Source organism: Leucoraja erinacea, chromosome 31 (assembly GCF_028641065.1).
Source record: "Leucoraja erinacea ecotype New England chromosome 31, Leri_hhj_1, whole genome shotgun sequence".
NCBI lineage: Eukaryota > Metazoa > Chordata > Chondrichthyes > Rajiformes > Rajidae > Leucoraja > Leucoraja erinaceus.
Window position 1 is genome coordinate 5059931 of NC_073407.1, and position 59313 is coordinate 5119243.

The 59313-nt window shown below is 45.6% G+C and overlaps 1 protein-coding gene and 1 long non-coding RNA gene across 2 annotated transcripts; both read right to left on the reverse strand.

Annotated features, from left to right (window-relative positions):
• Positions 1 to 10974: 10974 nt before the first annotated feature.
• LOC129711840 (uncharacterized) lies at positions 10975 to 15958 on the reverse strand. Its single transcript, XR_008725929.1, has 2 exons — positions 12671 to 15958; positions 10975 to 12338 (listed from the first exon to the last, which is right to left on the reverse strand). It is a non-coding gene; the product is annotated as an uncharacterized LOC129711840 (long non-coding RNA).
• A 15-nt stretch (positions 15959 to 15973) lies between these two features.
• zbtb34 (zinc finger and BTB domain containing 34) lies at positions 15974 to 56365 on the reverse strand. Its single transcript, XM_055659798.1, has 2 exons — positions 56298 to 56365; positions 15974 to 17953 (listed from the first exon to the last, which is right to left on the reverse strand). Exon 2 carries the CDS (start codon positions 17924 to 17926, stop codon positions 16394 to 16396), a length of 1533 nt encoding a protein of 510 aa, XP_055515773.1. The 5' UTR covers positions 17927 to 17953; positions 56298 to 56365; the 3' UTR covers positions 15974 to 16393.
• Between the last annotated feature and the right edge of the window lie 2948 nt (positions 56366 to 59313).

Here is a 59313-nt window from a genome sequence, read left to right on the forward strand (position 1 = left end):
GGGGTAGAGACGGAGAGGAAGGGGATGAAACGAGTGCTGGAGACCTCGGTGGAGGTGCCTTTTGGGAGCTGTCGGGACAGACGGCGCTTCCAGTCCGAGTGGCGGACTGGTTTGTGACTCGAATCCTGGCGCTGAACCTCGACCGACTCGCCCGACTCGCCCGACGTCAGGCAGAGCCATAGTGGTGGGTGACTCCATTGTCAGAGATGTGGACAGGAGATTCTGCGTCGACAGGCGAGACTTGAGGATGGTGTGTTGCCTCCCTGGTGCCAGGGGCCAAGACATCTCTGCCCGACTTAAGAACATCCTCAAGAGGGAAGGGGAGCAGCCGGAAGTAGTTGTAGGCACAAATGATGTGGGTAAGAAGAGGAAGGAGGTTCTACAATGTGAGTATAGAGAACTAGGTAGAGGCTGAAAAGCAGGACTTCTAAGATGGTTATACAATACAATACTTTATTAGCCAAGTATGTTTTGCAACATACGAGGTATTTCATTTGCCAAGTCAGTCATACAAATAAAAAGCAACGGAAAACACAAAAAACACAAAATACATTTTAACATAAACATCCACCACAGTGACTCCTCCACATTCCTCACTGTGATGGAAGGTGAAAAAAAGTTCAATCTCTTCCCATCTTTGTTCTCCTGCGGTCGGGGGCTCTGAGCCTTCCGTTGGTGGAACAATCTTACTCCCGCAGGGGGGGGCGAGGCTGGGGGGCAGGGGTAGGGGGAATATCAGCTTCCCCGCGCCGGTGATCGGACCCCGGGTCAGGGCTGGTCGAACCTTCTGCATCGTTGCATTCCCGACATCCACGGTCTCTCCCGAGACTGCGAGCTCTCCAGGCGCGGTTGGAGCATCGATCTCAGGCAAACCTCCAGCTCCAAGATGCTAGGCCACAGAGAGACCGGAGATACAACCTTATCCTTTCTCAAATCAGGACAAAACTGAACACATTACTCCAGGTGTGGTCTCACCAGGGCCCTTTCCAACTGCCGAAGGACCTCTTTGCTCCTATACTCAAATTCTCTCATTATGAAGACCAACATGCCATTAGCTTTATTTACTGCCTGCTTTACCTGCATGCTTACTTGCAGTGACTGATGTACAAGGCCACCCAGGTCCCCTTGTACTTCCCCTTTTCCTAACTTGACACCATTCAGATAATAATCTGCCTTCTTATTCTTGTCACCAAAGTGTCATTTATCTACATTATACTGCATCTGCCATGCATCTGCCCACTCAGCCACGTCACCCTGCATCGTCATAGCATCCTCTTCAAAGTTCACACTGCCACCCAGCTTTGTGTCATCTGCAAATTTGCTAATGTTACTTTTAATTCCTTCATCATTAATGTATATTGTGAATAGTTGCGGTCCCAGCACCAAGCCTTGTGGCACCCCACTAGTCACTACCTGCCATTCTGAAAGGGAACTGTTAATTCCTACTCTTTGTTTCCTGTCTGCCAACCAATTTTCTATCCATGTCAATACCCTACCCCCAATACCATGTGTTCTAATTTTGCCCACTAATCTCCTGTATGGGACCTCATCAAATGCTTTCTGAAAGTCCAGGTACACTACATCCACTGGCTCTGCATTATCCATTTTACTTGTCACATCCTCAGAAAATTCCAGAAGATTAGCGAAGCAAGATTTCCCCTTCATAATCCCACGCTGACTTGGACCGATCCTGTTACTGCTATCCAAATGTGCCATAATTTTCCAAATGTGCCAAAATCTTCAATAACTGACTCCAGCATCTTCCTCTCCACTGACGTCAGGCTAACTGGTCTATAATTCCCTGCTTTCTCTCTACCTCCTTTCTTAAAAAGTGGGATACGTTAGCTACCCACCAATCCACAGGAACTGGTCCAGAATCTATAGAACATTGAAAACGATCACCAATGTGTCCACGATTTCTCGAGCCATCTCCTTGAGTATCCTGGAATGCAAACATCAGGCCCTGGGGATTTATCAGTCTTCAGTCCCATCAGTCTACCCAACACCATTTCCTGACTAATGTGAATTTCCTTCAGTTTTTCCGTCACCTTAGATCCTCTGTCCCCTAGTACATCTGGGAGATTGTGTCTTCCTTGGTGAAGACAGAACCAAAGCATCTGTTCAACTCGTCTGCCATTTCCTTGTTCCCCATAATAAAGTCACAACAGTTTCTGTCTTCAAGGGACCCACATTTGTCTTAACTAATCTTTTCCTTTTCACATACCTGAAGAAGCTTTTACTATACTCCTCTATATTCTTGGCTAGCTTACCTTCGTACTTCATCTTTTCTCCCTGTATTGCCTTTTTAGTTATCTTCTGTTGATCTTTAAACATTACCCAATCCTCTGGCTTCCCCGCTCATCTTTGCTACGTTATATGTCTTCTCTTATTTTTTGTACTGTCCCTAACTTCCCTTGTCAGCCACGGTTGCCTCTTACTCCCATTAGAATCTTCCTTCCTCTTTGGAATTAAATGATCCTGCATATTCTGGATTATTCCCAGAAATTCCTGCCATTGCTGTTCCACCGTCATCTCTGCTAGGGTCCCTTTCCAGTCAACTTTGGCTAGCTCCTCCCTCATTCCTCCATAGTCCCCTTTGTTCAACTGGAACACTGACACTTCTGATTTTACCTTCTCCCTCTCAAATTGCAGATTAAAAATGATCATATTATGGTCACTACCTCCTAATGGTTCCTTTACCTTGAGTTCCCTTATCAAATCCGGTTCATTGCACACTGGATTTTGGTCTCATGATTTGAGGAAGGACATTATTGCTATTGAGAGAGTGCAGGTTAATTCCCAGGATGGCGGGACTGACATATGATGAAAGAATGGGGCGACTGGGCTTGTATTCACTGGAATTTAGAAGGATGAGATGGGATCTTATAGAAACACATAAAATTCTTAAAGGTTTGGACAGGCTAGATGCAGGAAAAATGTTCCCGATGTCGGAGGAGTCCAGAACCAGGGGTCACAGTTTAAGAATGAGCAGTAGGCCATTTAGGACTGCAATGAGGAAGACGTTCTTCACCCAGAGAGTTGTGAATCTGTGGAATTCTCTGCCACATAAGGCAGTGGAAGCCAATTCACTGGATGTTTTCAAGAGAGTTAGATTTAGCTCTTGGGGCTAAAGGAATGAAGGGATATAAAAGCAGGAATGGAGCACTGATGTTAGATGATCTGCCATGATCATATTGAATGACGGTGCTGGCTCAAAGGGCCAAATGGCCTACTCCTGCACCTATTTTTCTACGTTTCAATGTCACCTATCCACGCTCTTCAGAGGTGCAGCCTGACCCGCTGAGTTACTTCAGCAATTTGTGATTTCTTAAGTTTAAAGGGACTTGGATTGTTAAAGGGAGTTGAGAAACCAAGGCTCGTTGTGTTGAAGGGAGTGTGGTACCAGAATCCTAAAGTGTAAACGGCAGGCTCGAGCCCAGGTACATCAAAGGCAGTCCATGAACCAGCACCCGAATAGCCTGGGGTTGAACTATGAAGATTTCTGAACAATTGGACAATGGATGAACGGAGACACAAGGAAGTGCGGATGCTGGGATCTTGTGCACATTCACGTTCTTGATTTTTCAAAAATGACAGAAAGTGCTGGAGTAACTCAACGGGTCAGGCAGCACCTGGGGCAAACATGGATAGATGATGTTTCGGGCGACACGGTGGCGCAGTGGTAGAATTGCTGCCTTACACTGCCAGAGGCCCAGGTTCGATCCTGGCCACGGGTGCTGCCTGCGTGACGTTTGCACGTTCTCTCTGTGACCGTGTGAGTTTCCTCCGGAAGGACGTGCGGGTTTGTTAATTGGAACTCTGCAAATTGTTCCTAGTGCATGGGGAGAGGATGGGAAAGTGGGATAGCATAGAACTAGTGTTAACGGGTGATTGATGGCTGGTGTAGACTCGGTGGGCCGAAGGGCCCGTTTCCATGTTGGGTCATTAAACTGAACTCGCTAGAATTTAGAAGATTGAGGGGGGATCTTATAGAAACTTACAAAATTCTTAAAGGGTTGGACAGGCTAGATGCAGGAAGATTGTTCCTGATCTTGGGGAAGTCCAGAACAAGGGAGCACCGTTTAAGGATAAGGGGGAAATCTTTTAGGACCGAGATGAGGAAAACATTTTTTCACACAGAGAGTGGTGAATCTCTAGAATTCTCTGCCACAGAAGGTAGTTGAGGCCAGTTCATTGGCTATATTTAAGAGGGAGTTAGATGTGGCCCTTGTGGCTAAAGGGATTAGGGGGTATGGAGAGAAGGCAGGTACAGGATACTGAGTTGGATGATCAGCCATGATCATATTGAATGGCGGTGCAGGCTTGAAGGGCCGAATGGCCTACTCCTGCACCTATTTTCTATGTTTCTATGTTTCTAAACCTGCCAAAATCATTCTGGTGGTTTTTTCCCTTCGCTAAGACCCAGTGTGATGGCCTGAGGCAGTGCTGAAGGTGTGTTGCACTGTCAGAAACGACTGGGTTGCAGTGAGACATTAAGTCAAGTCGCCACATGTTCTCCCGGAAGGCATTACATTGAAGGGGAGCTGGGAAACATTGAAAATAGGTGGTGGAGTATGTCACTAGGCCCTTCGAGCCAGCACCGCCATTCAATATGATCATGACTGTTCATCCAAAATCAATAGCCCGTCCCTGTTTTCTCCCCATATCCCTTGATTCCGTTAGCCCTAAGAGCGAAATCTAACTCTCTCTTGAAAACATCCAGTGAATTGGCCTCCATTGCCTTGTGCGGCAGTGAATTCCACAGATTCACAACTCTCTGGGTGAAAAAGTTTTTCCTCATCTCAGTCCTAAATGGCCTACCCCTTATTCTTAAACTGTGTGACCGCTGGTTTTGGACTCCCCCAATATTGGGACCATTTCTTCCTGCATCCTTCTTCCTGTCCAATCCCTTAAGAATTACACATGTTTCTATAAGATCCCCTCGCATCCTTCTAAATTCCAGTGAATGTAAGCCCAGTCGATCCATTCTTTCATCATATGTCACCTCAATGACCTGGCCATAGCTAATAGCAGTGTAGCAGATGATCCATCATGGTCCCATCACGGTCTGTGGCGCTTGCTGTGTAATACTGCCCACTCAAACTCCTGCATCTCCTTCAGGCACAAGGCCACTGCCTCACAGCTCCAGTGCCCCAGGTTCAGTTCAGTTCAGTTTAGTTTATCGTCACCTGTACCGAGGTACAGTGAGAAGCTTTTGTTGCATGCTAACCAGTCAGCGGAATGACAATACATAATTACAACTAATCCATTACATATAGATACACGATTAGGGAATAACCTTTAGTGCAAGCAAAGTCTGATCAAAGATAGTCCGAGGGTCCCCAATGAGGTAGATAGTAGTTCAGTACTGCTCTCTGGTTATAGTACGATGACTCTGGAGTTTAGAAGGATGAGAGGGAATAAGATTGTTAAGGGTTTGGACACGCTAGAGGCAGGAAACATGTTCCGGATGTTGGGGGAGTCCAGAACCAGGGGCCACAGTTTAAGAATAAGGAGTAAGACCCTGGTTCGATCCTGACTACGGGTGCTCTCTGTACGGAGTTTGTACGTTCTCCCCATGACCTGCGTGGGTTTTCTCCAAGATCTTCGGTTTCCTCCCACACTCCAAAGACATGCAGGTTTGTAGGTTAATTGGCTTGGTTATAATACATGTAGAATTGTCTCCAGTGTGTGTTGGGTAGTGTTAACGGCCGGGGATCACTGGTCGATGTGGACACGATGGCCAGAAGGGCCTGTTTCTGCACTGTATCTCTAAACTAAACGGATCTCTGGCGCTGTGAGGCAGCAGCACTACCGGCTGCGCCATTGTGCCGCCCGCATAACAGTTATGGATGCTGCCACATAGCTACACTGGAGAGGGTTTAATTCTGTCCATGGGTTTGCTGTGTGGTGCTTACTTATGTTCCCTGTGACTGCAAAGGTTGCCACTGGGTGTTCAGTTCCTTCCACGTCCTGTAGGCCTGCTGCTGGTAGGTTAACTGGCAACAGTTAGTGGCAGCTAGGGCGGGTGGGTGGATGGCAAGAGAAAAGGTGGGGAGTTGATGTGTGGGAGAATAAGTTGCATGGCAATAAGTGGGGGGGGGGGGGGGGGGTCGGTGAGGGTGAGAGAATACAACCGATGGGCAGAGCCTCAATGGACGGCATTAACAAAATAAAGACACAGCGTGCAGGAGTAACTCACCGGGTTAGGCAGCACCTCTGGAGGACATGGATAGGTGATGTTTCAGGTGAGGGGCATCTCTTCACTCTGGTTGTAAGAAGAAGGGGGGGGGGGGGGGGGGGCTGGCTAAGAGAGGTGGGGGCAGGACAAAGCCAGGCAAGAGATAGGTGCAAAGAACAGCAGATGTTAGTTTATACCAGAGACAGACACGCAAAGTGCTGGAGTAACTCAGCGGGTCAGATGGGACCCACCCAAAATGTCACCCATCCTTTTTCTCCAGATGTTGATTGGCAGGTGGATGGGCAGAGGTGAGGAGGAGGCAAAAGGCTGTGAGATGAGGAGAGAAGTGGCAAAAAAAAGTGAAGCCTGATTAAGGGATATAGGTGGATGGGGAAGGTTAACTTGTATTAACAAGTCTCACGTCAAAATGGAGTTGATACAGATCATTAGACAGAGAAAACACAGAGAGACATAAAGCTTTGATCTACACAGGTACAAAACTGTAGCTGAAACTGAATCCAAACATTTAGTACAATGGTATCTGCAGAGAGAGATAGACAGTTAATATTACATCATGATTAGCTTCCAGCAGAACAAGGCAGTTCCAATATCAGAGAAGTTAATTACCTTAAATTGTTGAACATGCTGCAATGTTACCATTTGAGGTGCCGTTCCTCAGTCTTACTTTGGGCCTTCAGAGAAGTGTTGGAATAAATGGGTCACTTTTTGGACTGGAAAGATGGAACATGTTGTGCATTGATTACTTAGTTACTCAATTAGCATCTCGATTAAATGACTTGGAGTAAGGGGATACAGTGCGAGGTATCCAAGTTTTCCAATGACATGATGGTAGGGCCTACTTCGTTTCGAGACACAGCACAGAAACGGGTCCTTTGGCCCACCGAGCATGTCAGTCATCGTTCACCTCTGGACACTAGTTCTGTTATTCCACTTGCGCATCCACTCCCTGCACGCTTGGGGCAATTTACAGTGGACCAATTAACTCCAAGTCTGCATGTCTTTGGGATTTGGGAGGAAACCGGAGCAGCTGGAGGAAACCCACATGGTCACAGGGAGAACATACAAACTCCATACAAATAGCACTAGAGGTCAGGATCGAATCTGGCTTTATACTTCTTCCAATTTCATTTGCTCTATTAGAACAGAGAGATGCAATGCGAGGGTCAAGGAACGCAGAATGAGCATGAAGGAACAAGGAACTGATGCTAGTTCCTTTGCATGAAAAGTCTTTTCATCGCATGTCTTTGGAATGTGAAAGGAAACCAAAGCTCCCAGTGGAAACCACGTATTGAAGAGAGGCGTGTGCATGGAGCGATTCCGGTCGAGCTTACCCCCGCTCCGTCGGAATTGCTCATAGGACCTACGGCCCGGGTCCCTTCCCGAATGCCGGCCCCACGCAACATTAGCCGCCTTTCCGAGTTGCCAAGCGTGCCGTTCCGTGACACGGAGAGGCGCGTACTGTACAGGGTGTTCCTCCACACTCTACACTTCCTCGCCCTTGTCTTCCGTCCGGATACGCCCTGGCGGTCCGTGTTACCACCTGACGGCGGGAGTGGTCCTCAGTGGAGATCTCTCTATAAGGGAGTCCTCCCCCTTTACATCGGGGACCTGGGGTGGGGAGTGTTGCACATGGCCGTGGCCTGTAACAGATACTTGAGCCGGTTCACGGACTCGCCAGCTGCTTGTCACTTCTGCGGCGAGGAACAGACCGTGTTCCATTTGTACATGCAGTGTGAGAGGTTGCAGCCCCAGTTCGACTATCTGAAGGGGCTTTTCCTCAAGTTTTGGCTACATTTTAGCCCCACAGTCCTGATATTTGGGCACCCGGTACAGAGGGGGGAAGGTCGGGGGGGATCTCCCTGTCCGTCTGCTCCTGGGCTTGGCCAAGATGGCCATTCACGGATCTGGGCAGCGGGTAGTCAACAGCCGCACCAGGGTCAGCTGCCTGCCCCTTTTCCAGGCCTTCGTCTGTGCCCGCGTGTCCCTGGAGAGGGAACACACAGTGTCCACGGGAACTTTGGAGGCCTTCTGTGAACACTGATCACCGTGGGATGTTGAGTGTTTTGTTGATAAAGTTGGCGTAATAGTAATTTGACAGTTTGTAAAACTGTTAACATAGGCAGTCTTTGATTGTGTGAATTTGTATATATATATATTTTTTTTTTTAAATAAAAGTATTCGTATAATAATTCTTTTTTTAAAGTGGAAACCACGTGGTCACAGGGAGAACGTGCAAACTCTGCACAGACAGCAGCCAAGGACAAGATCAAACCTGGGTGTCTGGCACGGAGGCACAGCTGGTAGCGTTGTGCTGCCCTACAATTAATTGTAGTTAGAAGGCAGAGTTGTCAATTACTCACAATGGAGACACAACTCCTGTTACTAATAGTGCCACCAGGGTGAAAGGGCAACACCATAATGAACACCCCAGGCCCCACCCTGGCCTTGGGGGCTCTGTGTGGAGTTTGCATGTTCTCCCTATGACCGAGAACATCTAGTTTCCTCCCAAGTCAAGGGTGCGGTGGCAGGTTGGTTGACAGGCTGCTGTAAATTATTCCTTGGTGTAGGCAAGTCTCAAAAGTATTGGAGGACATGTCAAGAGGCTTTCAGATGGACACGTTTAGCTTTACAGTAAGCGATACAGCGTGGAAACAGATGCTGCCACCCTCCTATGATCACCCGCACACTAGTTCTGTTATCCCAGTCTCACATCCTACACACTACAGCCGATGAACCTACAAACCTGCACACCTTTGGGATGTGGGAGGAAACCGGAGCACCTAGAGAAAACCAACGCGGCCACAGGGAGAACTTACAAACTCCACACAGACAGCACCTGTAGTCAGGATCGAACCTGGGTCTCTGGCACTGCAAGGCAGCAACTCTACCGCTGCGCCACTGTGCGACTTTGTGGATATTCACGGAATGGGCAGCACAGTGGCGCAGCTGTATTGTTCCTGCTTTACAGCACCAGAGACCCCAGTTTGATCCTGCCGATTTGAGCTGTCTGTACGTTTGTGAGCTTATTCGTTCTCCCCGTGACCACGTGGGTTTTCTCCGGGTGGTCCGGTCTTCTCCCACATTCCAAAGACGTGCAGGTTTGTAGGTTAATTAGCTTTGATAAAAATCGTAAATTATCCGTAGTGTGTAGAATAGTGCTCGTGTACGGAGTGATCGCTGGGCGGCGCGGACTCAATGGGGTCGAAGGGCCTGCTTTTGTGCTGTATCTCTAAAGTCTGAAGAATGGAGGGATATGGATGGTGTGCAGCCAGATGAATCCAGAATTTTTGCCATGATGTTCAGCATGGACATTGTGGGCAGAAGGGCCTGTTTCTGAGCTGTGCTGTCCTGTGTTCTGTGTGGGAGAGGACATGTTGCAAGAGTGCTCAGAATTAAGGGGAGAAGGGGGTAGGATGGATAGGGTCTGACAAGAACCCGATGGGCCAAATGGCCACCAGCAGGCATCGTAACGCACCCTACAGAACAGACCCGCAAAGATACAACATGCTTTATCCACATCTTGAGTAAGTACAGCACTTTAAACCGGGAGTGACAATTACCTGCAGCCCAATTCTGTACAATTGAAATCCTTCAGGCATCACCACAGTCGAGGAAAATGATGCTGAAATACTGCAACAATTTGAGCACGGGTCTACAGTGACTCATTTTGTAGCATGCTGAAGTGTTAAGGGAAATGGACAAGATGAGTGAGTGGGTCTGACCACAGTTGGTTATGGGCTAAAGTCATACACCTGGGTACATACAGCGGAAAAGTGGAATATTTGTCAAATAGACTAAAGAGGATGGAAGAGAAATAATGGAAGAGGGAACAATATGAATATCGAAGATAAGACACAAAATGCTGGAGTAATTGAGCGGGACAGGCAGCATTTCTGGATGAAAGGAATGGGTGACGCTTCAGGTCGAGAAGGGTCCAGACCCGAAACGTCACCCAAGTCTGAGGAAGGGTCTCGACCCGAAACATCACCCATTCCTTCTATCCAGAAAAGCTGCGTGTCCCGCTGAGTTACTCCAGCATTTTGTGTCTATCTTCGGTATAAACCAGCATCTGCAGTTCCTTCCTACACAATATTGAATTCTCCAATTTCAAATAACCAACCCCCCTCTCCCACTCTCTTCCCTGTGAGCAACCTAGACTTTCAGCAATTTCTTCTGCACACCCTCCCCATCCCTTCCATCTACATTACTTCCACTAACTTTACAATTTGCAAATCTTCTACTCGTATCTCAAACCTTTGGTCTTTTCATCTCTGGCGTTTTGTCCAACCATTTGCCTATTAAAAAAAACCCTGGGTATCCACATCATTTACCAGGCTCTGCCCGGCCCCTTTTGTATAGTTTAGAGACACAGCATGGAAACCACCGAATCCACTGACCAAAGACCATCCATATATTTTTTCTATGTTATCCCAGTTTCACATCCTACACACCAGGGGGCAATTTACAGAATGTATTAACCGATAAAGCTGCACGTCGATGGAATGCGTGAGGAAATTGGAACATCCAGAGAAAATCCACGCAGTCACAGGGAGAACGTGCAAACTCCATACAGACAACACCCAGGGTCCAGCTTTCTTCCCCTCTTTCCCCCCCCCCCCCCCCAACCAAAATCAGTCTGAAGGGTCCCGACCTGAAACATCACTGATCTATTTTCTCCAGAGATGTTGCCTGACCCTCTGAGTTACTCCAGCACTTTGTGTCTTCTTTTCTAACGCACTATAGTCTATAACGGAGACCAGGCGATTGGAATTCCATTACAGCAAAAGTTTTATTTACAAAAAAAACAGTAACTTCCCATTTATTACTCTTCAAACAATACAAAAGCTGTTTACAAGCAACAAAATGGAAGTACAGAAATAAAGGATTAACATCAAAACAATTAAGCAGCATTGAAATATTAATTGATCACAGTCAGACACAGCTAATAGGATAAGAGAAAAAACATATACTTTTGAATAAATATTGATTGCATTCATGCCAGAAAATACATCCAAAACTGGCTAGTTATTAATGGTCAGAGCATCAACTTTAATAGCTTAATTTACTTCACTCACTCATGGATAATGATCTGCTAGTCCCTGGCAAGTTAACATCCTACTTAGTGACAAACCAGCAGCCATTTTGTGCTCTCGAGGTGCTATAGGCAATAAATATCTGTGGGTGGGTGAATTGAAACGTGCTCTGATGGTGTCAAATCGTTTCCCTTATAGTCGTTTTATATGCCCTCAAAAAGGTTTGTGGTGCCTTCAGCAATTGTTTTTTGGAAAAATAAAACAAAGCCTTTGAAACGTACTGCTTGATAAAACAGTGGAATACATTTTTGGTTGTTTATGATGCTAAACAGATTATACATAGTAAATATCAAAAGTAAAAAAAAGAACAGTATGGTTTGTAAGTAGCTTATTTAAAACTGTATGTGTCTAATGTGACTGAGTATTCATTGCACTAAAATCAAGTCAGTATGGGTTGTTTAAAGAAGTGTTAGGTGTGTGATGTCCCAGTCTGGCTCTGTTAAAAGCTTTTTTTTTTGTTATATATACACACACGCGCACACACACACACACACACACACGCACGCACACATACGCGCACACACACACACACACCTTAAGTGTTTAGCAGCAGTTGCATCTGCCAACCAAGCTATATCTGCCTGTTATACTATTTGATTCACCTGTGTCTTTGAACTCAGAGCGTGGTGTCGGCAAGCGATGCAGGCATGTATGAAATATTTTTCCACTTTTCTCCATTGTCACTGAAATCACAGCTCAGAACTTGCAAACAGTGAATGTTTCGAATACTGCCTTGTTTTTTTTTTTTAAACTGAGAATGGGCAAAGGGAGCAGAGGGAATTCCTAATTACTCTGTAATGATACAGTTTAAAGTGTCTGCCTCAATCTTTTCCTCCTATTCATTCACGGGATTTCAGCAGTGCCCAAATTGCCCTTGAAGTGAGTGGCTTAGTAAACCAGAACAGTGGGCAATTAAGAACCAAGTATATTTCTATGACCCTGTTGGGCAAGGACAATGGATTCCCTTCCTTAAAGGACATCAGTCAAACAGTGAATCAGTTTTTAACTACTGTCTCAGTAACCTCATGGTCATCCTAAAGGGCCTGTCCCACTTTCACGACCTAATTCACGACCTCCGTCGAGTTTGCCCTTGACTCGTACTCGCAGCATGGTCGTCACGAGGTCATAGGTAGGTCGTAGGTAGGTTGTGATGCAAGTCGTAGGTACTCGTGGCATCAAGTAGGTCGGGGCGTTTTTTTAGCCTGATGAAAAATGTCCATGAGTAAAAAAGGTCATGAATTAGGTCGTGAAAGTGGGACAGACCCTTAACCGATCTCAACTTTCAATTCCAAATTAGCTTAGTTCGTATTCCCCGTCTACTGAAGAGGGACCCTGAATGAGCATCTGTGGAGTATCGGTCCAGGCTATGGATTACCGGTCCTGAAATGAAACTGTTGTGCTACTGTGAACTGCATCTGTTGAGGTTCAGGTCGGCGAGCATTTCTGACCAGGAAGTCAAAGTGCAAAAGGGATTTGGCATTGTAGCTCAGAGATTGAAACAGTCAATTGACAGATTATGCTAGGCTGATAACATTTCAACCATTTACAAAATATACTAGCTGGATAGAAAACTTCATTGGATAGAATTCATTGTATCTTGGCTAAAACAGTTGCTTTTGTTTTGGAAATTCTCAGGATTACAGCTAAATATTAGATTACCCATTGAAAATCATTTCTCGGGGGGAAAACAAAACAAAATTAGTTTAGCTCTTGATCTATCTGAACAGTGTTAATTCACTCAGCTATATGAAACATATAATGGATAAGATGGATTTTGAACAAATAGATTAAAACTCTATAGGTGTCTTTAAAGATTACATGCATTCCAGAAAGCATCAACTTCATTCAATACTTTGAAGTTGACTAAAATTCCAGATGAATTATATTACAGGGTTCATATAAAGAATTTATAAACAATTTTAAACAGTACTCGCCCAAATATTATATATAAAATTGTTAATGCTGGTTCAATAAATAATTCTAACCTGATCTAACAGCACCATAAGGGTAAATACCCTAAAAAAGTTGCAGATGGCCTCACCTGCTGAGGGCCCTATTGACTTGGTGGCTCCAAACTCAAAGAGCCCAAAAATCTGCATGGTCGGTGTGGATGGATATGGAGTTGATGGCAATCTCAATGACCCACCGTATAATGGTCATCTGCAACAGACTAGACTTTCACCAGGTAACAATCAGACTTGAAAGGTTTAGTAGTTCTGGTAGTTTAAAATAAATTGGTAAAATGTCACAGCATGTAGACGAGGTCCATTGAATGTGGACAGGATTCTGGAATAACTATTCATCTGGCTTGTAAAATGAAAAATAAAAATATAGATTATTGCACACCAACTATAACTTTCATATTTCAAGGCTGAGGAAAAAAAGCCAATGGTTTCTCTGTTCAACGCTAACAATTGGCCTGCATACGTTAACTATTTGCTCACCGCAAATCCTGGATTAATCAGTTTATTGGCTGTTCTGTCGGATGAAGAAAGAATGGCAAAAGCAGATTCTTACGGGTCACACAGGAGGTTTTTCCAACCATGTATGGCTAAACTCTAGAAATTCTGAACCAACGCAGGGCCGGGAAGCCTCCCCCACATTTACCGGCCAGCTAATAACGGCAAACTCTTCCCGGTGAAGCTCTCAATGAACATTAACGTTGGCAGAAGGATCTCTCTGGTTGGAAGAATGAGCTTTCTTGCAGAAAGAAAACCTCTGCGACAGTGCTCAAATTAGTAAATTGTTGAACAGTTATAAGCAGTCATATTTCCTCGTAAAAAACATACAGCAGAAACGTTTAAGTATACAATTATTGATGCCATTAGAAACACATGTAATCAAATATCCTTAATCAAATAATCCCAGGTTACAGTTCGTTAGGTTAGCATATGTTGTACATTAAATATAACTAGAAAGTTTTTATTTGGAGGAAGAGGGCATAAGAGTATTGCAGAGGGAGGCGGTTCAATTTTTTTCAATGCAGATCATAAATTAATCATTTGCAATGGCTATGAAGTAGATGAAAGGTAAGTACTTTGTCATTTTAAAAGGCTGGTCGATTTTGCCCCCCAGACTTCTGAAGCAAGCAATGTGGCACCTGATAGTTTAATACGGAAGCTTATGATTCAAAACAAATCACACATCTGCTTAGATTCCAAGCATTTCCATCCATTGCATGGTGTGTGAAGCTCTTCAATGACCCACGGTCAAAGCCTTTTTAAAAATTAATCTTTGCACAATATGCAATTTTTGAACATAATTGTATGTGCCAGACCCAGGCTGTCACTGGCACAGAATAGAGCATCGTCATTTGAACTTCTGATATTACAGTGAGCTCCCAAGTAGCCCCACTATAGCAAGATTAACCTTAGTCTTTTAAAGAAAGATTATGCAGGGTAAATAGGCATATAGGCTTTGGTTAAAATCAGTTTTAAATAAATAAAAATTGCTTGATTTCCTTCTTTAAAAACAAATTTCTACTATACAGCACTAATACATCTTAAAGTATGATTTATAATTGCGTATAAACAAACCCATGGTTAACATGTAGACAGACGGTAGTCATGTACCATCTGGTATTTTAAATACTGATTTGATTCTCCCCCCCCCCCCCAAACGAGGTATGATATTGAAATCCATGGAAAAACATGGAACTGTGACATTGCTAAATTAAACAAAATGCTGCCACTCACAAGGTGGTCATTAGGTTGACTCTCATTGTCGATGCTTGCCTCCACATTTGAGCATTGAGGAAGCGTTCTTTCCCAGTCAAGCCATCAAGAACACAGTTGCCAACACAATAACCTCATCGCCATCAGTAAGTCACCGTGTTTTTAGCAGACACATCAAAGGAGATAAGGCAATCTTGAACCTCGACGCAGTGAGTGAGAGTAATTGTTGTCCATCTGATCATTCACCCAAAGATACCCGCATTTATGAAACAGGGTCTAATCCTGGCTGATAGAACACTTACATCTTTAACAATAATTGAACATGAGCAGACGTGATTCTAATAGAAAAATCAGTAGTTCTTGTTGAAAAAAAAATCTTTTAAAAATTTAATCTGTCTAATAAATTGTATGTAGCTTTCCCGTATTAGTGAGCGGAAAGATTTCTTCCCCATCAGAAAAAGGTATGCTTAATGATGTTTCTGCACTGCTAGCCTTTAAACATTCACACTATTCCACACAGCAGTTAAAATAAAAGCTATTCTGATTAGATAGAAATACACTGCTTAACACTGCAAACTGAATCAAGATGTTATGGTTTTATTTTGCGTTTGCACAATATCTCCCAGTCTGATCCTAAGAAAATGTGTAGGTGCTGCAGATGCTTACACCGAAGATAGGCACAAAATGCTGGTGTAACTCGGCGGGTCAGGCAGCATCTCTGGAGAAAAGGAGGAGGTGACGTTTCGGGTTTGAGACCCTTCTTCAGACTGAAGCATTTTGTGGCCATCTTCTGATGCAAAGGAATTTATTTTGAGGCATGTGTGGGAGATTGCTGCACACGCACTGGACAGCAGAGGGCACCCGTTGTGCGAGGAACAGCCGAGGCTGACAATGAATGAACAATTTCCACCCAGCTGACGATTAGAAAGGCCAGCCTCGTCACTCGCGGGGCAGCAGAACTTCAAACCCAATCTGTGCCAGGTGTGACGTTCAAGGTGTGGAAACAAAATATTTCTGCCCCTATTAACAAAAGCAAGTTAAATGGAGCATGATAGAATGTTTCACTGCTGTGCAGAGTGTGAATTGAAATTTAGACTTGTCACAGTGATAATCGCGATACGCTGCCTCACAAACATCCCTTCCTGTTACCGTAACTAATTACCCTTTTGAATATGGCCATTTATTTTTTATATTATAGCTGGTCAGACACTTAAGTATTCAACATTTTCAGGGTTAAATCCATACAGGGAAAAATAGAAAATGGATTGAGGGGGGGGAGGGGGGAGGGGTAGGGGAGAGGCGATTTCAGACCCAGAAACATTATATAAACGGCGAATGCTCTTTTCTACAAAAGAAACCCTCAAAATACGAAGCTTTTTTTCAGCATCTTTGTGCGCTTTTGGCATTGTTAGGCCCCAAGCCGCTCATTCGTTAATGTGGGATAGTGGAGGAACGTCCTGCACTGCAGTGTCCATGTGGGATTCGTCTGTGGGCGAAGGCTCGTCGCCTTCTTTCTGTCCCGTGTGCGGCTCAGTTCGGTCGGGCGACTCAACTCGACTTCGGATCTCGGAGGCGCCTGGGTGGTTTTTCCTCAAGTGTTGGTTCAGGGTGCCCTGGAAGGGGAAACATTTGCCGCAGATCTCGCAGCGGTACGGCTTGTCGTCCGTGTGGCCGCGGATGTGGTACTCCAGCTGGTCTTTCCGCGTGTACTTCTTGCCGCAGAAGCGGCAGACGAACGGGGTGATGCCCATGTGGAGCCGCATGTGGCGGTCGAGGCTCCCCTTCTGGTTGAAGGACTTGGCGCAGTAGATGCAGATGAGCCGCTGGTTGTACGGGAACCAGTGCTCCCTCGCGTCGTGGTCGTGAGGGTTAGTACTCTCAAAGCTCTGCCTGTTCGGCCCGTCGTCGCCATTCGAGGACTGGCCGGCCGCGCCCTGCCCTTCGTGCTGGATCTGCATGTTGCGTTTCAGCCGGCCGCGCCCTCTAAAGTTTCCCAGCATGGACCTGGACGGGCTGGAAGTGGCGAGGCAGCCGTAGGTGGTGGACAAGGCGGCGGACTGGGGCGCGGGCTGGGAGAGGGAGAAAGCTTGCTGCAACACCGGGCCGTACGAGCCAACATTCACGCCCACCATCCTGTCTACGTGGTCTCCGTCCACCATCTCCGTGTGGTAGCCGTCGTCTCCCACCGACGAGCTGTCCGAACAACTAGGCCGGTCCGATTTCTCCATCTTCACTTTGACCTCGGCGATCTGGGCGCCGATGGGGTTGGTCTCCCTCGCCATCAGCTCCACCTGCTCGTGGTCTCCCTCGATCTGGATCTCATGCTCGGAGACGCTGCCGCTGCTGCCCGGGTCCGAGTGCCTCTCTTCCATGGCCCGGTTGGGAAATCCCCGGCCGGGCATGGCATCCATCCTCGGCTCGTTAGCTGTGGCTGCCTGCCTGGCTTGCCCATAGTACGGCGGCGAGATCTCAACCGGGTTTAAGAAGCGGCTGGCGCTCTCTCGGACCCCGTTGCAGTTCCCCTGATTATCTTCAGTACTGACCACCGCAGAGTCAATGCTCACGATACTGAATTTGGAGTGAATGCTCTCCAAGATCTGTGTGCACTTGTCAATGATGCACTGCATCTGCAGAAAGCTTGCGGCTGTGAGAAAACTAACAACATCTTTCAAGTGCAACGACAGTCTCCCAGTGTAACAAAATGAAAGTAGCTGTTCGAATACATCTGGATTTTTAATAACTGATATTGATAAACCACTCATGGTGCTCAGCGCTGAATGATCTCTGAAATAAGGAGAGCTGGCAGCGAGGACAGCCTTGTGGGCTCTGAATGGCTGACCCTGAATGTGAACTATAATGTCACATAACTTTCCTTGTAAGCGTAGCTCATTTAGTTGGCTCAGAACACAGTTGCTATACTCGGGCACGTCAAACTGAATATATCCACTGTTATCCATCTCTCTTCCGTGGTCAGAAGGGAAAACCTGCAGGGGTCACACAAATTGAAACATAATCAATAGGATCAAATCTTTCCAGAAAAAGCACTTCACGTTGTCATTTTGTGGAAACGAGGAACTGCAGATGGCGGTATACAAAAGAAAAAGACCAGTTCTGAAGAAGGGTCTCTGGCGCTGTGAGGCAGCTGCTCTACCAGCTAGGCCCAGATGCCACACTGTGCCCAGGTTACGGAGAAGGGGTGGGGAAAGAGGTTCAAAAAAGTGAGGGCAGAGAAACGCCTTACTTGTGGACACAAGGAACTGCAGATGCTGGTTTACAAAAACAGACACATAGTGCTGGACGGTAAGGAAGCATCTCTGGAGAACATGGATACGTGACATTTCAGCCTGAACAAGGGTCCCGACCCGAAACATCACCTATCCTTTTTCTCCCGAGATGCTGCCTGACCCACTGAGTTACTCCAACACTTTGTTCACAGGTTTTCAGAGCAGAATTAGGCCATTCGGCCCATCAAGTCTACTGCCATTCGCAGATCTGTCTTTCCTTGCAAACCACACATTCTCCTGCCTTCTCCTCATAACACCCGACACCGGTACTAATCAAGAACCTGTTAATCAATGCGTCCTTAATATACATGTATTTCTTGGAACAATGTTTTACATTAGGGTCGAGAAAGGGGCAAATCTAACAGTGGATAAAATAATGGAAAGCAATTAAAAAGATTAACAATCCTGATGCAGAATAGGCACAGGCCAGGAAAGGATCTGAAATTATCATTTTCAGGGAACTTGTTAAGTTACCCCTTATTTCTCACATTAAAAGTCTTAAAAATGTAAGATTAAACTTTATGTTTCAGCATAGTGGCGCAGCAGTAGAGCTGCTGCCTCCCAGCGCCAGTGTCCCGAGTACAGGTGCTGTTTGCATGCTCCCCGTGACCACTTGGGTTTCCTCCATGTGCTCCGGTTTCCTCCCACATCCCCAAGACGCGCGGGTTTGTAGGTTATTTGACTCTCTGTAAAATTGTTCCCTAGTGTGTAGGATGTGAAACTGAGACAACATAGAACTAGTGTATTGAAGTGTAGTGATTGATGGTCAGCGTGGACTCGTGCTGAGCGGCCTCTTTCCACACTGTATTTCTAAAGCTAAAACACATTAGCCTGGACTTTGCAAAGAGATTAGCAGTGGTGCTGTGTGAGAGTAGTATCTGGAGTATCCACATGTAGGTGATCTAGGAGTGACTGCTGGGGATATGCCACTCTCCTACTGGGTGTGGTACTGCTGTCTTCACCAGAGACAGACAGTGGGAAAAAATGAACTGATGTTAACTTTAAAAAACTTAAGCTGACTGCAACTGGATTTGATCTGCTGCCCCGACATGCTGCTTGTGATCTTTGGAGACCAAGAAAACCAAACCCTGTGCCTGGGAAGTGTTTGGTGAGGCAAAGAGAAGTCTTAATGGAAAAAGAAAAACATCGGCATATCTAAGACTGTTGAGACCTCGGCCTGATGCAGGGGGAATGGGTGCAGCAATGCATTTCTTTTCAAAAAGACTCTATCACCAATGGTATTATAACTATTATCTGCCATTTTAAAATTAAGATGGTTTTTCATAGGCAAAGTTAAAAACACCACTAGAATTAAAATGTCTAAGAAGCAACTGCAGATGCTAGAAAAATCAAAGGTAGATAAAAAATGCTGGAGAAACTCAGCGGGTCAGGCAACATCTATGGAGCGAAGGAATGGGTGACGTTTCGAGTCGAGACCCTTCTTCAGACGATTAAAATCGTTACTTTCATTTAGAGATACAGCGCGGAAACAGGCCCTTCGGCTCACAGAGTCCGCGCCAGCCAGCAATCCCCGTACACTAGGGACAATTTACAATCTTTACCGAATTCAATTAACCTACAAACCTATAGTTCTTTGGAGTGTGGGAGGAAACCGGAGCACCCGGGGAAAACCCCCGCGGTTACAGGGAGAGCGTATAAACTCTGCACAGACCGCACCCGTAGTCAGAATGGAACACGAGTATCTGGCACTGTAAGGCAGCAACTGTACCGCTGTGCATCCCTAAATTAAAATGTAAATGAAAGGTGAACTTGCTTTTGCCCAATTACTAGCAGGCCCAGAAATCCCCATTCAAATCAGTGAGGACAACAGCCCTGCCGCATTAAGCCTGGCTGGCTCCACACGATGGAGTGGACAGACAGAAGAGCTGGCATCTGCAACTCACCACATCTTGGACTGGAGGAAAGGACTGGAATATTGAGCTAGAAATGGCGGGAATGCCCAGCCTTTGCTAGCTTCATTTATTATATAATTGAAAACAGAAATACTGTGCCATGTTCACCCGGATAGAACTAACTTAAGAACAGTGAGGGGCGGCACAGTGGTGCAGCTGATAGAGATGCTGTCCCACAGCACAAAAGACCCAGGTTAAACCCTAGCCGTGGGTTCTATTTGTATGGAATTTGCCTGTGACCGTGTGGGTTTCATCTGAGTGCCCTGGTTTCCACCCACATCCCAAAAACGTGCAGGTTGTAGGTTAATTGGCCTCTGTAAATTGCCGCTGGTGTGTACAGAGTGGTTGAGAAAGTGGGATAACCTAGAACTAGTGTGTGAACAGGTCATCGATGGTCAGTGAGGCCGAAGTGCTTGTTCTCATGCTGTATCTCTAAAACTAAACTAAAAGCCAGTACCAAGACAAAATTTCTGAACACCACCCTCGCCCCTAAAACCAAGCTGTTATATGAATGGTCAATTTTTTCACTTTTTCTTGAAGAATTCTGAATCCTGCAGATTTTAAAATGATAAAAATTGAAAATATTTAAACAAACCTAATTTAGTTTTAGTTTAGAGATACATCGTGGATACAGGTCCTTTGTCCCACTGAGTCCGTGCTGACCAGCAATCCCCGTTCCACTAGCACACACTGCACACAAGGGACAATTTACAATCTTTACCAAAGCCTAGAAACCTGTACGTCTTTGGAGTGTGGGAGGCAACTGGAGCACCCATGGAAATCTAACCGGTCACAGGGAGAACGCCAAAAGTCCATACAGACAGCATCCGTAGTCGGGATCGAACCCGGGTTTCTGGCGCTGTAAGACCACAACTCTACCGCTGCGCCACCGTGCCACCCGTAAATGAGTTTAACTTAATTATTTTACTGAAAAATATTCTTTATTTTCCATAATTCTTGTTTTGCTATTGATTAGAATTCTTTACTAAGAGGTCAATCGGCTTATTAGATTACATCGTTAGACACAAAATGCTGGAGTAACTCATCGGGTCAGGCAGCATCTCTGGAGAAGAGTAATAGGTGACGTTTCGGGTCGAGACCCTTCTTCAGACTTTGGTGTAAACCAGCATCTGCAATTCCTTCCTGCACTAGATGACACTGTCATTGCTGCAAGTTACCTGTCCCCAGCAGTGCACATCTCACGACTGATATGGGAAGGTGAAATCTGAAATTTTGTGAGCAGTTAAATGGTGGGTCAGCCCCTTCGCACTGACCAGAAAAACGTCTATATCCATGCTACGCATAATATAAAGACCTCTTTGTACACAACAAAGTCAAGTTTCTTTTACACGTTTTCTACCAAGTCAACAATCATGAATAGTGTGGAGTGTGTATTCGTAAAACGGCAAAATCATTTCTGTGCTACGAATCATGACACAAAATAAGTTTGGCACCGCCCCACCAGTCGCTGATACTCTTTCACTGTGCAGTATTATGCAAATTACAGCTGCTTTAGCATTAGAAATATTTTCTCTGCCTCCTCATTTCACTACACCACAAGCCACGCTGCTTTCTTGAGCTTCTAAGATATGTTGAAACAAATTTTGATTAACATATGTGTGCAGAGGGAAATCTTTTTTTTACACACAGACAAGGTGGCTGAGCCGTTGCCAATAGTAGCCATCCATTTGCACTCCCTGCGGCCATTGAACATTAGCATGTCTGAAAATGAACTATTCATTCAACTGAGCGGTCGTATGGCATCGTAACACCCAACACAAAATTAACTCAACAGCATGTTTTCTATTAACATAACACCATGAGGCATATTCGGCATGCCTCAAACCTGACGCAAGGTGCCAGGCCCTCGGGAAATCTTGACTGCTAGACTAGCACTATTTTCAGCCTGCACATAGTTCAACAGCAGGAAAATATTTTCCGTTTTCCCCAAGTTCAAAATATTGAAGGGAAATAACCTGAACCGAAAAGTCAACACATTTTAGAAACAAGCAGTTAACATTCTGTAGCGTGTGATAACCAGAATATAGTATAGTCTTCAAATAAACAAGCTGCACTTGGGGCCCCAGTGAAATACAGTGCCCTCCATAATGTTTGGGCAGACCGTTTATTTAATTATTTGCCTCTGTACTCCACAATTTGAGATTTGTAATAGAAAAAAATCACATGTGGCTAAAGTGCAAATTGTCAGATTTTAATAAAGGCCATGTTTATATATATTCTGGTTTCACCATGTAGAAATTACAGCAGTGTTTATACATAGTCCCCCCATTTCAGGGCACCATAATGTTTGGGAGACAGCAATGTCAAGTAAATGAAAGTAGTCATGTTTAGTATTTTGTTGTATATCCTTTGCATGCAATGACTGCTTGAAGTCTGTGATTCATGGACATCACCAGTTGCTGGGTGTCTTCTCTGGTGATGCTCTGCCAGGCCTGTATTGCAGCTATCTTTAGCTTATGCTTGTTTTGGGGGCTAGTCCCCTTCAGATTTCTCTTCAGCATATAAAAGGCACGCTCAATTGGGTTCAGGTCGGGTGATTGACTTGGCCACTCAAGAATTGACAATTGTTTAGCTTTCAAAAAACTCCTTTGTTGCTTTAGCAGTATGTTTGGGATCATTGTCTTGCCGGAGAATGAACTGCCAGCCAATGAATTTTGAGGCATTTGTTTGAACATGAGCACATAGGATGTGTCTATACACTTCAGAATTCATTATGCTACTACCATCAGCAGTTGTATCATCAATGACGATAAGTGAGCCAGTACCTTCAGCAGCCATACATGCCCAGGCCATAACACCCCCACCACGGTGTTTCACAGATGAGGTGGTATGTTTTGGATCTTGGGCAGTTCCTTCTCTCCTCCATACTTTGCTCTTGCCATCACACTGATACAAGTTAATCTTCATCTCATCTGTCCATAAGACCTTTTTCCAGAATTGTGGTTGTTCTTTTAAGTACTTCGTTGCAAACTGTAACCTGGCCATCCTGTTTTTGCAGCTAACCAGTGGTTTGCATCTTGCAGTGTAGCCTCTGTATTTCTGTTCATGAAGTCTTCTGCGGACAGTGGTCATTGACCATACCACACCTGACTGCTGAAGAGTGTGTCTGATCTGTCGGACAGGTGTTTGGAGATTTTTCTTTATTATAGAGAGAATTTTTCTGTCATCAGCTGTGGAGGTCCTCCTTGGCCTGCCAGTCCCTTTGCGATTAGTAAGCTCACTAGTGCTCTCTTTCTTCTTAATGATGTTCCAAACAGTTGATTTTGGTATTTAATCTAGTTTCTCAGTCTCATAATAGCTTCTTTGACTTTCATTGGCACAACGTTGGTCCTCATGTTGATAAACAGCAATAAAAGTTTCCAAAGGTGATGAAAATACTGGAGGAAAGACTAGGTGTTGAGAGCTCTCATACCTGCAATGAGGCAATTATTACATACCTGAGCAATTACAAACACTTGTGAAGCCATGTGTCCCAAACATAATGGTGCCCTGAAGGGGGGGGGGGGGGGGGGGACTATGTATAAACACAGCTGTAATTTCTACATGGTGAAACCAAAATGAATAAAAATGGCCTTTATTAAAATCTGACAGTGCCCTCCATAATGTTTGGGACAAAGACCCATCATTTATTTGAGATTTGTAATAGAAAAAAATCACGTGCACTTTAACCACATGTGATTTTTTTTCTACTACAAATCTCAAATAAATGATGGGTCTTTGTCCCAAACATTATGGAGGGCACTGTAGCACCAAGCAATCTCAAATCTATTTAGAACTGCCTTACAGGAAGGTAGCTCGATTGAATTAAGGGCAGTATTTTGACCACGTATTCCCAGGGTAAAAGTGGCAAGCTTAGAGAATAGCTTGATTGATTACTTTTACACATTGTATAGATCTTTTGAGTCGGAGGTGGTCCATACAATATTAAATTAGTGGCATTTTAATAAAAAATACCCTTGTCAAAAGTCAATTTAGAGGATGTATGGCATACCGAAAATTCAAGCTGTCTAAAATGGTGAGAAAGAATCAAGGGTCAGGTAAAAATGGCACCTAAAGATCAACGATAATTTCTCCAACTCCCTTCGGCCCACCAGGTTAAGATGTACACTAATATTAACTGAACCCAAACATTCTTCCCCCTCACCCTGTAATATTGTTCTCAACAAAATGCAGCTGGGAGATAGCACAATCCTTTCTTAGATGGAAAATACTATTTGCTTAAGAGGAACAAATCTTTAGTTTAGTTTATTGTCACGTGTTCTTAGGTACAGTGAAAAGCTTTTGTTGCGTGCCGACCAGTCAGTGGAAAGACAGCACAAGATTACAATCGAGCCATCCACAGTGTACAGACACATGATAAAGGGAATAACGTGAATAACATTTACTGTAAGATAAAGTCCAGTAAAGTCCACAATCAAAGATAGTCTGAGGGTATCAATTAGACAAATGGTAGCTCAGGACTGCTCTCTAGTTGTCGGTAGGATGGTTCAGTTGTCTGATTACAGCTGGGAAGAAACTATCTCTGAATCTGGACGTTGCAGAGGTCCTCGCGTTTTGTAAACACTCCGTTTAATAATTAACCGATACAGCCCCGTCACTCACGCGCGCATCAATGTTAATATTTAACTATTACCGTGCCGTCGCTCGTGAGCACACACGAGTTAAACTCCAATCGTCCTCTAGCCCCACGATGGCCCACCCCCGACTGCATGATTGGTCAAGCCAGATCATGCCCGATCCACGCGAGAGTTCGAGCCCGACCAACGATGGTTCGATACCAAAACGGCTCAGCCCGCCACATGACCCCCCCCCCCCCCCCCCCCCCCCCAGAACCCGAGTCAAGGAGGCGGTTAGGCTCACGAGTGAGGCGGCCTGATCTCGTAGACATGTCTCCAGTGTTCGGGGTCGCAGCTGGCAGAGTTGAGGGCGGGTGCAGTCATGACAGTGGATGCCCTCTATGGCGGGGCTGTGCCACCTGCACTAGTTTGTCAATGTCCAAGTGTGCCGGCTTAAGACGATCCATGGAGACAATCTCGTGCCTGCCGCCCATGTTGATGACGAATGTTGTGGTGCTGTGTTATAATACCTCTCGTTAGGCCTTTGCAGTGATGTACGGTGGGAATCGCAGCGAAGGAAGACGTACTGGCAGTCCTGGAGGGCAGGTGGGACGTACGTGGCGGGACGCTGGGACTGGGGAGAGCGTGCCCACCTTCTCCCAGAGATGCGTCAGCATGGTCGTGGGCAGTTCCTGATGTCCACGTGCTGCTGTGATGAATTCCCCTGGGACCGTAAGCGGGGCACCGTACACCACCATCGGCCGAGGAAATTGCCAGGTCCTCCTTCAAGGCAGTGCATTCTGCCGCGGCGCCTTGATGTGTCACTGAATGTTTGAGGTTGACAGGGGATGCACGCTCTGGCCCAGTTGCCGACCTGTTTGCACAACCCGTGCCACATGAACTTGGCTGCCACCAGTGCCGTTGTTGCCCGGATGGAAGGGTGAACTAAACTATGAACCATGTCGAAAATCCGGCGGTGCCAAGCTGTGGGGATGATGGGTCACGGCTGTCCAGTAGACACGTCGCAAAGGAGCGTGGTGTCAGCGGGCCTGAATCGCACATCCTCCAACAACAGGCCTGAGGTGGGTGTGCGGTAGGTGAGCATCTCCTCATCCTCTAGTTGGGTGGCCGCCATGGTTGTGTAGTCGACACCTGGGGCCAAAGCGGGGATGGCATTGATGGCGGTGCAGGACAACGCATCTGCGACCTGGTTGCTCTTGCCTGTGAAGTGCTGGACGCAAGTCGTGTACCCGGAGATATAGGCCAAGTGACACTGCTGCCGGGATGACCAGGGATCAGACACCTTGGCAAAGGCAAATGTGAGTGGCTTGTAGTCAATGAAAGCTGTGAAACCCCTGCCCTCGGTGAAGTAGCGGAAATGCCGGATGGCCAGGTTGAGCGCGAGGAGGTCGAAAGCGCGGTACTTCTGCTCGGGTATTCTCAGGTGACGGCTGAAAAAGGTGAGGGGCTACAGCTTCCATTGGTCAGTTGTTCCAGCACTCCGCCCACGGCTGTGCCAGATGCGTCAACCGTGCATCGTCGCCATTGCCAGAGCCTCCTTGGAGTTGTTGAAAGCATTCATGGCTGCGTCGTTCCAAATGAGGTGTCACGGTTTGTTGGCCAGGGCTTTAATCAGCGGTTGCATGATCCTGGCGGTTCCTGGCACAAAATAGTGATAGTAGTTTACCATGCCGACAAACTCTTGGAGTCCTTTCACCATAGAGGGTTTGGGAAACTGGCGAATGGCCTTGACCTTGGTCGGGAGCGGGACCGCTGGTTGATGTGGTGGCCGAGGAAAGTGATGGAAGGGAGGCCAAACTGACTTGGCACAGTTGATGGCCAGGCCATGCTCGTTGAGCCGCTGGCAGAGCAGCCAGAGGTGTGCGCGGTGTTCCTGGGGAGAGCGGATGGCGATGTGGATGTCATTGTGTCCATGAGCCTGGAAGGCGTTTTTGAAGCTGAAAGGCATGCGTAGGAACTCAAAAAGCCCGAACGGGGTCTTGGGGATGTCGTCCGGGTGGACTGGAATCTGATGGTAGCCACGTACTGGGTGGAAGATTGCAACCTTCACGTGGTCCACCCTGTCTCGACAAATGCAATCAACCCGGTGTGCACAATCAAATAATATCTAATAGAACAAGTTGTCCTACAACTTTAGGCTGTGCACGCCATATGCAAGAAGAAGAAGTAGCCACGTACCAGATCGATTTTGGAAAAACCTTGGTGCCGTCCAGATTGGTAGTGACATCCTGGATGTGAGGGAGGGTACCGGTCAGCCATTGTGACATCGTTGGGACGGCGGTAGTCCCCACAGGGTCTCCAGCCCCCAGACACTTTGGAGACCATGAGAAGCAGAGATGCCCACGGGCTGTCTGCACAGCGCACTATGCCCATTTCCACCATCCTGCGGAACTCGTCTTTGGCCAGTTGGAGCTTGTCCGGGGGCAGCCTGCGTGCACGTGCATGGAGTGGTGGTCTGGTGGTGGGAATATGGTGCTTCACCCCATGCTTGGGGCCGGCCGTTGTGAACTGGGAGGTTATGACGTCGGGGAATTACCTTCGCCAGCCACCAGTCGACGGCAAGCATCGGCGGGCCTCGGAACCCAACCTTTGGTGGTAGTAGCATCACGTACCTTTGCCGGCGTCGCTCGTGGCTGGCCTCACTGCCTCCGGTGGAGGCTGGGACCGGCCGCTTGACCCGCCGAAGCACCGCCAACACCGTACTGATGGTGGCTCCACCCTGCTCTTTGGCCTGCCACAGCACGTCCACACAGGCAGTCAGCCGTCGGTGAAATCATTGTCCGCGACGAGCAGGCGAATGTCATCTGCTCGAGGAACACCTGTTCGAACAGGAGGCAGGTCTGGTGTCCATCCATTCAGGCGAGCATTTCATCCACAAGCACGGGCAGCCTGCGGTCGCCTGGGCCATCCATGTGCAGGAGTCTGGCTGCCCTGTCACGGTGGCCGAGACCAAAAGTGTGCAAGAGGAGCGTTTTGAGGCCCTCGTACTTGCCATCGGCTGGTTGCGGGCAAAGGTAATCGATTTGACGCCCGGCGGTGTCCTCGTCCAGCGCACTGACCACGTAGTAGAATTTGGTGGCATCGGCAGTGATCTGGCGAATGTGGAACTCGGCTTCAGCCTGTTCAAACCACACGGTGGGGCTGTGATGTCCAGAAAGTGTGCAGTTTGATCAAAAATATGTTCCCCTGGTCTGGGTTGTCGGCTGCAAACATGATAAAACCCAAAATAGGCCGTTTTGGATCATCTGGGTCACCACTGTAGAGGTCCACACGTTGTGTAAACACTCCGTTTAATAATTAACCGATACAGCCCCGTCATTCACGCGCGCATCAAGTTAATATTTAACTATTACCGTGTCGCCGCTCGGGAGTTCCACTACAACTGCCAATCCTTTGTTCTCTCACCCCACGACAGCCCACCCCCCTGACCACATGATTGGTTGACCCAGATCACGCCCGGTCCACGCGAGAGTTCGAGCCCGACCAACGACGGTTCGATACCAAAATGACTCTGCCCGCCACAACGTATCAGTATTAACACTTCACACTGATGGAATATAGTGTAGCAAGTTTTGGTGTCAGGCATTTTGGTAGGAGGAATAAAGACTAAACGGGTTGAGAATCCAGAAATTGGAGGTGCGAAGGGACATGGGAGTGTTGGGTGCAGGATTCCCCAAAAAATAATCTGCAAGTCGAATGGGTAGTAAAGAAAGCAAACTTTCAAAAGATCTTGTATACAAAAACAGGGGTGTAATGTTGAGGCTTTATAAAGCCGCATTTGGAATATTGTGAGTTTATTATGCCCCTGTCCCACTTAGGAAACCTGAACCTCCTCTGGACAGAAATCCTTCCTCAGATATGGTGCACAGAATTATGCCCCTGTACCGGAAACCAGAACGGAAACCTCTGGAGACTTTGACCCAAGGTTTCCGTGCGGTTCCCGGAGGTTGCAGGTAGTGGAAGCAGGTAGGGAGACTGACAAAAACCTCCAGGAACCGCATGGAAAGCTTGGGTGGGGCGCAAAGTCTCCAGAGGTTTCCGTTCTGGTTTCCGGGACAGGGGCATAATTCTGGGCACCATATCTGAGGAAGGATGTGCTGGCTCTGGAGAGGGTCCAGAGGAGGTTCACAAGAATGATCCCAGGAATGAGTAGGTTAACATATGATGAGCATTTGTCGGCACTGAACCTGTACTCGTTGGAGTTTAGAAGACTGAGGGGGAACCTCATTGAAACATACAAAATAGTGAAAGGCTTGGATAGAGTGGAGAGGATGTTTCCACTAGTAAGAGAGTCTAGGACAAGAGGCCATAGCCTCAGAATTAAAGGATGTTCTTTTAGGAAGGAGATGAGGGGACATTTCTTTAGTCAGAGCGTGGTGAATCTGTGGAATTCTTTGTCACAGAAGGCTGTGGAGGCCAAGTCAATGGATATTTTTAAGGCATAGATAGATTCTTGATTAGTACAGTTGTTAGAGATTATGGGGAGAAGGCAGGAGAATGGGGTTAGGAGGGAGATATAGAACAGCCATGATTGAATGGCAGAGTAGACTTGATGGGCCGAATGGCCTAATTCTACTATTCCTTATGACATTTCTGGACCTCTTGTCTGATGGGAGAGGGGAAAAAAGGGAGTGGCTAGGGTCTGGGCTGCGTCCACAACACTCTGCAATTCCTTGCAGTCTTGGATGGATCTGTTCCCAAACCATGTTGGGATGCATCCCAGTAAAATGCTTTCTGCGGCGCTTTTGCGAAAATTGCGTAGGATTGGGCAGGTTTGTGTGGGATTAAATCAATTTTATACAAAGAATTGGGGTAGTATAAAACACTTGAAGGACATGACAGCACCATCTCTACCCTCAAGGAAACATTCCCAAATGCACTTTTAAATAGACTTTGTTTAAGAAGGAACTGCAGATGTTGGGAAAACGGAAGCTAGACAAAAATGCTGGAGAAACTCAGCGGGTGAGGCAGTATCTATGGAGCGAAGGAATAGGTGACGTTTCGGGTCGAGACCCTTTTTCTGTCCAAAGAAGGGCCTTGACCTGAAACATCACCTATTCCTTCGCTCCATAGATGCTGCCTCACCCGCTGGGTTTCACCAGCATTTTTGTCTACCTTTAAATAGAGTTTGATGTTACTGGGTAATACATTGTCTTACTCGAGTGAGAAGTAAAACATAAACAGAAACAATTGTTTTGGTGATATAGAGAGACATAGAACAAAGAAATGAAAGATTTACAAAAAGTCTTGTGTTCAAGGAAGTAGTCGTTGCTGTTCCCTTGACCACCGTTACTGTTTTTGCACATCTTTCATTTCTTTGATCTATGTCTCTCGATATCGCCGTCGATCTCTCTCGTTTCCCTTTCCGCTGACTCTCAGTCTGCAGAAGGGTCTCGGCCCGAAACATCACCCTGTCCTTCTCTCCAGAGATGCTGCCTGTCCTGCTGAGTTACTCCAGCAGTTTTGTGTCTATCTTTGGCATAAACCAGCATCTGCAGTTCCTTCCCACACAGAAACAATTGTTTCCCTTAAACTGTTAAATACCACACACCAAAGGATATCTGCTCTATTTTGGTGGGCTGCATCTTTCTCCTTTCATTTTAAAATTGGCAAGCAGTTAATAATTGGCCAAAAGTCATTTTGCAACTTGACTTGGCCACCTGAGTAAGCAATTGCCTTTTGCTCGTCCATACTATTATAGACTAGTTGTGATAAAGGAGAAAGTAAGCAGAACCAAAATCCATATTCATTGCGCAGTGCAACAAGACACGTGCTTCTAAGCAACTCAAAGTAACATGAACTGAGTTTCTTCCCCATAGCTCAGTGGACCAGCCTTACTGAGTATTCTACTTGACCTCATTCAATTCCCAGCTGCACTGGATTAGTTGATATTAACTGGGACACTGGATGAGTGTCCTATAATTAGCCTCAGCTCCCTTGGGCTGTGGGCGGCTGATGAAAATTGAAATCAACCCGGGCTTGCGTTGCTGTCTGCTATCCAGAGGCTGCTGGTGAAAACCACGTGTGGAATTTGGGTGCAGATAAACAGGTTCAGCTGTGACAAATGCCATAAGCGACTTTGAGTCCCTGAAAAGCGCTATATAAATTCAATTTATTATTATTATTATTATTATTATTATAAACCCAACTTGCCACCAACACTCAATCTTTCAGGAGATAAATCACTTTTCGAGTCATTATGTGGAAACAGGCTCTTCGGCCCAACTTGCTCATACCAACCAATATCTCCCATCTACACTCATCCCACTCGTCTGCGTTTGGCCCAAATCCCTCTAAACCTGTTGTATCGATGTACCTGTCTAATTGCTTCTTAAACGTTGCGATAGTCCCTGCCTCAACTATCTCCTCTGGAAGTTCGTTCCATATATCCACCATCCTTGTGTGAAAAAGTTACCCCTCAGATTCCTATTAAATCTTTTCTCCTTCACCTTAAACCTCATGGAAATTGTTTTCAATTTGCTTACAGCTGTAGATTTAAAAAAACATTGAGCGCAAGATGTTTGCACATGTGGTATGCAAATGCTAGCAATCCTAGACTAAATCAGACCCGATCCAGATGCCTGCATTATCTAACAAATGTCAATGCTCATGCACCCAACAGGAAGTATCACAACTCGCAGTCAGAGTCATACAGCATGGAAACAGGCCCTTCGGCCCAACTTGCCCCCACTGACCAACAGGCACCATCTACACTAGTTCCACTTGCCTGCATTTGGCCCATACCCCTCTGAACCTGTCCAATCCATGTAAATGTCTAAAGACCATGCATTCACCCTATCTATTCCTCTCATGATCTTGTACATCCCTTATCCGCCTGGCCTGCACAACCTCTTGCTGTACCTCAGGCCCTCGAGTCCTGGCAACATCCTCGTAAATCATCTCTGTACCCTTCCCAGCTTAACAACTTCTTTCCTACTGTTGAAATAAAACAAAAACATTTCAATGGCCAATAAAATAACCACTAATTTGGATTAAAAGACTAATTTATCACGAGGGGCAGAAGCAAAAAAAACGTCACTTTGAAATAAATCGGTAGTCAAGTAAAGCTACCATCTTTTAACTGGCTTAATTCCATTCTTAACTATTGCAATTTGACATTGAACTTAACAAAAGAGTGGCAAGATAATAAGTGCACAAACTAAATGCAAAAATAAGGATTCGCCAAATCAAAAAACCTATCAAACTTTTGGAATACATAATTTATTTTCCAGAAATCCGTCACAAGAAAAAAATAATATTTAGGTTCATGAAATGAAATGGATGCAGCAAAGTGGCTTTTGAAGTGCTATCTTCATAAAAATAAAATTTCTAATGTTCAATGAAAACTACTGAAGTGATGCCAAGCGTGGGTTTTAAGATGGCATCCAGTCCTGACTTTCTTTTTAACATTGAAGTAAATCCAAGCTTTCTTTAAAGAAATAATGTCTTTGCAAGATTCCAATTTCTCAGCTCATGGTGAGCCATTCATTCATGACTGCTCTTACCAATCCTCTGATAATTTCTGCATTTAATCCAATTTCTGTCCTTTCCCCAATCTTCCTAACATTTTTTTTCAAAATACTTGCAACACTTCACCCAACAACTGATCTCAATTCTAATTATTGCCAGTCTTTTCAAGTTTGTTTCTTATATATTATAACAAGGAAAGAACTACAGGTGTTGGTTTAAACTGAAGATAGACACAAAAAGCTGCAGTAACTCAGCGGGTCAGACAGCATCTCTGGAGAAATGTGTCAGAAGAAGGGTCTCAACCCAATACGTCACCTATTCGTCTCCAGAGACGCTGTCCGACTCAGAGTTTCTCCAGCTTTTTGTGTCTATCTGGATAAGGTTATTGGTCTTTTACAATTTTATTCTTAAAATTACAACTCAGTGGCAAAACAGCAGTAGTTTAGTTTACAGGTGCAGCGCAGAAACAGGCCATTCAGGCCACTGAATCCGTGCCGATCAGTGATCCCCACATACCAACACTATCCTAAACACACTAGGGACTATTTACAATATTACCATGCCAATTAACATACAAACCTGTACGTATTTGGAGTGTGGGAGGAAACCAGAGATCATGATGAAAACCCATCCAGGTCACGGGGAGAACGTACAGACAGCACCCATAGTCAGGATCAAACCTGGGTCTCTAAGACAGCAACCTTACTGCTGCACCACCGTGCCACCAGTATGCGCATACTATTCTTTCTCATTTCTCAAGTTTTCACATGAATCCCAATTACTTTGCTTGTTGAACAAATCAAAAAGAGGAGCACGGTGCCTGTATGACAATGAGTAGAAATATTTCCCCCAATTTTTTTAAATTAAGATTTTGAGCACTTTTATTCCACCTCTTAATTTTCTCAGTTTTACTAACGTCCTTGTCACATAAAAAGACACCAGTATTATCTCTATGGGCTTGACATCCTTCATAAAGTAGGGCAACTAAAACTGGAACTTCAATGGGAAAACAGTTACCTGCACAGGTTTTGTGTTAAGGACCTGTCCGACTAGGCGGTTTTTTAGGCGACTGCCGGCAACTACGACAATGGAATTCACCAGTCAGCACCAGCGACAACCTACCTCACCTGGCGACAATCTATGACATCCTGGCGACAACCTACAACAGCATCTACGTCAGGAGCAGACAAGCTACGATAAGCCCATGGCCGCCGAAAAGTTTTGAACACTTCAAAATCCAGCGGCAACCAGAAAGACGATACTACTCTTTTTTTTTGGTGACTGAGGAGACGACTCACGACCATACAGGTGACACCCTGGCGATCGTGTGGTGACAGCCTAGTCGCCGGCAGTCGCCTTAAAAAAATGCCTAATTGGGACAGGCCTTTGAGGCTCAGATGCACCCACTGCACTGTTGATTAAATTATTTTTTGGAGGGGGGAAAGCCTACTTGGTGCTGCTACTTTTAAAGATTCTGGCACCATTTTTTTACAGTGAGGGGGGGGGGAAAGATTTAATAGGAACCAGAGGGGTAAATTTTTCACACAAAGGGTGGTGGGTGTATGGAACGAGCTGCTAGAGGAGGTAGTTGAGGCTGGGACTATCCCAACGTTGAAGAAACAATTAGACAGGCACATGGATAGTACTAGGTTAGAGGGCTATGGGCTAAACGCAGGCAGGTGGGACTAGTAGAGTTGGGACATGTTGGCCATTGAGGTTATGTTGGGCCAAAGGGCTTGTTTCCACTCTGGGAGACTCTATGACCTGATCTCCAGGTTTCTCAGCCTCTCTCACATTGTCTTTACAATTAGGTTAATGATTCCTCCCACCTCTCAAATATCTCATCTCATTTCCATGCACTAAATTTCATTGTGTCCCCAAGTTCCGAACTCGTGCGTGCATGTACAACCCAAGTCACTAATTTGTCCCTTTTGAAATGCTAATTGCAAACATTCGTGGCATTCCATTTCAAATATTTTCGTAATGAAAATGGCAGCTCTGACACTAACCTGGGATTAACGACGACTGCCGTCACCACTTATAATGCTCCAATCCAGATGTCATTCATTAACAAACCTTTTCCTTCACTTCAAACCAAGCTTTCTCTCACCCTGTCGCAAGAATCCCTTTTAAAGCCTAGCACTTTCTGCCACAAGGTGATCAAATGACTTTTGAGACTGCAGCATCATTTTGTGGATGTAATTTGTTACTTCTGCAAAGAGCTTTATGAAGTAAGAAGAATGCAACCTTCTGTTTACAAATTCCTGACAGCTGTCCTTCATCAACTCATGCTTCCACATATTAATTTGGTTTCAGGTTCTGGCCCCTGGAAGCTTATAAAGTATTTACGTTGGTCTGCACGGGTCTGTAATTACCCGCTTTATCCCAGTTTTAAAAGCAGAGCTGTTACATAGGCAGATATTTGACTCGATTTGCATTTCAAAGGATGGTCAAAAATCTTCAAACATTCCAAGCATGCAAATCAGTGGGATAAAGTGCCATTTAAGTTTGGATATACACAGCGTGGAAACAGGCTCTTCAGCTCACCGAGTGCACGGCGACCAACAATCGCCAGCCCGTTCACACTTAGTACGGTGTTATCCCACTTTCTCATCCACTCCCCACACACACGGGGCAATTTTACGGAGCTCAATTAACCTACAAACCCGCACATCTTTGGGATGCTGGAGGAAACCAGAGCAGTCACCGGGAGAACATGCATACCCTACACAAGGTCATGATGCAGGTTGAATTTGGGTCTGGCGGTACGAGGCAGCAGAGTCTAACCGCAGCGCCACTGAGGCGCCCTTATATTTTGGTCTTGCCAGTGTCTTTCATTATCTCCTTGTCTATAATCTTCTCTTGAGCCTTCTCATTCCCGTTTATGCCTCTAGCTTATAAAACAAAAACTAAGTATTCAGTCCATTCCTCCACTACTATTTTGTCTTTTTTTCTTCTCTAGTTAACCATAGTTTCCTTTAAAACAAATAGGCTGGTAAACAGTAACATGGCCCACAAAATATTATGGAAGAAATGAAAGGAAAAGAACTTCAGAAACAACTTCAAAACTCTGCAAACAGATCAATGCGCTCTGGTACACTCGACACATCACAACTAAATGGGGAAAAATTGACAACTGACAATTTACAAAGTTACATGTCGACACAAATATGACAGCAAAATGATTGACCAAAAATGTGGCAAGAGAATTCTCAAGACAACTTATCGTTTCTTAAATTTTTATCAGTTTTGTTTTTTATTTTAGAGACACCGTGTGGAAACAGGCCCTTCAGCCCACACAGCCCAACAACCACCTGTGCAACAGTTCGAGCCTATAAACTAGGGGCAATTTACAGAAGCCAATTAACCTGCATCTTTGTAGTGTGGGAGGAAACCAGAGCACCCGGAGAAAACCCATGCAGTCAAAGGGAGAACGTGCAAACTCTGTACTGACAGCACCCGTAGTCAGGATCGTATCCGAGTGTCTGGCCCTGGGAGGCAGCAACTCTACTGCTGCTCCACCATGCCACTTTCAAGCATTTTATTTTGCTCACAACTTTAAGATTTTGCGGCTTTTTTTACATTTTGCTGCACCCCTAAGTTTGCGAAGGCATTGAGGGGAGCAAAGCTTTGCATTAGATGCGGTTGGATCTTCGAGGAAAAATCAACAACAGTGCTATCAGCTAACACTAGGCAATGAAATAGTCGCTCCCATGGCACCAAACAGCACCGCTTTTTCCTTTCCATCTGCCGGAGTTTATTGATGCTATTAAATCGGTGACTTCAAAGTTTTCCAGAATACTTTGACATAAAAGTTAACAGAAAGGAAATCCAAAGGCATGCAAGGCTGCAGACTTAAAATAATTTGCAAAAACGATAGCAGAAAGTAGAATTTCCTCCACCTCCCTACGTAGCGGGAGAGTGGAGCAGCGGGTAGCGCCACTGTCGCATAGGGCCAGAGACCCTGACCTCGGGTGCTGTCTGTGCGGAGTCTGCACGTTCTCTGATGGCCATGTGGGTTTCCTCCGGATGCTCCGGTTTCCTCTCACATCCCAAAAACGTGCAGGTTAGTAGATTAATTGGTCTTGGTAAACTAACCCTTGTGGGTAGGGATGGGAAAGAGGGATAACATAGAACTAGTGTGATAGACACAAAATGCTGGAATATCTCAATGGGTCAGGCAGTATCTCCAGAGAAAAGGAATAAGTTCTTCCTCCCCCATCTTTCAGTCTGAAGAAGGGTTCTGACCCAAAACCCACCTGGTCCTTTATTTTCAGAGATGCTGCCCGGCCTGCTGAGTTATTCCAGCATTTTACAGCCATCTTCGGTATAAACCAGCATCTACAGTTCCTTCTAACACGCAGAACTAGTGTGGACGGGTGATTGATGGTCAGTGTGGACTCACTGGGCCAAAGACCCTGTATCTATCTATATCGTATCTCAAATCTAATCTATTAAGATTTGATATTAAGATTTCTACCTGAAAAGCACTAAAGAATATAATGCATGGTCACGGAATGAAAAGCTAGGATTTGCAGTTAATTTGGCAAAATTGATTAACATCTGTATCCTGCGCTGCATTTTACGATTCTGTAATTCTGTATCTGTTATATTTTCACTGGAATTGTCTTATTTTAAAGACAGGAATACGAAGTCTTTTTTTTTTGGTGCTTTACAGCCGAACAATTATAAATCTGCCCTCTCCATCAATCCTCCCCCCAAAATCTCTCTATGAAAATGTGACAGTTGCAGACAGTAATAAAATGGCACCTCGGGGTTTGTTTGGATATTAAGCTATATTTACTATTCATCCATCTTGACAGCGAGCCTTAAGACGACAGATTACAACAGACTGAATATTACGATTCATGCTCTACATACAACCATGGGGCACTTTTCACTTACATGCACAAAGCCACTATTGTAGTCAATTCTATATGACGGCTGCAAGTAAATGCAATGTAGCAATCGTAAAGAGAGGATCCTTTATCTGTGGCCTTTACAACTAGAGGCTAATGCTCTCGTGCACACAAATCTAAGCACAAATATAGTGCCCTCCATAATGTTTGGGACAAAGACCCATCATTTATTTATTTGCCTCTGTACTCCACAATTCAAGATTCGTAATAGAAAAAAATCACATGTGGTTAAAGTGCACATTGTCAGATTTTATTAAAGGGTATTTTTATACATTTTGGTTTCACCATGTAGAAATTACAGCTGTGCTTATACATAGTCGTCCCTCGTCCCCCCCATTTCAGAGCACCATAATGTTTGGGACACATGGCTTCACATGCGGTTGTAATTGCTTAGGTGTGTTTAATTGCCTCCTTAATGCAGGTTATAAGAAAGCTCTCAGCACCTAGACTTTCCTCCAGTCTTTCCATCACCCTTGGAAACTTTTATTGCTGTTTATCAATATGAGGACCAAAGTTGTAACAATGAAAGTCAAAGGAGCCATTATGAGACTGGGAAACAAGAATAAAACTGTTAGGGATGTCAGCCAAACTTTAGGCTTACCAAAATCAACTGTATGGAACATCATTCAGAAGAAAGAGAGCTCTGGTGAGCTTACTAATCGCAAAGGGACTGGCAGACCAAGGAAGATCTCCGGATGACAGAAGAATTCTTTCTATAATAAAGAAAAATCCCCAAACACCTGTCCGACACTCTTCAGCAGTCAGGTGTGGATTTGTCAATGACCACTGTCGGACTTCATGAACAGAAATAGAGGCTGCACTGCAAGTTGCAAACCACTGGTTAGCCGCAAAAATAGGATGGCCAGGTTGCAGCTTGCCTGGAAATACTTAAAAGAGCAACCACAGTTTAGGAAAAAGGTCTTGTGGGCAGATGAGATGAAGATTAACATATCAGAGTGATGGCAAGAGCAAATTATGGAGGAGAGAAGGAACTGCCTAAGATCCAAAGCATACCACCAAAACATACAAAAGCATATCTGTGAAACACGGTGATGGGGGTGTTATGGCCTGGGCATGTATGGCTGCTGAAGGTACTGGCTCAATTATCTTCATTGATGATATAACTGCTGATGGTAGTAGCATAATGAATTCTGAAGTATATAGACACATCCTATCTGCTCAAGTTCAAACAAATGCTTCAAAACTCATTGGCCGGCGGATCATTCTACAGCAAGACAATGATCCCAAACATATTGCTAAAGCACAAAGGAGTTTTTCAAAACTAAAAAATGATCAATTCTTCAGTGGCCAAGTCAATCACGCGATCTGAACCCAATTGAGCATGCCTTTTATATGCTGAAAAGAAAACTGTAGCGGACTAGCCCCCAAAACAAGCATAAGCTAAAGATGGCTGCAATACAGGCCTGGCAGAGCATCACCAGAGAAGACACCCAGCAACTGGCGATGTCCATGAATCACAGACTTCAAGCAGTCGTTGCATGCAAAGGATATGCAACAAAATACCACTTTCATTTACATGACATTGCCGTGTCCCAAACATTATGGTGCCCTGAAATGGGGGGGGGGGGACTATGGATAAACGTGGCTGTAATTTCTACATGGTGAAACCAAAATGTATAAAAATGGCCTTTATTAAAATCTGACTGTGCACTTTAACCACATGTGATTTTTTCTATTACAAATCTCAAATTGTGGAGTACAGAGACAAATAATTAAATGATGAGTCTGTGTCCCAAACATTATGGAGGGCACTGTAGCTGCTACAGCCCAACGTTATGCGTTATGACCTGTAAACCTGGAATAGAAATTATGCAGCAGCACGTGTAATGTCTGCAATGTAGCATGAGATGAATGTAATTCTTTACAGTCATGTGAATGTGCACTGCTCTGACCCATACATTATTCCAGAATACTATTATTCATATAATACCCGGTTATCAAAATACACAATTACCAAGTCAAATCCTACTGCATATTCCTGCATCTTTTCTTAAAAAAAGTATGAAAATATATTGTCCAAACTTTATTTACAGGGAGGTATCTGTGGGGGATGGAATGTTGAATAATAGCGCAGAGAACACAGAGGTAGTTGAAAGCATTTAATTGAATCCAGCATGCCTGCCCTGTCCTTTATTTTAAGATACAATACAATTGCTAAATTTGTCCCCCTGTGGCACTTCCCTCACCCCTCTATAATCACCGATTCCTTAATTATGGTGTCATCAGAAGCAAAATTTCAGCGAAATGGTCATTCTAAATGGCAGCAAGCATTAGTGGGCTGCTTAATGAAAGAGGTTGGGTGGACTATTAAGCACTCAAACCTCCGTTTATTCTCCTTCTTAGGATCCTTGAATCACGTCAACTGGGATTAGACAACCGAGTGGAGGATTGAGGGCGTCTTGTCCCTGGTCTGCACGGCTAAGCAATGCAGCGAAAACGCAGTTCATCTTCCCCACTACGGCACCTTCTGCATAAAGTCTCTCGCAGCCCGAGTGAACCAGCTCAGCTAGGAGTCACCAATGACTAAATATTTTCTTGCAAGTTTGGAATGCAAGGTTTTCTGGTTCCTGGCCAAAACTGTGCCGTTGCAGAATGCACTGCTTTCAGGCTGACCCTGCCACAACCCTGAAACAGCAACTGGTGGCTAATCAACAGGAATGCAGCTCACTGGTTTCCTTTCTCCTCCTCGTTTGGAATATTTGGACTCCACTCGCTCACGCTCCACTGGCATTGGCATGGGAAAGTAGATGTCAAACTTCACACGCTGAAGCTCCTGCTACCAATTCTCTCTCAATGCCCGCAAAATGAAGGAGCTGGTCATGAACTTCAGGATGACAAATGGGGTAACTCAGCGGATCAGGCAGCATCTCTGGTGACAAAGGATGGGTGATGTTGCTGGTCGAGACCCTTCTTCAGACTTATAAAGAAGGGTCTCGACCCGAAACATTACCAATCCTTTTTCTCCAGAGATGTTGCCTGACCCGCTGAGTTACTCCAGCATTTGAAGATATAGCATGGAAACAAGCCCTTCGGCCCATCAAAACACCGACCATTGATCACCCATTCAAAGCAATTCCATGTTATTCCACTTTCGCATCCATTCCTTACAAGCGGCAATATTCAGAGGCCAATTAACCAAGAGATTCGCACATCTTTAGGATGTGGGAGGAAACCAGAGCACCTGGAGGAAACCCACATGGTCACAGTAGAACACGCAAACTCCACACAGGCATACCACATGAACAGCATTCAACATCCGAGCAGCATCCAACGTCAGGATTGAACCTGGGTCTCTACCAGCTACACCATTGTGCTGTCCCAAATATTCCCCTCATGAATTTATGCACCTCGATAAGATTGCCAATTAGCCTCCCGCACTCTAATGATTAAAGTCCTGGCCTACGTCCTACAGCTCAGACCCTCAGGTCCTGGCAACATTGCCGTATATCTTCTCTGTACTCCTTCCAACTTAATGGCATCTCTTCTGTAGCACGGTGACTAAAACTGAACGCAATACTCCAAGTGCAACCTCATCAAAATCGTGTACAACTGCAACATTAGATCCCAACTTCTATACTCAATTCCTTGACTGATCCAAGGCCAGCATGCCAAAAGCCTTCCTTACCAACCTATCTACCTGCACCACAACTTTCAGGGAACTAGCTACCTGTACTCCTAAATCTCTCTGCTCTACAACACTTCCCAAGGCCTACCGTTCACTGTGAAGGTCCGGACATGGTTTGACATCCCAAAATGCTAAACATCACACTTCTCTAACTTAAACTCCATTTGCCATTCCTCAGCACACATCCCAGCTGATCAAGATCCTACTGTAAATATTGATAACCATCTCCACAGTTGAAGAAAAGACCTACTTGAATATCATCTGCAATCTTACTAATCTACTTCCTCAAAAAGCTAAGGAAATTCAGCATGTCTCCAATGACATACTAGAGATGTGCAGAGAAAGCATCCTATCGGGATGCATCACAGCTTGGTGTGGCAACTGCTTTGCCCAAGACCCTAAGAAGTAGAGTTGAAAACGCAGCAAAGTCCATCACGCAACTAGCTTCCCTACACTTCGACTCCGTCTATAAGTCATGTTATCTTGTGAAAGCAGCAGACATAATCATGGACCATTCACATTCCACTCATTCTCTGTTCTCCTCTCTTCTGTCAGGTAAAATATACAAAAGCTTCAACCCAGACGCAGTGATGCAGCGGTAGACTTGCTACCTCACAGCACCAGAGCCCCGGGTTCGATCCGGACTACAGGTGCTGTCTGTACGGAGGTTGAACATTCTCCCCCTGACCACGTGGGTTTTTCCGGGTGCTCCTGTTTCCTCCCACACTCCAAAGACGTACAGGTTTGTAGGTCAAATGGCGTGATAAAATTGTCCCTAGTGTGTCGGATAGTGTTAGTGTACAGGGATCGCTGTTTGGCGCAGACTCAGTGGACCGAAAGGTCTGTTTCCACACTGTATCTCTACACACAACTAAAAACTAGTTTATTTTGATCTACTTTCCATGGTGTGGAAATACTTCCCTGGTGATCTTTCAGCAGCCGGGAAAGAAACTAAAATACGTCTTGACACTGATGATAGTGCAAACAGCAAGTTCAGACACTTGATACCCAGGGATATTCTTATTCTTTAATATTCAATTAATAATCAAAACCCCTCAATATATCACTCTTGAACAAACCTTGAATATGTCCAGGGTAAATCTTACATGGCTGCCCCTGAATTTTTTTTTCTAAATCTATTCTTTCTTTGTCGGAGTAACACTATATTCTAAAGAGTCGGAAGAAGGGTCTCGACCCGAAATGTCACCCATTCTTTCTCTCCAGAGATGCTGCCTATCCGGCTGAGATACTCCAGCATTTTGTGCCTACCTCCGATTTAAACCAGCATCTGCAGTTATTTTCTACACTATTTTCTCTTTTGTGTTTTGCAATGGTATAATTTGACTTAACACATAAAACATTTCCCACTCTATCTCAGTACACGTGACAATAAAACAAAAACATTTGTACAAAATGAACTTCCTACTCAAAACCCTTAGACAATAACACTAACGGTATCTAAACAACAAATAATGTATTAGGAACAGAATAAGCTCTGTTGGATTTAATTTCTATCAAATTTCTCCGTGAACAATCATACTGAGATGTGCATTAGAATGGAGCGCAGAGCTCAATATTTTTCATCTCTCTGGTGAACAATGCTATCCAGGAGGGCGACTGAAAGAGCAACAGGGAAGTATTTCCACTCCCCGGAAAGTAGATCAAACAGCAATAATGGAAAATATTTTGGTGTATCGAACACATGAACAAAATACAATGCCACATAAAAAATTCTTTCACACCAGTTAACTTCCTGCATAACAAACGCCAATACCACCACAGCTTTCCATTAAAAAAGCATGAAAAGAATGCCAAAACTAAAAGCTTTTTCCTTTCAAACTGGAAATTACACCCCGATAGCTTGCCCTGATTTTCTGATTTAAAGTCAACAGTTCCGCTAAGAAAAATACTAAGCACTGAAGATATTCAGCGGATCAGGCATCATCTGTGGAGGAAGTACATGGACAATTTTAAAGATTCTGAAGCCAACTCATTATCTCAGATTCTGAAGCCAACTCAGATGCACAGGGCGCCACATGGCGCAGCGGTAGAGGTGCTGCCTTACAGCGCGGAAGACACGGGTTGGAATCTGACTGTGGCTGCTGTCTGTACGGAGTTTGTACATTCTCCCTGTGACCATGCTGGTTTTCACCGGGTGCTGCGGTTTTCGCTAGTTGTCCCTAATGTGTAGGATATAACTAGTGTACGAGTAATTGATTGTTGGTGTGGACTCAGTGGGTCGAAGGGTCTGTTTTCACACTCTCTCTCTAAACTAAACTAAAGATGCTGCCCAACCTGCCTCGTTCTTCCAGTAATTATTTTTCCCCTCAAGATTCCACAGCATATTTACACTCTTATCTCCAGTTCTGCTTACACCCTCGGTTTATCTTTATATAACTCTGATGCTTGGGGCTCCTACATAACAGCAACATGGCAGGACAACTGCATTCCACCAAAGGCCTGATTGTGGAGTCCAGCAAGAGCACCAACCTCATCAGAATTCCCAACACTTAAGCTGTGGAATCTGTCCACTAAAACCGTCTTATCTTGGCGTTAGTTTAGTTTATTATTGTCATGGGTACCGAGGTAGAGTGAAAAACTTTTTTGTAGCATGCTATCCAGTCAGCAAAAAGACTATACATGATTACAATCAAGTCATCCATAGTATACAAATACAGGATAAAGGGAATAACGTTTAGTGCAAGATAAAGTCCGGTAAAATCCAATTAAAGGTCGTCCAAAGGTCTCCAATGATGTCGAATTGGTGATAGCATGGTTCAGTTTCCTGATAGCAGCTGGGAAGAAACTGTCCCTGAATCAGGAGAAGTGCGATTTCAAACTTCTGCACCTCTTGCTTGATGGGGGGAGATTAGTCCAGTGTGCCCACTGATTTCAATGAAGGTCAAATTCAAACAAATCTCTATTTTAATCAAAAAGACATATGTGTTTGAATAACTCAGCGGGTCAGGCAGCATCTCAGGAGAACATGGATTGGTACATTTCAGGTCGGGACCCTTCTTCAGTCTCTATTTCTTGGAGCGCAGGAAGATGAGGGGTGATCTTATAGAGGTTTAGGAAAGCATGAGAGGAATAGATTAGGTAAACACACCTTGCCCAGAGTAGGGGAATTGAGAACCAAAGGTTTAAGGTGAGGGTGTAAAGATTTAATAGGAACCTGAGGGGTAACTTTTTCACACAAAGGGTGGGTGGGTATATGGAACGTGCTGCCAGAGGAGATAGTTGAGGCAGGTACTATTGCATTGTTTAAGAAACATTTAGACAGGAACATAGATAGGACAGGTTTAGAGGGATATGGGACAAACACAGGCAGGTAGGACAAGTGTAAATAAGACATGTCCATTGTTATGGGCAAGTTGGGTCAAAGGGCCTGTTTCCACGCTGTATATTATGACTCCTTCTAATGGAATAGTTTTGCCCACTAGGTGTATTTTCTAGAACTCAAAGGCAGGCAATTTTTAACATAGATTCTGCACCTAGCTACCTCAACTAGGCTGCAATGATATACAAAACATGAAGATAAATCTATGGACATTTACAATAAAATTGAGTGATTACCAATAGTTACCATTGTCAATTAAAGAATTATAAATTAATCCATGGCTATCAAGTGTCTTGTTTACACTATCACCAATGTCAACATGTCTGTGGATTCAAGTCCCACTTCAGACATGATCAATGCTGTTGAGAGAATGATGCACAGACCACTCAGAGAACAACAATGTATTAGATCCACTGGGCCACGCAGGGGGAAATTCATTAGGCTTATTCAAAACAGAATTTGAGACCAGATTATTCCTCAACCAAAACAGATCATAAAAAAATAAGCTTATTCATTCATACAATGAGGATCAGAGGCTACCTAGAATTCAATGCCCTTTCCCAATCCCTTGTTAGTCCATTTCAGAGGACTGTTAAGGATCAAACAAATTGACATAGATCTGGAATCTCAGAAAGGCCGGATCAGGCAAGGATAGATTTCATTCTTCAGATTTCCTTACAATAATCTGACAGTTTCACAACCACCATTACTCTTTTTGATCTAAATTCAACTGAAATGAATTTAAATTTCTCATCTTCTTCAGTGGGATTTTGAACTTGTGGCCCCACATAAGGTGGCGCCACGGTCGAGTTGCTGCCTTACGGCGCCAGAGACCCGGGCTCGATCCTGACCTTGGGTGATGTCTGTACGGAGTTTGTACCCTCTCCCCTGTGATTGCTTAAGTTTTCCCTGGGTGCTCCGGTTTCCTCCCACACTACAAAGACCTACAAGGTTGTAGGTTAATTGGCTTTGGTAAAAATTGTAAATTGGCCTCAGCGTGTAGTATGAGCAAGTGAAACGGGGATCACTGGTCAGCGCAGAATCGGGGGGGGCAGAAGGGTCTGTTTCTGCGCTGTATCTCTGAACTAAACTAAATCAGATGCCCAGCCTCTTGGTTACTGACATTGTTATTGAGGATAGACACAAAATGCGGAAGATCTTCAATTAAAAAATGAGTTACATAGAAACATAAATATAGAAACATAGAAAATAGGTGCAGGAGTGGGCCATTCGGCCCTTCGAGCCTGCACATCGAACCTTCAGCATGTGTCTATTTGTGTCTATTTTGGGTGTAAACCAGCATCTGCAGTTCCCTCCTATACATATTGTTATTGAGGGTTTAGATTTCTACATTATTAAACCAAGTATGCTCCCAAAAATACTTCACTAGCTGTAAAGTGCAATGGAACATTCTAAAGATGAAGTTCTTTAGCAGGACAGCTCCTTTAACTTCAATTACCGAATAAAAATTGCCACCAAACCTAATTTTCACAAGTTCTCTGTCACACCGCTGACAGAGAACTTGGCTCTCAATGCTTTCACACTTCACCACTGTTATAATTAACCTCATCACATTGCTGCCTGACAGGACTTAATTTGCAGCGTTTCCATCTATTTCCAAATGCAGGAGATTGAGGAGAATTCTGAAAGATTCTGTGGGACATTTTATCTTAAGTTGCAGGATCTTCAATAGTTCACCGCATAAAGAACCAAGCGCTTTTGATGTTTTATCATGCAATTTAATTAAATTTTGTTTGATCGTCAACGTTTCAAGCTATAAATGTTGCAAGATTTTTTAATTGACATGATTAACAATAAGTTATTGAAGAAATATTACCAAAAAAATACTGTGCCAATTAATGCCGTAATGTACCAGTTTCTTGTACAATAATTTCAATATTATAACTACAAAACAATATCTAGAATAGTGTTGTATAATGTAGACAAGAAACTATTGAACCTACATTTTGGAGTTTGCAAAAGTAAGCAGATTATGTAGGTCACAATATCAAAATTATGTCAGTAATGATCAGTACCAATATCAAATTAATATCGTTTTTCACAGCAGCTTGCAATTTATGCAGTGTTTTTAGGATAAGTAAAAGTTCCAGCTTCACAGGGGCATTTTCAGATAAATAAATCTTCACAAGAGGAAGGGAGAGGCTTCAGGGAATAATTCAGATTCTGAAGATCTAGTTCACTGAAGGAATAGCTAATGATGGCAGGAGAAAAAGCACACACACACACACACACACACAAGAAGCTGGATTAAGAGGAAGTAGCAGCTCTCAGCGGGTTGAAGGACATTGTAGGTCAATGAGAGATCTGTACAGAGGCATATAATTAAAATTGAAAGACTGTGGATGGGAGCCAATATAGGTTAACAAATACAAGTGAATTAGGACGTGCTGCGAGTTAGGATACAGGCAGTAAAGTTTTTGACAGGCTCATGTTAGAGGGTGGGCAGTTGGAGGTTAGCCAGCAGGGCACTGGGACAGCCAAATACAGAGGTAGGGTGAATGCAGCGCTGGAGACCCGGGTTCGATCCTGACTACGGTTGCTGTCTGTATGGAATTTGTACATTCTCCCTGTGACCTGCGTGGGTTTTCTCCGAGATCTTCGGTTTCCTCACACACTCCAAAGACGTACAGGTTTGTAGGTTAATTAGCTTGGTAAATGTAAAAATTGTCCCTAGTGGGTGTTTACATTAGTGTTAATGTGCGTGGATCGCTGGTCGACGTGGACCCGGTGGGCTGAAGGGCCTGTTTCCACGCTGTATCTCTAAACTAAACAATTAGTGCAGACTGTGACCCCGTGGGTTTTCTCCGGGTGCTCCGGTTTCCTCCCACACTCCAAAGACTTGCAGGTTTGTAGGTTAATTGGCTTCGGGAAAATTGTAAATTGTCCCCAGTGCGTAGGATAGTGCTAGTGTACGGGGATGGTAAGACGAAGGGGCCTGTCTCCCCATTGTACTGCTAAAGTCTATAGGTGGGTTAGCAGCAGAGACAGGAATCATTGAATTTTAACTAACTGGTAGTGTATGGCTTAAAGTTACAGAGTTGTCCCTCTGGATCACCCAGAGACTGTGGCCATGGAGAACACAATTCCCACATTTATTCCCACAGTTCATTCAGGATTGCATGTAAGAAAGGCAGAGATCAGTGCACAAGTGAAACCTTTTGAAGAAAACAAGAATAGATTCTGGAGAAAACCTAGAGGCAAGTGGGACAGGGTAAGAACTGCAATTATCAGCCGCAGAACTGGAATTGTAGGGAATGATATGAGAAGAGGGCACCCTGATCATGTCACTAAAGGGCGCAATTTGTAGCTTTGCAGCCTTATCAGTGCCGAGGCACGGCTGGGAGCCTGACTGGAAAGGTTCACCCACAGTTGTCAGTAATTATTCAGGGAACTGGCATTATGTTCAAGTGTAGAGAAAAGTGGTTTCTGGCGATGGGCGTTTGCTTGCAAGGGTACAGAAGTCAAGGGGCTTTTCCGTTCTAACACAAGGCAGATAATTACACATTTGAAAGGATGAGGAACAGCACCAGAGGTATCTGCTATATCATCTAGAAAGAGAGTGAAAGAGCAGCGGTCAGGGGTTTAATGCTCAAACGATCAATGATCAATACTGTAGTCTGAGATGTTGTGGACAAAAGGTGCAAGATAGGAGAAACACGAGATCAGGAGAAACTTCCTTTGAAAAGCAACAGGAAGGATGCAATACGGCAGAGGCACTAAATTGATCTTGCACAAACTCGACAGCAAACTGCATTTGTTTAAAAGAAAACATGTTTAAGCAAACAGGTCCAAAGAGAGAAGAGAAGTTAGGAAATTATATATTCACTAAATGAAAGTGAAAATTATCTTTCACTATCAGACCAGTGAAATAGAAGGGGGTTTGGCCACAGATAAGTAGATGCATCCTTTTTCCTGGACACTTTCAAGTATTTCATAGTATTTAACCAATGGGTCATGGAATAATAATGAGAAAAACATTCTTCATCACAAACAGAAACTCAACATGGTTCATTCACAATCTCTTCTTTTGGTCGAATAAAAAACTTAACAGGTTCTTCAGTTACTCTTAAAGCAAACAGCTTGTGAAACTGTAGGAACAGCACAATTCATTTCCTCCCCCATATAGCAACAAAGTACCCGCTCCTCCTGCTCTCAACTCATCACTTGAACTGCATAACTTTGAAGGCAGCGACTGTGACTTTAGCCACTAATTGTAAGGTTTAGAATCCCTTTCCTTTTCTTCCTTGACGATGCTCCTTAAAACCCAAGATAGACACAAAATGAAGGAGCAACTTAGCTGGTCAGGCAGCATCTCTGGAGAAAAGGAATAAGAGATGTTCTCCAGAAATGCTGCCTGGCCCGCTGAGTTACGCCAGCATTTTGAGTTTATCTTCGGTGCAAACCAGCATCTGCAGTTGCTTCTTATACTCATTAAAACCTAGGTCGTTTGCTCCAATGCCAGCTCTTTTTTAAATCATTTCTCCAATGTTCCAATGTAAAACACTTTGGTTAAGCTACATTCAAGATGCCATATTAACAAACTTATGATCTCCATACAGTGAGAAGCTCAGATAGAACAAGATGCCTGATTACAAGTGTAAAAAAACACGTAAAGGCAAAATGTGCTGGAGTAACTCAGCTGGTCAGGCAATGTCCCTGGGAAACATGGATAGGTGACGTTTCGGGTTGGAACGGGAAATAATGTAATGTCGCCTACCCATGTTCTCCTGAGATGCTTCCTGACCCACTGAGTTACCCCATCACTTTGTGTCTTTTTTTTTTGTAAACTAGCATCTGCAGCTCCTTATTTTACGTAATGGCACGTGTGTTTACATAACCACTAACTTCATAGGTCCCTTTCCACATCCTCATGTTCTCAATCAGCCTTCGATGAACCAAGCTCCCATAAGGAAGGGTGGACAACTGACCTCTATCAATGGTGAGAAAGAATGGGCGACGTTTCGGGTCGAGACCCTTCTTCAGACTGATGTCACGGGGGGGAACAAAGACAGAATGTAGTGGGAGACAGTAAGACTAGTGGGAGAACAGGGAAGGGGATGGAGAGAGAAAGCAAGGGCTGTCTGAAGTTAGAGTTACCCCAGCATTTTGTGTCTACCTTTGACTTAAACCAGCATCTGCAGTTCTTTCTTACACATTTTGACCTCTATCAATACCACACTGCGGTTTAACAGCAAGAACTGCACAGGAGCTACCAGCATCGGAAGAATCAAACGTATTTTCACCACAGAGAAGCAGCAACGTTCACACGGCAACTCATCTTGAGCACCGATGCCAGACACGCGTGAGGAAAATCAAGAACAAAAGCCTACGCAACAGAACTGACGATCCTGACTGCGGGTGCTGTCTGTACGGAGTTTGGGCATTATGACCTGCTTCAGTTTCCCCCCCCCCCATGTGCTCTGGTTTCCTCCCACACTCAAAAGACATACAAGTTTGTAGAATAAGTGGCTTGGTAAAATTGTAAATTGTCTCTTGTGTGTGTAGTGTGGAGATCATTGGTCAGCACACTCGGTGGGCCAAAGGCCTGTTGCTGCACTCTCTCTATAAACTATCCGGCAATGCAAAATAAATGAGTAGAACTGCAGATGCTAGTTACCGAAGATACACAAAATACTGGAGTAACTCTACGGAGTCAGGCAGGTTCTCAACATGGCTGTGGTAGCGAGTTCAGGTTAAAATGTGGTCGTAGAACCAGAGAGCAGGAGGAATCACAGAGGGGGAGCTGCAAGAGGGGGTGTTGCAAAACTCCCGTCACAGAGAGAACTTCTTCAAAGAAGGCATGTCATGAGGAGATATTGCAGCGGTGAAGATGAAATGAGTGGGAAGGAACTGCAGGTGCTGGTTACCGAAGATAGACACAAAATGCTGGAGTAACTCAGCTGGTCGGGCAGCATCGCAGGAGATGCTGCCTGACCTGCTGAGTTTAGTTTAGTTTAGAGATACAACACAGAAACAGGCCCTTTGGCTCATCAAATCCGCACCAACCAGCGATCCCTGCTCATTAACACCATCCTACACACACTAGGGACAATTTCACCAAAGCCAATTAACCTACAAACCTGTATGTCTTTGGAGTGCGGGAAGAAACCGGAGATCCCAGAGAAAACCCTTGAAGGTCATGGGGAGAACGTACAAACTCCTTACAGACAGCACCCGTAGTCAGGATCGAACCCGGGTCTATGGCGCTGTAAAGCAGCAAATCTACCACTGCGCCATCTTGCCGCCCATTCGCTCCAGCATTTTGTGTCCATCAATTCAAAATAAATGTTCATATTTCCTGAAGATCTCAAGCAATGGCAAATCTAAGAATGCCACTGGAAGGTCTCAACCCAAAACATCACCTCTCCAGAGATGCTGCCCGTCCCGTCCTGCTGAGTTACTCCAGTTTTGTGTCTATCTTCAGTTTAAACCAGCATCTGCAGTTCCTTCTTGAATTAAATAGTGGAACTTACAAGAAGTACAAGATAAAGAATCTAATTAGATTAACATGCAAAAGTCTAGTATTTAAAAAAAAGATAAAACACAGATGTCTGGTGGATTGTAATTGCGTATTTTAAGCCGCTTGCAATAAAAATATCAATTGGGCTTAAATAGCTGTAACATCTGAAGTTAATCAAAGTAGTGCCTTAAACAAAACCGCATCTCTCCATTATTAAACTATTATGTGTGATCATGGACGTGCAGTAAATCAAAAAGATCTTGTTTACAAATAAACAAGTCACATCATGCCTTGTACCAGGTAAAATGGAGCTGCAAGCTGCTGTGCTGAGTTTATGATTGCAAAAAATGCATCACCTGGTGTAACGCTGAGCCTTTTGAAGAGAATAAAACTAACAGGCTGGGCTTAAAGGCTCGAACGAGAAATTGAAGTCCACCCTCTGAGCTGAACTATCCTTTCATACAATAAAGGGCAAACGTGATTTGAAGTAGCTATCACAAAGCAGAGGAAAGCACAAGCAAATACAAGTGTGGAATAATCTGATTGAATCATATAATGGTTGACGCAGTCTACACAGACTTTGATAAAGCTTTTGGCAAAATGCTACATGGGACTCTCGTTCAAAAGGTTAGAGCCGAAAAGATAGTACCAAAAAAAAACACTGGGATGAGAAACAGACTTTACTTCCCAGCTGCAGAAGCTGGCAGCAAATTAAGCCTTTCATCTGATCTTAATTTTGTGTTGTTCCACACATACAACCTGATCTGCTGAGTATTTCCTGTACTTTGCTTTTTTTAGATTTCAGATTTTCAGCTACTGCTGGATTTATTTCAGCTAATGGGCGTGAGGGAAAGTTGGCAAACTAGACCAGTGATCGAAAGCAATGGAAGGGGGCGGTTTTGAGGATGGGAAGCTTGTGACCTGTGGTGTACCACAGGGCTCAGGGTTGGGGCATTTGCTGATTTGTAGGTTAATTGGCCTCAGAAAATTGTCCCTCGTGTGTGGTGAGTGGTTGGAAAAAGTGGGATAATGTAGAAATCATGTGAAGGGGGGATTGGTGGTCAGCAGGAACTCGGTGGGCTGAATGGCCTGTTTCCATGTTGTATCTCAGAACTAAACATAGTGTACCCTGTTAACTATAAGGAAGATAGTGAGAAGCTTTCCACCATGGCAGATGTGTATAAAATCAGAGGGCATAGGTTCAAGGTAAGGTTTATGAAACAACTGCAGATGCTGGAAAAATCGAGGGTAGACAAAAATGCTGGAGAAACTCAGCAGGTGAGGCAGCATCTATGGAGTAAAGGAATAGGTGATGTTTCGGGTCGAGACCGTTCTTCACACGGATGTGGGGGCGGGAAGAAGAAAGAGGCGGAGACAGTGGGCTGTGGGAGAGCTGGGAAGGGGCGAGGAAGGAGGGAGAAAGCAAGGACTACCTGAAATTGGAGGTCAATGCTCAAACCGCTACCCAAGCAAAATATGAGGTGCTGCTCCTCCAATTCGCGGTGGGACTCACTCTGGCCATGGAGGAGGCCCAGGACAGAAAGGGCGGATATGGAATGGGAGGGAGAGTTGAAGTGCTGAGCCACCGGGAGATCAGGTTGGTAAATGCGAACTGTGCAGAGGTGTTGGGCGAAGTGATCGCCAAGACTGCGCTTGGTCTCACCGATGTAGAGCCGTTGACACCTCGAGCAGCGGATGCAATAGATGAGGTTGGACGAGGTGCGGGTGAACCTCAGCCTCACATGGCAAGACTGCTTGGGTCAGCGAGACCTGGGTGTCATTGAAAGTAGGCATGCAGGTGCAGCAGGCAGTGAAGAAAGCGAATGGTATGTTAGCTTTCATAGCAAAGGATTTGAGTATAGGAGCAGGGAGGTTCTACTGCAGTTGTACAGGGTCTTGGTGAGACCACACCTGGAGTATTGCGTACAGTTTTGGTCTCCAAATCTGAGGAAGGACATTATTGCCATAGAGGGAGTGCAGAGAAGGTTCACCAGACTGATTCCTGGGATGTCAGGACTGTCTTATGAAGAAAGACTGGCTCGACTTGGTTTATACTCTCTAGAATTTAGGAGATTGAGAGGGGATCTTATAGAAACTTACAAAATTCTTAAGGGGTTGGACAGGCTAGATGCAGGAAGATTGCTCCCGATGTTAGGGAAGTCCAGGACAAGGGGTCACAACTTAAGGATAAGGGGGAAATCCTTTAAAACCGAGATGAGAAGAACTTTTTTCACACAGAGAGTGGTGAATCTCTGGAACTCTCTGCCACAGAGGGTAGTCGAGGCCAGTTCATTGGCATATTTAAGAGGGAGTTAGATGTGGCCCTTGTGGCTAAGGGGATCAGAGGGTATGGAGAGAAGGCAGGTACGGGATACTGAGTTGGATGATCAGCCATGATCATATTGAATGGCGGTGCAGGCTCGAAGGGCCGAATGGCCTACTCCTGCACCTAATTTCTATGTTTCTATGTCCTTGGATGGAGTCAAGGGGGGAGGTAAAGCGTAAAACGCAAAGAGTAAAGGTAAGATATAGGTTTAGATGGACGATGGACACAAAATGCTGGAGTCAAGCAGCAGCTCTGGAAAGTAGACAAAAGTGCTGGAGAAACTCAGCGGGTGCAGCAGCATATATGGAGCGAAGGAAATAGGCAACGTTTCGGGCCAAAACCTGAAAAAAGGAATGGGTGATGCTTTGTTTCGAGAGGGACACAGGGACACAGAGACAGAAGTTCCTTCCTACAAGTTTAGAGGGAATCTGATGAAGACACCTTTCACCAAACGGCGGTTTGAATCTGCAGCTGATAAGGGGCCTGCATCTGTGCTGTATTTTGTGACTAACTATTCATTTATTTCCTGGACCAAAAACAAAAAAAAGTACAAGAACACGCTAGAGGTCAAAGGGAAAGAACTATTTCACATGTATCTATTTTGAAGTTGCCATCAGCTTAAATTAAAAAAAATATATCAAATTTGCTGACAAGTGTTTGAGACACGAAAGGGCCTTCAAATCGAAACAATAAAGCTTCATCTGCTTTGAGGTTATTTTCTGTTTACATATCTTGCCTTTCATGATGAAACAATGTATCCTCCACATTAAATTTCCCAGGCTTCAAAAACGCAATGGGAAAAGTGCGGGAAGGAAGGATGTTGATTCAAAAAAACGTAACACAGTGGTAAATCGCAAATTGCAACATGCGTTGGAATTTCACCATGAACTTTTCTTTGTGACAAAAAGATTACGCGGACGTACACCCAACTACAAAAATGCAAACATATCCTCGAAAGAGACTGGTTTTATCGCGGGCCGTTACGACCCGTTTTAAAATGCAAGACGCAGTAGTTTTCACGCTCAAATTGCCTCAATTCATTCTGCGAGTGAAACTTCATCCGTTTTGTAAAACAGGTTTACCAACAGATGTGGTGTTTTCAGAATAGATTATACGATTTGTTTTCAACCACACAGCTTGAGGATTTCTGAAGGACACATCAAAGTCCCCGGGAAATAATTCATGCAGTTTATATTTGCGGTACACGACTATTTACATTTATATGTAAAGTCTAACTACCAACGTTTCCCTCAAGGAGGGCAGAACGTGTCATGGACAATGTGTTTTGTTATTGGACTCGCAATTTGTTGATGGTAATTTAAATAATTCTCACATGGCAAAGTAGGAAAATAACACACTGCAAGTTACTCCAGCACATTGCGGTTCACTCAAAATCCCAACATCTGCAGTTCATTGTGCAAAGCAAGAATATAATGCAGACCAGCAGATTAAAAATTAACTTCTGTGTACGCACGTATGCATACAGACACATGCACACCGTCACGCCCACTGCTCTCTTCCAACTTTCTGCCCTCCCCCCCTATTGCCATAAGTCTGAAGTAGGGTCTAACCCCAAACGTCAACTCTCCATTCCCTCCGGAGATACTGCCTGCCCCGCTGAGTTACTCCAGCACAGTTTTCTCCAGTTTCTGCACTTTCTTGCGTCTCAAAGAACACAATGCGGGCGGACAGATTGAAAATTAACTTTTGTATTGGCAAGTAAGCATACACAACAAACACATGTACTTTGGCGCTGTTAGCACAAGGAACTGTCGATGGTGGTTTACAGAAAGATATGTGCTGGAATCACTCAGCGAGTCAGGAAGCATCTATGAAGGACGTGGGTAGGCAACATTTCGGTTGGGGCCCCCGCTTCAGTTTGAAGACAAGTCCCAACTCCAAACCTCTTTGGTCTGAAACATCGACTATCTATCCCTCTCCGGAGATGCTGCCTGTCCCACTGAGTCACTCCAGCATTTTGTGTCTGCCGACTATCTATGTCCCTACAAGAGATGCCACTTAACACGATGGGAGCATAATGAACTGCAGATGCCGATTTACAAAAAAAAAAGACACAAGGTGCTGGAGTAACTCAGTGGGTCAGGCAGCATCTCTGGAGAACATGAAAAGGTTACGTTTCAGATCGGGACCTTTCTACCGCCGAGTTACTCCAGCATATTATTGGTATCTGCAGCTCCTTGTGTCCACCTTTTAGTATCCATGACGTGGACACCAGTGGAAGAAAGTAGGATTAATCTTGCCTGATTGCACAACCATGCTTGTAACATTAAAACCAGGGGGGGGGGGAGGGAGGGGAGAGGGGGGGGGGGGGAGGGGGGGGGGGGGGGGGGGAGGGGGGAGGGAGAGGGGGAGGGGGGGGGGGGGGGGGGAGGGAGGGGGGGGGAGGGGGGGGGGGAGGAGAGGGGGGGGGGGGGGGGGAGGGGGGGAGGGGAGGGGGGGGGGGAGGGGGGGAGGGAGGGGGGGGAGAGGGAGGGGAGGGAGAGGGGGGGGGGGGGGGGAGGGGGGGGGGGGAGGGGGAGAGGGGGGGGGGGAGAGAGGGGGGGGGAGGGGAGGGGCGGGAGGGGGGAGGGAGGAGGGAGGGAGGAAGTGAGGGAGGGGGGGGGAGGAGGGGGGGAGGGGGAGGGGGAGGGGATGGGAGGGGAGGAGGGGGGAGGAGGGGGAGGGGGGAGGAGGGGGGGGGGGAGGGGAGGAGGAGGGGGGAGGGGAGGAGAGGGGAGGAGCGGGGGGGAGAGAGGGGGGAGGGGAGATGAGGGGGGGGGAATAAGAGGGGAGGGGGGGGAGGGGGGGGGGGGGGGGGGGGGGGGGGGGAGAGGGGAGGAGGGGGGGGGGAGGGGGGGGGGGGGGGAGAGGGGAGGGGGGGGGGGGGGGGGGGGGGGGGGGGGGGGGGGGGGGGGGGGTGGGGGGGGGGGGGGGGGGGGGGGGGAGGGGGGGGGGGGGGGGGGGAGGGGGGGGGGGAATGAGAGGGGGGGAGAGGGGGGGAATGGAGGGGAGGGGGAGGGGGGGGGAATGGAGGGGAGGGGGGGAGGGAGAGAGGGGAGGGGGGGCAGCGGAGGGGTAGGGGGGGAGGGACGACGGGAGGGGGGAGGGGAAGAGGGGAAAGTGGGGAGGGAGGGAGGTGGGCGGGGAGGGTGGAAGGTGGGGTGAGAAAGTAGGAGAGAAAAGGGGGAGAGGGAGGGGGATGAGAAAAGCCGGGGTTCACTTCCACCCGGGAGGGGTGAGGGGGCCCGGGGTTCACTTCGGGTGGGGTCGGGTCGGGGCGGGTTGGGTTGGGGTGACTGTCCGGACCCCCGCCCCGCCCCTCCTCCTCCCACCCTCCAGCCCCGGACTTACGCCGTGCTCCGCGGGGCCGCCTCTCACATGGTGCTCCCTCTCTCTGTCCTCGGCCTCTCGGTCCCCTCCCCCCCGCTCCCGTTCCGTCGGCCCCCTGCCCCCTCCCTCCCCCCCCGTCTCTGTCTCTGTCCCTTCCCCACCGAGCAACCGCCCGCCCGCCCGCCGCAACCCGGAACTCCAAGCCGCGCACGCTTCCGCCCGACGACAGCAGAGCAGCTCGAGCGGGGTCGCTGTCGAGCACGAGCCGAGTGGAGCCGAGTGGAGCCGAGGGCCCGAGTGGGGAACAGCCGTTTGCCCCGAGCCGAGCGGAAGGTCCAGCCAAGGGACGAAGCCGCTCAATGGGGCGAAATCCATGGGCCGAGTAACTCATAAGGTCAAAAGGTCATGTGATAGGAGCAGAATTAGGCCATTCGGCCCCTCACGTCTCCTCCGCCATTCAATCATGGCTGATCTATAATAGGCCACAACCCCCCTCCATGACAGCCGTACTAATCAAGAATCTAGAGGCGAGTGGCGTGGAAGTTGGAGCCCGACTTTGTTCCTTAGTCTGCAATGATGATGATTGAAAATAAACTTTTACCTCGACTCTCACCATCCTTGTCCCCCTGAATATAATTCAAGAGAGTTTACTGTCGTGTGTCCCTGATAGGAGAATGAAATATGACTTCATGGAAATGGAGAAATGTTGCTGCCCGAGCCGAGCTGGATGGAGCCCAAGGTCAATGGCTGTAGATAGACACGACATGCTGGAGTAACTTAGCGGGCAACTCTGGCGAGAATGAATAGGGTGATTTCACGAAAGGTCACTGGATCATAGATCCTCACCCTCGTGACCACAACATCGGTCTGAAGAAGGGTTTCGGCCCGAAACGTCACCTATAGGGTGATTTCACTAAAGGTCACTGGAGCGTAGATCCGCACCCACGTGACCGCAAAATCGGTCTGAAGAAGGGTTTCGGCCCGGAAACGTCGCCTATCGGGTTTCGCTCCATAGATGCTGCTGCACCCGCTGAGTTTCTCCAGTTTTTGTGTACCGCAATGATCTAATGGGTGTACAAACGTCACTTCCAGTAGTATGCAGATTGATGCAAGATACGGGGATGTTTCATACCCGAAGAAAACCGCGAAAACTACCCCGCTTTTGAGCTGTAATGGCAGATGGAGTTTAATGCTGATAAATGTGAGGTGCTGACCTTGGGAGGACAGCTATCCTACTTAGGAGTCCAGAAGATAAAGTAAAAAACGAAGGTAAGACAAGAGAGAGAGGGATCTGGGAAAATAACAGCGGAAGTTGTTGGCCGTGCAGATATAAAGATCGAAAATATCGGGAATTATCGCGTTTGCTCACTGCATTTCATCAAAACATCAATAATGCCTTAGTTTTGATGAAATGCAGTGAGCAAACGCGAAAATATAGGTGACGCTTCGGGTTGAGACCTTTCTTCAGACTGATATGGAGATATGCAGTGAGGTGTGAAAACAAGAGATAAGGTTTTCGACCTGAAGAAGGCTTTATTTTCTTCCCTTTTTTTCCTCATTTATTATAATGTTTGTTATATTAGAGTGGTACAGCATGGAAACAGGCCCTTCGGCCCAATTTGCCCACACCGGTCAACATGTCCCAGCTACACTGGTCCCACCTGCCTGTGTTTGGCCCATATCCCTCTAAACCTGTCCTATCCATGTACCTGTATAACTGCTTCTTACAGGTTGGGATAGTCCCACCCTCAACTACCTCCTCTGGTAGTGTAATCCATACACCCACCACTCCTTTGTGTGAAAAAGTTACCCCTCATATTACCATTAAATCTTTTCCCCTTCACCTTGAACCTATGTCCTCTGGTCCTCGATTCCCCTACTCTGGGCTAGAGATTCTGTGCATCTACCCAATCTATTCCTTATGATTTAATACACCTCAATAGGATCACCCCTCGTCCCCCCCCCGCTCCAAGGACTAGACACCCAGTCTACTCAACCTCTCCCCATAGCTCAGACCCTCTAGTCCTGGCAATATCCATGTAAATCTTCTCTGTACTCTTTCCAGCTTGACAACATCTTTCCTATAACATGGTGCCCAGAACTGAATACAATACTCTAAATGCGGCCTGACCAACGTCTTATACAACTGCAATATGACTTCCCAACTTCTATACTCTGTCTGATGAAGGCCAATGTGCCAAAAGCTTTTTTGACTACCTTATCTAACTGCGACTCCACCTTCAAGGAACCATGCACCTGCACTCCCAGATCCCCCTGCTCTACAACATTCCCCAGAGTCCTACCGTTCACTGTGTAGGCTCTGCCCACGTTGGACTTCCCAATATGCAACACCTCACATTTCTCTGTATTAAATTCCATCAGACATTTGTCAGCCCACCGGGTCAATCGATCCAGATCCTGCTACAACCTTTCACAACCATCTTCACTATCTGCAAAACCACCCACTTTGTATCATCGGCAAACTTACTAAACTTGCCATGTATGTTCTCATCCAAATTATTGATGGAGATAACAAACAGTAACGGGCCCAGCACCGAACCCTGAGGCACGCCACTAGCCACAGGCCTCCAATTCCGCTGTAGAAGCAACCTTCCACCCTCTGCTCCTTCCATGAAGCCTTCGTTTTTCTATCCATTGAGCCATCTCTCCTTCGATCCCATGTGATCTCACGGTCACCCCAAAGCAGCCTACCATGCCGAAGCTTGTCGAATGCTTTGCTGAAGTCCATATATACAACATCTACAGTTCTGCCATCAGCAACATTTGGGTCACGTCTTCAAAAAATTTTCAATCAGATTTGTGAGGATCTACGATCCTCCCACGTACAAATCCATAGCCGACTGTCCCGAATCAGACCTTGTCCATCCAAATACCTGTATATCCTATCCTTCAGAATACTCTCTTGTAACTTTCCAACTACAGAGGTTAAGCTCACTGGCCAAAAGTTCCCAGCATTTTTCCTGTAGCCTTTCTTGAATAGAGGTACCATATTTGCCATACTCCAGTCTTCCGGCAC

Coding starts and splice junctions, on each gene's coding strand:
- zbtb34 (XM_055659798.1), bottom strand. CDS start 17,926: ATGGATAACAGTGGATATATTCAGTTTGACGTGCCCGAGTATAGCAAC.